The 60948-nt window shown below is 40.2% G+C and overlaps 1 protein-coding gene across 1 annotated transcript; it reads right to left on the reverse strand.

Moving 5' to 3' along the window:
- Window positions 1-19222: 19222 nt before the first annotated feature.
- LOC128743103 (protein Wnt-6) lies at window positions 19223-60617 on the reverse strand. Its single transcript, XM_053839626.1, has 4 exons — window positions 60556-60617; window positions 38374-38609; window positions 19823-20370; window positions 19223-19684 (listed from the first exon to the last, which is right to left on the reverse strand). The coding sequence occupies exons 1-4, from the start codon at window positions 60615-60617 to the stop codon at window positions 19223-19225; spliced, it is 1308 nt and encodes a 435-aa protein (XP_053695601.1).
- Between the last annotated feature and the right edge of the window lie 331 nt (window positions 60618-60948).

Consider the following 60948-nt stretch of genomic DNA (forward strand, 5'->3'; position numbering starts at 1 on the left):
TTGGCTCTGCAATTGGCTCTGCAATTGTCCTGCACTCTTACAGCTGGCTGCGAAGTCTGTCGTATAAAAAACAGAAGGTCAAGTTTCGATAACGGAATGTAGCACCTAGGCTTTGCCTTGCTTTGCTTTGGTGTACAAAAATAACTGGAGAGCCACGAATTGCAAACAGCTGATTGGTAGAATCAAAAGATGCATTTGCAAAGTACTGGTAAATTAGTCAGCAACCGACGGACGACAATCTTTCCGCAGCTCAATCGAACTTCTATGCTTCATCGAACTTCCAACAGTGCCAGCTCCTAACGATCACAACCAGTGTTACGAAGCCCACACTTGTGTAGTCTAATTTTCTTACACACGCGTACTCGTTCTAACGATTACGCCGGCACAAACATGTTGCAGCACGGCACTCCTCTGTTGAGAGCAGCAGGCTGATAGACTCTTGGTATGACGTTTGAGTGTGCGGAAAAGATGTCAATAACGTGAAAGGAAAATTAAGATCAAAACATTGCAGATCAATTGAAAAGGATAGCTCAGCAAGAAGAATTCAGTGATTAAAGAGCATTTAATAGAGTACAGTCTAATTTCGTTAATTGCACTAAACTTATCGTCGATTTTGAGAAAAACTTTCGTTAGTCGGGCTGCTCGGATTAAGCCAAAAGATGATATGAACAACACTTGAACTGTTAGTGAGAACAGCTCAGCTTAATTAATTAAGGTTTTTGCCAAAATCGGCGATAAGCTTAGTGCAATTAACGAAATTTGACTGTACTGAGATATAGTTTAGTGTTTCCGGTTAAGAGAAATAGACCTGTAAGTAAAACAATAAAGTTTACAGTGAAATGATGCGATTTGACGTACCAGTAGAACGCGAAAGTAGAAAAAAATTACTTATCTGTTAAACCAATCTATCATAAGTTGCTGAAAAAGTAGAACAAATTTAAAAAGATACTTAACTGAATACTTACCGTGTTTATCCGCAGAACTCTCTCTCCGAATGATGCCTGCATACCGTTTTCTCTTATAACCACTCATATTGCCCAGTGGGAGCACAACTACAAGCAGAGCTAATATTTTCTTCGCACACTGGTGACAAAATATTATTTTCTCCGTATCCCAAAGGGAATACGGGACAGGCAATTATATGAACTAAAACGATATGCCCCGTGACCTTGAGAGCAGGTATTCGGTAGTGCTCCGGCAGAAAAAGAAAGTTGAAACAAAACTGGCGCTCACTCGGGGACAGAGCAAAGCAGAAAGCCCTGCGAAAACAAAATCTCGTCGCTTTTCGGAGAAAATAACATCCGATAGCGAGAGAGCAATTCGATTCGCCTTCTGCGCTTTGCCAGTAGTACACCGAGAATTGAGAAAAATTTCAGAGCACGGCAGAAACCTGGTGCTAACTGAAATCGGTATCCACCGTAGGCGAGTGTTTGAAGCTTTTAAAAACACGCATGGAGGCACTTCATGCTTATTCCAATTGGCCGTGTGAGTTAATGAAATAGAAAAAGGAACGAGTTCACGCTGATCGTCCAGCATATATCCGAGAAGAATTTTTACGAAGTAAATCCACGCAATCCCGAGTGTTGCCGACGTGTTAAAACACCGTTGTCTAAAAGACTACACTGAAACGGGTCGCGGGTGCTTTTTCAGAGCGTGCGGTGTATTTCATTAGGCACGGTCGCAGCGTACCGACTCCAGTAAATTTCTTGTGGTTTTTCAAGTGCGGCACGCAGTATGGTTCAGTGTTTAGACATGCGTGGTAGAATGTCGTACGCTTGCGTCAGTGTGGTAAGCGTTGGATGCTATGTGTCTCACTCTCGATCGCGTGAGAGTAAGCATCACTTGCTTCTCGCTCGATTTGCAACATTGATCTCAACTTCTTTTGTAATTTCGACAACAATTTTATTTTTTTATAATGGCAGTTTTTCTTGCAATCGACGGAAGGGACGGCAGAAAAAAGAAATGAAATAAAAAAAGCGTTCATAGTATCCAAACAGAATAGGACAAGGCGTGAAAGGGAAAGAACGGAAAATTTGCTAAGGGTGGGTCATTGAAGCAACGCTTAAGAAGTTGTGCACCGTTCCTCTTTAGCCAATCATCGGAGCCATTTATACCCGGATTCGAACCCACTTCTCCGCCCAGGCTCTGTGGAGTTTGACTACATTGGATGGAGGGAGAGGCACAATTTGTGTCTAAAAATAACTCAACTCGCCAGTGTTGGTGGAGTTTGAAATACGTCGCACACTTGATACGACTCCTTTTTATCTGTGAAGTCTCCTTTTTATCCAGTCCGCTGTGGTTCAAAGGTTCACCAATATCCACAGGGCCTGGGAGGACAAGTGGGTTCGAATCCGTTTATAATTGGCTCCGGTTATAGTTTGTTTCGAATTTCGATCTGCGGATTAGTATTTGTATGGTAATACGACCTGTCATTTATTTATTTTATAGTTTTTCTCACACTAAAGGTGCGTAGAAATGTCTCCTCTGGAATGAAGCCAATGAGAAACTGTGCAGCTTGTTTTGATAAAGCGTTCCTCTAAAATCATTTTCCAATGTGTCTCTAGCACAAGCACTTTAAATAAAGAACTCTTTAGCGCTGCGAAATCATACCTTTTGCCACAACAATACGGATTTTTTCCTGGATTGTCTACCGTTACCAATCTAGTCCAGTTCTTGTCACTGTACCCTATCTCCGTGGACCAGGAACTTAAAGTCGACGCGATTTACACCGTTTAAGGTTTCTTTGATGGAGTTAACTATCATATTCTGCTTGATAAACTCGATCGTCTGAATGTCTCATCGAACCCTGTCTGCTGATTCGAGTCCTATTTGACTATGCGTCAAATTGAGATTAATAGAATCAGGTGAATTTCATAGTTCCTCAGGCGTCCCATAAGGCAGTAATTTAGGACCATTGTTGGTTATCATATTCTTTAATGACTTCAGTTGGGTGTTACCGCAAGGGTGCAAACTGTAATATGCTGACGATCTCAAAATCTTTTTTACTGTTATGTCATTGGTAAATCTCGACAAAACCTCGGGTTCATTTTTCGTATTTAACCTGAATTCCGTGATCTATACTGTCTATGAGCCTTGTAAAGGGTGTCCCACGTCAAATTCCATCACGGAAGGAACACTGTAGAAAATTGCCCTTTGGGCATTTTCTCTTGAAAATTTGGGTAGAAGTAGTTTAGAGTGTATTGTTTACATTGTATTTTTATCTCCCAAATTGGACAAAATGGCGCCACCCGAAAGCTTCGTCGTAAATTTATTTTGCGCAAGCACCTGAAAAATTCTCAAATCTCTCATCATGGATGATGAGACTTACGTCAGGGCGGACTTCCGGCGGCTTCCGGCACTACTGTACTTCACCACCCAGCACAAGTTTGATGTTCTGGAGGAAGTAAGTATGCAGAAACTTTCAATGTTTGCCATGAAATACATGATTTGGCAAGCGATCTGCTCATGTGGCAAACAAAGTGCGCCGTTCGTGACTACCGGGACTGTAAATGGGCAGATCTACCTCAAGGAGTGTCTACAGAAGCGTGCTGCTTCTGTTAAAGCAACACGAGGACCCTACGATCTTCTAGCCGGATCTAGCTTCGTGCCACTATTCGAAGGATGTCCTGGAATGGTACGAACCCAACTAGCACCAACTCGTATATCAATGTACGGAAATAATCGTAAATATTTCCTAACAAACTCGAAATCGTAGATAAAGCTGGATAAAGTGGGACCAAGTTGATTTTCTATCGTATATAATGATAATAACTCACATACATACGATTTTCTGCCCAAAATCGTATAGTAGTACGAAGAAACTCACGCTTAATCGGATATTATCGTATATAAATACTTATATAGTCGTAACGTTCGAAATTATTCGTAATCACGTATATCGCCTCCAAAATAGTACGGATATGCCAATTTTGCGCATCAAATACGATTTATTAGCATGTATATCTGTACGTAATGCTGATTTCTATTTTTTTATACATATGAAAATGCTAGCTGGGAAGCCAACGGAGTTACTTTCCTATCCAAGGACATGAACCCCCCCCCCCCCCAACGCACCGGAACTAAGGCCTTTATTTCAGCTTAGTTCAATCTGTGTTAGAAACAGCAACTGTCGATTGGAGTCCGTTCCGCAGTATTTGGCTGCACAGAATCAAAGAATTCAAACCGATTTAAAAATATCGATCGGAAATATCGGAATCGGAATGAGAAATATTAATCGTTTCGAGAAATCTAGCTCACCGACTTTGAAAACACAGGCCTGAGAAACACGTGTTCAAAGTATTGCATTCCTCCTTCACTCGCTCTGACATGTCAATTCGTATGTGCTTGTCACTTCGTAAATATAAATTAGTAATTGTAGGTATAGCTAAATATATGTACAATACGACGATGAATTCAAAACTATTAAAAGTCAATTGATGTTGTGAACAATTCGACGATAATTTTCAACTTTTAGTTAAAATTTACATATTTTGTCACATTATTTAAAAAAGTATTTTGTTCATTTAATATTATTCGAATAGTTTTGCTCGTCACTCGAATAGTTGTCTGTAGTAAAACGTAGAAAAAAATTTCTATTTAATTTCTGGTCCAATATTTTCGTAGCGTAAGTCGAGGTGTAATAAAATAACCATTTAAAAAACAATACAGTTATTTGTTCATCTTTAATTAATGTTGATGTTCCAATGTTTATATCCAAACAGATGAAGCAGTAAATCGAACTAAAAAATTTTTTTATTGGTTTTTCCAGCCCCACTCCACTGTGCATTTGCACTTTTTTGCAGCATCCAAGCGGACGGATCTTTGGGCCGTTCGGTTACCATTTGTGCTCGAAATTGACCCCGCGGCTAAACAAAAAAAAAAAAAAAAAGATTTCATCCGAGAGTGGTGTGTGGCATGATGGTTGGTTCAAAAAAATCAGTCAGGCTTTTTCAGGGAACCTTAGAGAGCCGCCACACGGTGGCCACAGCCGAGCGCGGCGCAGCCACAGGAACGGATCACGAGTGCCCACGTTGGTTGGTTCGGTACACATGCGATCCTTTTGTGCCCACTGATCGGAAAGACCCCGGTGTGTGTGCTGGGGGTCCCAGCTAAATAAAGACGTTTCGTGACCATTAAACGTATCTAAATAAGGGTTATTAGTCTTGCTTTCGCACCGATTCTGGTGTATTATGTTATTATTGTTTTATATTCTGCCCTTTATATTTCATTTTCCCGGTATCTTATACCTTCAAACTTCTCTCTTTGTCTTTCTCTCTCTCTCGTGCGCGGTCCACGGTGCGTCCGAAAGTCAAAATTATTGACCAAAATGTCACCTGCTACAGATTATGATATCAACTTTTGGTTCATTTTTCCAGCAATCGTTGCACGCTATTGGTTGCTTATTTAAGTTTTGGAGTGCTACTTCTTACTAGCGATTTTTCCATATTAAAACTATTGTTGAGATTTCCAAGTACCCTGATTTTTTTAAACGTAGTGTTATTGTTGAATTTTTGGAAAATTTTAGACCTACATTTTTCTATTTATGGTAATGTCAAAAATGGCTATTTCAGCCCATTTTTGCATTAAGATATTTTTGAAAATTTTATAATTTTTGAACTACTGGCGGTTTTCAACTAATTTGGTTTTATATATAAGATATTTTAATGTGAAATCTGAAATGTATAAAATTATAAATTGCTTATATATTGCTCTTGAGATATAATTTTGCATAGTAATCTAGTATTTCCATAATGTAATGGAGACGCATGGTATTTTGTTTACAGTAAGTAAACGAATATTTTCGTCTAAAAGAAACTAGAACAGTTGTTAATTCAGCCTGATATGAATAAAATATTAGATTTTGTCTGCTTTTCTTGCTTTTCCGAACCACTGTGCGTTGGGCCGGTCACAATTATCTCGAGGTGGGTCGCTCTTTCGGCACACAGCGTCCGAAAAACCAGTTACGTTCTTTTTCGAATGTTTATTAAAATTTGTGAAATTTATGACCAAAATACTGAGACGCTCCTAATTATTCAAAACATGGCCTTTGGTGGGTTTTTCTGCTGGCCGGCTGGCTAGCTGGCTATCTACTACTTTCGGCAGTCGAGCCATTCCGTTCGGACCACATTCCACCGGCCAAACAATGCCATCTTTCGCGCTCTCGATCGAAACATGGCAGGTATCACTTCTTCACTTTCGGTTCACGCTTTCAACTTGCGCGCATCATAATTTCGAGGCGTGAGGAACACCAACGTCGATAATTACAAAAATGATGCGGCAAGAAGCGTTTATAGAGACCCGGCAGAGGAAACTGACCGCATCCGTAAAGATTTATACCATCCAGCGGTTGGGATGGGTTGGGTCCGAGCGAACCGGCAGCTGTTGCGAATTTTGATAGCTCTCTTGGAGAATATTTTTAATTTTCTGCCAGCCTCGCACAATAGACCAACATTGCATTATTGGTGCGAAACATAAAAATTGTCGGATATACATTACAGTGTTTCATTCTACAGCGTGGTTATGGCTGATAAAACGGATAATTTTGTTTTTAATGTTTTGCTTCAACTGGTGCTCTTCGTACGAGAAGCATTATTTTACTAGCGAACAACCACCGATTTACCGTAGCAATGTTTTCAGGCTTTCTTGATAGGATCCTTGTTCGTAGCAAAATAAGAGTCTCTGAGAGCGCATATCCTATGGACTCTTTGTTTTTTTATAGAAAATTACTATTGGAAGTCGATTATCAGAATCATCCTAAGACAATGTAATTTGTGCAATTTGTAAATATTTAATAATGTGCAATACCTGTTCACGGATCGAAGTGAATTGATAAATAAAATCAAAGAAACATCTTCAAGAGAAACCGAAGGTAAATTATCCCAATTGCTGTGGCTCAGCACAATGAAATGCCAATTTCAATCTTGGAGGTTGTTCCACAGCTTCAGAATTGTATTGAACATTCAGGTCTGCTTTAAAATGTATTTAAAAAGACACCATTTAGTGCTCATCTCAAGAAGTTATTATTTAAAACGTGTTTTTCCACATTTCTTACATTTTTGCTTTTATTCGCCGATCTAAGGATGGAAAATAAGTTACCAACGCCGAATAATCAAAAGATAATTTTCCAAACAAAACTAATTTCATACGTCGGTGTAATAGCAAACATTATTTTTCACCATGTAATTTGTATCATGTTTTGTTCTCCCGAAGAATTTGTTTTTGTTAGACGGTTACACTTCTATGGTGGGAAAATAAAGAAATAAAAAAAGAGCAGTAATAATATTAATAATAGCAATAATTCGTTCATTTCCGGACGGTATTCGTTCCATGCGTAGTAATGCCACAGTGCAAATCAAATAAATTTTATTCTTTTTTTCCCAAGTCCCGTCACCACACTCTGGGCTTTCGAACGGCGCGGTCTTTATCTCTGCTTCCGACAACTCATTGCGCACTGCTGGTCCGGTGGCTGTCGTTCCAGGTTAGTATCGCTCCGCTTGCCGCTGACCGACCGGCCGACCGACCGACCGACGGACAGTCCCCTGGGAGATTGAAGTCGACACAGCATCGGGTCTCAGGCTCGGCTCTGGCTATCCTCCGTCCTCCATTGTTGGCTGGCGAGGAGGCTTGTGCCGGACTTCTGATGTGAATCGAATGGAAAGATAAGCAGGAAAAAGCACTGCACACTGATGCTGGTTGGGATCCCGTTGTGGGCTACGTGTGGCGTCAAAGATTAAAAGCGCAGTCATATCCATCAATATCAATAACCGCGCGCTGCTTCGATGAAGTGATGGTTCGCTTTCCGACGAAAAAGGTTGACGAATGGATTCGTCCACGGGAATTGGCTGACTCGATGGTAAAAAGTGCCCGGAAAAGTATCACATTTAAAGGCTATGTGTTGCCGGGTGGCCGCGCGAAACATTGTAATTAAAATCCGATGCCCATTTTTCTAGCTTAGAGTTGCTTGCACAAAGAATCACCTGTAGACGTTCCTTCCTTCCTCCAGTTGCTCCAGAGGAGGCACCAAGAGGTAGGTCGATTATCCGCTCTACGCCGGAGGTCGATGATCGGCTGACGATCGACAAGCAATATATTTTACGAGGAGAAAAACGACAAAATCGATCGACTGGCTGCTGCGCGAGAAGAATCATAAAAATTATTAACAAAAGTGAGCGTAATGAAATTAAAAAGTGCCCCGCTGAGTAGCGCGCTATATAAGCGATGTTACCCACCCGGCGGATCCCGGGAGCCCACTTGACCAAATGTAGCCAATGGTCGACCACGAGCATCACTTTTATTGACAGAGTTGTGGATTGCAACCGATCGACGTATATCTCGGCCTACGGTGCTGGTGCGGTGGTGGCTCCAGAGAACAAGTAGCCAAGTCCATATTTGCACGCGGCTAGCTGGAAGGCACTGACTGACTGGCATTAGCGCGCTTGTGCTTGTCTTGCGAAAAAGTGTATCGAATGGGAAATTAATATGTCGTTATTATAAATTCATCGTTTTTTGTGGTTTTGGATCGTGATATATGTGTGCCGTCTGTAGAGCAGAAAGCAAACTTATTGGTTATTGGTTGCACCTTGGCTGTGGCGAATACACGGAGGAATTAATGTAGAAACCCAGTGATCGGCGCACCATTGGGAGACCTGTTTTGGTGTTATAACTGGGGAGCTTGCCAGTTTTTACCTCCCGGGCAAGTGCAGTCAGGGATGACACTTTGATTTGTGTGGAAAATCAGGCATACGTGAGAGACAGTGCAGAGGAAAGTTCTATTATTTTTACTCAACTTCAATAATATATTAAAACATTGTACATTTAGCTCTGATTGTTTCTGTGCAGTTATTTTTTGGAAGCAAAACACTTTCTACTTCGCCAGACAATTTGACCAATTATGGTGGTATTAAGTGACTTGTGCGACTCAGTTACTAAAGGTGCCAATATATTAATTCAAGTCAGATAAATTTCAGGTTAGGTTTGTTGGTCGATTTAGCATATCAAAGGCCCTATATTTCGCTTCAAATTTTCCATTTTTTACAGGTTTGCAAGGCTACTTTTGTACCTAGAGGCCAACTGGGAGAATGAAGAAAAATTGGTTCGTAGTAGGTTGTATTTTACCAAGCTAGACCTGCGGTTTAGAACCAGCTTATAATTCGAACCGATTAACACCAGATTCGAACCTAACGGATACTACCTATCACCATGATCTGCCGATATTGTATAGCCTCGGAAACATGTGAACAGAACTGGCCGGTTCTGTTCCAACTTTTGTTCTGCCCTGAAATGATGCTAAATATTGTTTTCTCTTACAACACTAATCTTGCCAGATTGAACGCAACTATAACCAGAGCATGTGTATGGCTGGATAATGTCATTATTCAGCAACTCTTTGTCGTACCAGCCGGAACACGAGCAATCTTAGCGGAGATCGGGTAAACAACCCCGATGGAAACTAAGGTTGTATTTCGACAGTAAAGGAGGCGAATGTTGAGTGTAGCAACAAGGAGTTGACTTGTCATCCTTCAGCGTCTGTCAGGGCAGTTCTTGGTGGCTTGATGGTTCCTCAACCAAGTGCTCCAGGTTGTTCTCCAGGTTAGAAGCGGCACACGACAGTGTCTGATCCGGAGCTGGCGGCTGAATTAGGAAATGTCTTGCTTGGGCACTAGACTCACTTTCACCTAAGATGATAGCCCCGTCAGAAAACTCGGTAGCGTGGCCTTAGTAATGCAACCTACTCAAACCAAACGACTCGGAACATTCGGCATGAGCGAAGGCGATGAAATAAGGACATGGAAAAGATGGTAGGGGAACTGTGGGTAAGACGAACAGGTTAAGAAGAACAGCTAATATAATACAGAGAACTTATGATTTATAAAACCTAAATACAGTTTACTTCAGTTCAACATATTGTTTTCAAAAGGAGCTAGTGAAATATTTAACAAAAAATGTTTTTCAATGTGTATTTTGAGTTTTAAAAATGGTCCGAAAAAGTGAACTTTTTTAGTGCTGCGGGTGAAACGGACAATGTGTGGGGGTAAGATGGACATGTATTGTGAATCGCCCCAACTGAGCGCATATTATTATTTTTGACCCTTAACAAATTGAATACGTAAAATATGGTGGTGTAGCGTGTAAAAAATGAAGGGGGCAGTCCACCCCCTCCCACTAGAGGCAGCTAATAGAAAGTTGTTTGGCAGCGACAATATGAACAAGCATTCCAAAAACTGTTTCATGCCTGACCGCTGCTGATTTGTTTGAAGTTCACGTTTGCCGGTTAAATTTTCATTTATATGCTTGAGATATCACTAAGAAGCAAAATCAACCATTTTAATATAATATGTTCACTGACCATCTTACCCACACTAGCAGTTGTCCATTTCACCCCATCATTATACATTTTTTTAAAGCGTTTACAATTTTTCATACGCAAATGAAATTACGTATTATTTCAATGCAGACGTTACTTGAAAAGGTATTAAATCGAAATACTTCATGCTATGGGCAACATTTTGGAATTAAACTACTCGAAAAGCTTAATTCCGATGGAAAAAAAGTTACATCCAAACGCAGAATCATGTCCTATTTTTAGTATTTTTGTACTTTATCAAAATTGCAAAGTTTTAAATAATGATTGAAACGTTCAGACATCATGAGTTAGCAAGATGGTTGGATGCCTATCAAATCATTTACTAATTTTAATGCTTTAGTGGTAGAATCAACCTCCTGTCCGTCTTACCCACCCTGTTCGTCTTACCCACAGTTCCCCTACCTGGAACTACCCAAATAGTATCATTAGTCGCATGAAGGGTTACGCAACTATAATTCAAACATTTAAATATGGTAGAAATTCGTGTCCGTTACCTTTATTGAACTGTTATGTGACTGAAAAAGCGCAAGAGGTGGAGCCTATGTGCAACCAATTGTTACACAGATGTTTCGTCAAACATCAATGCGCGTTATCTAAACACAAGCAGCTATTCGCGACTACGGTACTAAAAGAGATTTTAAAACTGTTCGTTCTCACACGAAATCCTATACCGCGTTGTCAAAACTTGCGGGAAAACAAAAACAAAAATACTTCCTTCTTTTTTTTCTCGCACAAAAACCAAACAATCATGAGCAACTTCGTAATCGCGAATTGTGTTTAGCGGAAAACAAATTTGCTCTGTGATCTCCAAGACAAAAAGCGTTTAGGGTACAGGAGGCTATTTTCAACCCATTAAGCGGTAGCCTGAATAATATTCAGGAATTACGTTGAAATTGTATTTATTCGAGACAAGATTTTTATACCAGTTGATAGAATAATATTTATTGAATATCGGCGCGTATTTTGGTCTTAATGAAACGCTACTGACTTTGAGTTATAGTCGCGAGAAATGATCAAGTCGCTGCGGCTAAATTGAGCCCATTTTCTATAGTGGTGTCTGTGTTTTTTAAATCCGACTGGCCGAAATAGCCAGCACAGGCATTAAATGCTTTTCAAAAACAGATCAAAAGAGAGACCGATCGATAACGTGTCGCTATTGCCAACATTCCGGGCTCATTGAAGATGATTAGTTTTGCAGTGACAACAGCTTGCTGCTGGCGCTAGTGTATCATTGAATCGTTCATATACACTAGCACCAGGAGTAAGTAGTTGTCACTCAAATACTAGCTATGCCAACACGATAGAAGAGTTTCAGGCGAAACTGCCTCACATATTGGTAGTAGTGTAAATAGAGCACCATATTCTGAAATTAAAAGCAAAATGCTGCAAACTGCTAGTGGATGAAAATTGATTTATATTTTCATATCAGAGGTGAATTTTTGTGTTCTTCCGTGATGAAAAAAGTAGAATTGTTCTGTGACATCATATTCACAGCTGTTTAGTTACTAGAATAAGCAAACGTGATCATAATTGTGTGTTTTCCAAACCATCATCAAGAGCGGATACGCGTAAACGATTGCTGCTGTTTTTTCAACCTGATTACATGCTAGTAGCGTGCTGGAAACACCCTCCCGTACCCTACTTCCTTCTTTTTTTTCTCGCACAAAAACCAAACAATCATGAGCAACTTCGTAATCGCGAGTTGTGTTTGGTGGAAAACAAATTTGTTCTCTGATCTCCAAGACAGAAAGTATTTACATTGGTATCCGTAAATAATGCGAAACTAAACTTTAGTTTTAGGGCTTATAATATTATACTAATCTTCATTCCATTCAAAATTTAACGTGCAAATTATAATTTTGCTTGGTATTATTATTTCATGCGTCAAATTTCACATTTGTTTATCTATTAATTTTCAAATTTAAAGAATTAAACCATCCATTAAGATTTCGTTTACGATGGAAAAATGCGTTGTAAAATCAAACTAGAAACTATAATTATTTGGTATTATAGTAAATGCAATGCGATCTTCGTGAATTTTCATATACATATTGTTAAAATAAAAATGTTTCTATGTTGAGTAACATTTTTTCATATAAAATATGGCGGAATGTGGTGTTACATTGTTATTGTATTTGTTCGGTTACATTTAAATTAATAATATGCCTGAATCAACATAATGTGACAGTATTGTTTACCAATGGCATTATAATAACACGATGCTGCGATGAAGTTTCATGTTACTAGACATACACTAATATATTAGTGACAGCCAGTATAAGTATTGGATAACCTGAATCCAACGTATCAATAACATAAAGTTGCTCATTTGTTATGTATTTTTCAGTATTGTGACCGGCGAAGATCTTCGCAATTCAAATAAGATTTAATAGCAACATGGAAGATGTTGCAAGTGCTGCTTGGGTACATATTGCTAGAGTTCCTGGTTAGTGACAGGGTGCTTCGGTTTGAATCCCGAAAGTTCTGCATCGTGGCACTGCAGGAGATCTGTCGTAACGGCGAGAAGGTATGGAGGATCCGTAGCGGCAAGGCCCCATTTTACCACTGCAGTGGAGCGATCAACCAGCATCCAATCAACCCCAATGGGTCTTGTAGTGAAGGGTAAAATACAGGATCGTGTGATGGACTGGATGGCGATCAACGAGTAAGTTGAGGATAAAGGTCCGTTTCTTCAACTACACCATCATAAACGTGTATTGCCCGCACGAAGCTAGACCCAACGTCGAGAAGGAAGCGTTCTACGTGCAGCTTAAAGCAATATACGACAGCTGTTTGTCACAGGACATCAAGATCGTTTTCGGAGATATGAACGTCCAGATCGGCAGGGAAGCGATAGAGTGTTCAATAAGTTCGAATATAACTTTTCAGCGTTGCGTACTTACATCATGTGCATTCTGTGTATTGGTGCCTATGTCATCGTTATTTGTCTACCGCGCGCGATGAAGGAGTACTGCAACGTAGTAGTAAAGTTGTTTGCGAGAGGTGAGCGAAACGTCGATATATTTCGGTGGTTGAAACTCCACGGGGTGAAACGGAATTTCATCTATAACACCATCCGTCGGTACCAAGAGACGGGTTCGGCCAAGGATCGTGCTAGATCCGGGCGACCGCGTCCGGCGAGGACGCCAGCAGCCATCAAGGTGGTGAGAGAGCGGGCTCGTCGAAAAAGGAACCGCTCGATCCGAAAGACCGCTGTTGACCTGGATGTGTCGATCGGGATTGCCCACATCATTATGGCGAAGGACTTGGAATTCAAGCCGTACAAGAAACGGAAGGTTCACGGGGTAACGGACTCTACAACGAAGAAGAGGGTGGACAGGCAAAACTGATGCTTTCGCGGCACGCTGGTCAGGACTTCGTGTTTTCTGATGAGAAATTCGTTATCTTGCAACAGCCGCACAATGTCCAAAATGACCGGCTATGGGCGCCGACGTTGGGCAGCATCCACCTGTCCCACATAAACATCCCGCGGTTCCAGAGCACCGCGTCAGTGATGGTTTGGGGGCCGTATCCCAGCGTGGGAAGCTTCCACTGGTGTTTATCGAGAAAAACGTGAAAATCAACGCCGCGTACTATAAGACCGAGGTTCTGGAGAAGGTTGTGGCCCCGGCGCTTCGTGACCTCTACGGGAAAGATCATTACTTCTTTCAACAGGACGGAGCATCGGTCCACACGGCGAATATCGTTTAAGCGTGGTGTCGGGAGAATTTGACTGATTTTCTCGAAAAGACTGTGTGGCCTCCCAGCTCCCCGAATCTCAATCCGCTGGACTTTTATGTACGGTCGTACATGCTGGCCAAGCAGAGCGAACATAAAGTGAGTACTATGGACCAATTTAAGAAGCTCATTTCCAAGATCTAGGACGAGATGCCCATGGACCAGGTGCATGCCGCGTGTGATTCTTTTGAGAAACGTCTCAAGCTTGTCCAAGGAAAGAAATTTGATTCCGCTGCCATGAATGAAATCATAAAATCATGAAATGTGAGTTCATGTCAAATCATGACTGAACTGCCATATCAGACAGCAAAAAAAACCTTGAATAATAGTTCATGAATTTGCGTTGTGTTGTACTGCAAGAAGCTCGTGATATCATGATTTTTATTCATGGTGTATTTTCATAAATCATGAGCTAGAAACCGGGAATCATGAGTCATTTTGCTCGTTTTGGACATCAAATTTCGACCCGTGTCATAAAGCATAAAGGGGGGGGGGGGGGGTGCTTCTATCAAATATGTCGTAAAGGTTCTCATTAAACACTGCTTCAATAAAAATTGACTCAGAAAAGAATAACTTGTATTTTCATTTTCTAAACACATTTTTAAAGGGTATTCGAACTTATTGAACACCATGTATAGACCGGTGATCGGGACCCATAGCCTGCACATCAGCGATGCATTTACTCTCTAGTTTCCCGAGGCCTGGTGAAGCACTTTCTTTCCCCACAAAGATATCTACAAAGCTACCTAGAGATCCCCTGACCAATGAATATTGAATCAAGTCGACCATATTCTCATCGATTACTGGTTTTTCTCGAACATTACCAACATACGGTCCCTACGGGGTGCGGATTTCGACTCGTATCATTAACTAGTACCATAACACTCGAACAAATCCTCCAGAAATGTCGGTAGTCTTCTCTGTTATCAGTCCCACTGTTCACAGATAGTGGCTTGGAGATTTCATTTTTCATCGGCTTGTTTAATCAATGCATCACTCGAAAGACTCACTTTGAAAAATATTTCAAAGTCTTTCTTGGCAGATACTTTAATGACAAGAATGCTCAAAAAGCACAAAGATGCCCGTATTCCGTTTTTAAATAATTTGATGGCTTTGAATATCTAGCTTAATTGGAAACGCGACGTCTGGCGCAAACATTAAAACATTTAAACAGCACAGATGCTTAAATGGGTTCAAGAGCTTCAATTATTTGACCCATAGTTCCACCCTCTTCATCAATCCTCGAAAGTCAAGTCAATGTCAGCTTTGGAATCCTTACTACCACAAGGGAGTTGACAGAATCGAAGCTGTACAACGGAGATTTGCGCGCGTTCTCCTTCGACGCCTTCCATGGAGAGACCCGTTCCGGCTGTCATCCTACGCAAGTTGCTACCAACTCGTGCATCTGGACACTTTAATGTATCTGACGTACATACTTAAAAATAAGCACCAAGTTCGGCAAAATTTTGCCGAAATCTCAACAGCCGAATGTTCGGCTGTTTGACACAATTATTCCTTGCTGTTTTGATCGCAATTGAAATCCTGCCTGCCTGAAATACGAACAAAATCTCTCTCAACATACCAGATCTCCACCCAATCGAGAAATATTTGCCTATCGTTAAGCGGAACAAGTAGAAGATCCAAAAAAAAAAAAGTTGGAAGCGAAAATAAGTTTACGGTAAACTGGTATTCTACCGAGAACGTGACTGGAAAAAGGTGACTGTGCAGAAACTGATGGCGGAGTAGGGTTTGCTCGCTCGATTGAAGCAAATATACGAAACAACTTCAGAATGAATTCGTTTTGTTGTACACTCGGAGGGATGAATGTATGCAGTAGCATTCAACAAAGCTTTATGTACGAAATCCCACGAAAAACGGACAGCCGCGAATCGGGATTTCTACGGATTACGTAGCCAGCTGAAGTCCCGTAGTTTGCAAATTCGCACAAAACTGGCGCTCTACAGAATACTAATCCTCTCGGTGGTTCTTTACGGACACGAATCATGGACGCTAGAGGAAGCTGATAGGCGAGTGCTAGTGGTTGTAGAGCGTAAAATTCTGCGATCTATACTTGGCGACAAAATGGAAAATGGAGTGTGGCGCAGACGCATGAATCACGAGCTGTACCAAGTATACATATATGCTGATATAGTGAAGTTAGTGTAATGTGGCAGGCTGCGGTGGGCTGGACACGTGGCCAGAATGCCCGACGAAAGAGTAGCCAAAACTATTTTCAGCAGAGAACCAGGAAGAGGCCGTAGACTCCGAGGCAGACCCCACATCCGGTTGGTGTGTGCTGTCGAAGACTAGGCTCGTTTATCTGCTGTTCGTGGGGATTGTAGAACGGCAGCCCAGGACCGACGGTACTGGAGGACCATAATTCGTTAGGCGCAGGATCGGTAACGGACCGTTGCCACTAAAGTAAAGTTAGTAATTGTTCTTAAAGGAGCAGTATGAAGATCAAAATTTTGCAGACAATATCGCAGCCATTGGTCAACCCAAATACTGTGTAAAACTGTGGGAGAGATTTTTAGCGAGAGAGGTTGCAAAGTTGCAGGGCTGCAAGGTTGGGATTCATCATCAAGCCTGCTAATGTGGAACTAGATTGGGAAGCATTTAAAGTGGTCGGACAATTTAGATACCTTCGTGACATGTTGCTACGAAATGACTTGCGAAGTCAAAAGGTGAGTTGCCGTTGCGAATGGTGTTTTCCGTGGTTTGCAAAATCATATAAATTAGCGCATGGGACTTTTTCTTACGGTGGCAATTCGCCAGACACCTGGCCAGGCCAGAATACCTGATGATAACCCCTCCAAAACTATCAATAGTAGGGAATGAGGAAGAGACCGTGAGCTCTGGGATAGGTTCTAGAATCGGTCCGATCAATAGGTAATCGAGATGATTGAAATACGACAGCCTAAAACCGGCAATACTGGGCAATTGTAATCTGTGCGGCGCAGAAACAAATCAAATTTAAAAAAATTGATTTGGTATGCGACTAACCCACAAATAGTCTAAGCAATGTACAGCTTATTGGTCTCATGCATTAAACAATGAAGTTGGAGCCAACATTTACGTCGATTACTGCAAATTATTTCTTTCAAAAATTGCGTGAAATTATTATTGAAGAAATATGATTTCAACGAAACGGCGCTACATGCCGTTTCTCGGAGAATAACGCTATTTTATTTGAGAAAATTTCCAAAAACTGGACTGTTCCGAACAATGTTCTAAGAGCGGTGATAGAAAAATATACAATAAACTACTGAATAAAATTGGTTTTCCACATTTTCACAAAAATTGAACGTTTTTAAATAAAATCCTCAATGCTACTGATTAATACATTTTTTGTGTGAAATTCTACAACTTCTGTATTTTATTCTAATTACGAAAGTTAGCATATCTACCCAGAAATACTAGATAAAAGTGCTCATGGCGATGTCGGAATTCACCCTAGCGTTAATTAGAAATTCGGCAGTCCTTTTCCGGGGCCAGCGCTGCAACCGGTGGGAAATTATTAATGGCAAAAATTAAATATTGAAAGCACTTTGCTTTGGCATTGATTAATTGGCTTTTGATGCTAATGATGGAGTTCGGGTTGATGGTTGCAGCGCCGAGCTTACCTTTCTCGCTGCACCGAACAAACCGCACACGCAGCCAGTTTCGTGACGTGGAATTTTAATTAATAACCACCAACTTTGGAGGTTGCAATCGACCGTGCAGGCGGCAGCGGTATCGCTCACCGTGAAGGCTTTTAAAAGTTTGAAATATGTTTTTCCGATAGGACTCCCATACGTCACCAGTGCGCGAAGCGCGGGTGGTTGAAAACCGCTGAAGGCAGCAGCATTAAATATTGTTTTTCTTTTTATTCCTGCACAGCTCAATATAACGACCATAAATTGTGATCACGAGAGAAACGCCACAGCCGTGCGCGAACAGGACTGGAACAAAACTGCGCTGAAAGAAAGAACAAATTTACAACTAAATTAATGCTGGGAAAGTCGACTGCGCCGGGTGGCTGGGGATACGACCATGTGTGGGTGTGGCGACAGGGAACAGCTTTTTTATGCGGTGGTCTCCCTCTCGCTCTCTCACTCTGTCTCCAGCCCTCTCGCTCGGTCGCCGGGGAGTGAAGACAGTATCGCATAAAAATGATATTAATGGTTTGATTGCACTACCGTAGCTGCTGTCACGCCATATTATAAATGTTTGCGCTGGAACTTGGGTGGGTTGTCAGATCGAACCGAAGCTCAGGCCAGAGACAGGATGCGTAGAAAAGTTTGCATTGCTAGAAAGGAAACTTACAGTGCGGTCTTAAACCACATGTGAATAATGATTTGATAGTGTATATAAAGAAGTTCTTTTCTCTATATACTATTTATGAAATAATTATTGTTGTTTGATAGGCTTTTTAATAGATTTTCTTTATCTTAATGAAGTCGGATTAGCTGCACAATACGCCGTTTCCTGCATGATGGGGACTGAGAAGTAATAAATCGAATCGAATCGAATATCCGGTGCATCCAAATCGATGACAATTAACGGTAAACCTATCAATGAGTAACTCATAAATGCAACGAAAGTATTCTATCAATCGTTAGAATAATGCTAACATCACACAATTAAAATGGTATGACTCATGTCCTGCGAACAATTATAGTTAGAAAATCACAATAACAGAGATTTTTAGAGCGAGTTTGATAAACATAGTGGGAAATTTCTTTCGATTAAAATGGGATCGATTGCTTGTTTTGCATGCTCAGATTTAACCACACTTAACAAATAAATATTGCAAACATATTTTAATTATTAGTGCTGCTTTTTTGAAAGCTCTTAATATACCTAGAAATTGATTAAAGCTTATTCGAAGATCTGGTAAGTTAAACTGGTGCTACACAACATTTCCAAATTTTCAATCAATTTGATTTCAAATACTAATCATCTCATTCTGTACATACATGTCAACGAAGTTTATTTCAGCAAAGTCGCTTCTTCGATCAGTCTTCCCAGGTTCATGTGGAGAGTTGCTTCCTAAATACGATATTCCAAGTGTCGAAACAAACAAAGCGGTGACAGTCACCTTCCGGTTTAGCCGAGAACTTCTGTTCCAGGCAATACTGCTTATTTACAGGTGTAGACTTCCTTCACATCGATACAGGTACTGCAGGTAACCTCGCAGCACCACTTGAAGCTGCACTTGCAGTTCCGCTTGACCTCTACCTGTTTGCTCGAATGGCCCCGCTCACAGCACATCAAATTGCAACCGTCCACCCCGTTGGATGTAATGTTGCACTCCCGCCCGTGTGTCCCCAGCGAGCCGGTCTTCGGATTCGGTTCGCAGAAATCGTCCGAATCTTCCGTGTACACCAGATCCCGCTTGGTGGGCAACTTGATCGACGGATCATCCGGCATGAAGCTATGGCCGTCATTTCGTGCAATCACCTTCGTGGCACCGTCAAAGTGTTCCTTCAGGCGAACTCCCACCTCGGTGAAGGGTGGCATCTTCATCCAGCAGGTTCGCATGGTACAAGATCCGGACAGACCGTGGCACTTGCACTCCATTCGCATAAACTGCTTAACGGCCTGGGGGAAAAAATGGAAAGATGATTGATTATGTGTATGCTGCAAAACATGTAGTTAAGCGATCAAGTGTCTGTCCGTTATTACAGCAAATTATGAATTTAAGCTTTTTTGATGTTTTAATTCAGTAATTTTACTAACCAATCGTCCCGCGTTATTATTGTGTAGTTTGACTAACGTTCGAATGTCACTTTTCTTGCGTAATCGAGCATCCAGGAAATCTTTCGATTTTCTAAAACCAAAATTTACATTATCGTCACAGCCTCCCCACTCCCAGCTGCCGTCCTGGCTGGAGCCAACCGGTTTTTGAACTGGCTTAACCATATCCTTTTTTGCGACAGCCGGCGCTGACGAAAGGCTATTGTAGTTATTGAAATTGCTATTGGCATTGCGATAGGACGTGATCAGCATGGTGTTGCGTGTATTGATTTTTCGGTCGTTTTTCGACTTTCGTCCACTGTTTCTATTTGCAACTCCATAGACGGCAACCGAACCAGGCCCGTCCGGTCCACTCAGAACGTGCGAACCCAGCGCCCCCTCGGTGGTTCCAGTGGGGTAACTTTGAACGTTTTTCTTTACGTGGTTCTGACAGGAGCATTCCACCAGATCGCCCATCGTACAGGCTTTCGTAACGGCATAAGTAATTCCGGCGGCTGTGATAGCATGCACGAACGCTGTCTCGCGAGTATCTGAAACGACGCGAAAAAGTCGCATGTAAGTCGAGTGTGTTAGCGTGTGTGGACATAACCAAGGAGCTGCCAAAACGATAAGTGGGAAGTCGGCTAAAAGTCGACATCAATTTCGATTTGAAGGAAGATGATAAATTAAATAACAGTTAATTCAATTGAAAGCTGATAGTGCCACATTGCCTTAATGTGACATGTACCGAATCCGTTTTAGGCCAAAAGATATACAAGCATACCACCAGTGGCAAATATATTACAGAATCCTGTAGTTTAACATGGATACCTCGATATAAGAAAATTTATCATTTCAAAAAGTTGTCTTGAATCGAAATTGTCTTATATCGAAACATTTTTTTTTCAAAAAAATTTGCATTAGCAGTCGCCAATTTTGCTCTGTGTTGTGTGTTAACGTTTTTTAAACTATTTATTATTGTTAGCTATTAGTTTTCTATAATTTTTGGAATTATTTTAAAATAATGATAATCTTCATGGCGCCGCTTTAGGAATGGAAAATTTTAGTGTCGTTACCAACTATGTCAATGTAACTTTTGTGCAGGTTGAAGGTCGTGAATATTTTCGGCCGAATATGATATTCGACCATTCGTGTTTCGGCTATTTGTAATCCGGCCATATGAGAATCGACAATTTGTGTTTTGCCCATTCGTAGGCAGCGTTGCTACAACTACAGATATTTGTGCATGTATAAATTTGGGACCCTGCCATTTTCTCCGAAGTATTTTATTTTCTCAGTCTAATCTTTTATATAAAATTAATTGATGGATTATTTCAATATTCAGGAACATTAGCAGAACCAGAACTCACAGGCAGTGTTACCACATGTACAGATTTATCTTGAAAAGTACTGATTTTATGATTTTTTTGGTACAGATTCTTTACGGTACAGATTACAGATTTTTGTCATGTAAGTCAGATTACAGATTTTTTTTGGGTGTCAAAAACTCATTTTTTTCTTTCAGTTTTGTTACTCGAAATGAATAGAGGAGCACCTCTTGGCATGGATGCAAACAAAACAAAACGTGTCTGTGTTTAAGTTTAGCAAGAATATGCACAAATATCATCACAGAAATAAGTTATTTGCGATGTATGTATTTTTTAGAGCTAACAAACCAGGTTTTTCTATGCAACAACCAAATTTAGTGGTACAGACTTGGGTACAGATTTTTAAATGCAAAAGTACAGATGAAAAAGATTTTTTACCTTCCAGTACAGATGAATATGTGGCAACACTGCTCACCGGAACAAAAATAATTTGTGGGTTTCTAATTGATGCATGCACAAATATCTATACTTGTGGCAACGCTGTTCGTAGGTAATCTAACTTTCAGGAGAGCAACAGATAGCTTCGTCATCGAAACTTCAAGAAACAGCATTCGTAAATTTTTCATCATTATCACCATCTCCCAAGGTCAAGGCAAAAAGTTCGATTACATCATAGAGTTGCCGATGCCCAACCCGTGCTGCAAACTCCTCAGAGAAATTGTGTGATACAGAATCTGTACCGTACAGAATCTGTACCAAACAAATCATAAAATCTGTACTTTTCCAGATAAATCCAAAATTTGGTAATCCCCGGATGAGTTTGCTTCGGAGTTTTTTTTTCCATACTACTCCTTTATTTATATTTTGGGCTTAAACGTCTTTCTAAGACTTGACCCTTCTTTATCGACAGACTTCGCAGCCGGCTGTTAGAGCACGGGATAATTACGGGGCTAGTGCAATGATCCTATTGAGTCTATCTAGCAAGCACCGATTAGCCGAGATTCGAACTTACGACGGCTGGCTTGTTAGACCAGCATCACACCTCGAAGTCAACTGACCGGAATACACTACTCCCTAGTATGCGCTATTCCACGCTATTCAGGTTCTTGAAAAATCTGAGAAAGAAAAAGTTTTTCTCTCCAAGTGCTTTACTAACTAAACTACCGCCACCCCGTTATATTTGGTACTTTAATACCTAGTTTCGTTTTTTCTCTAATTCTATCATTCTATCATTCGCATCACACATTCCTCGCGTGGGTAGGAACCATGCCATTGCATAACCCAATCTATTTTGGGTCTATATCGAAGTTTTCCAGTTCATCCAAATCAATCTTTGCATCAGACACTTCCTCCCTTTGACGATGAATTTTTAATTTTTTATTTTCAATTTTCCACTTATTAGTACTTATCCATAGCCACGTATCTGATCTATATACAGGGTGTTATTTAGCTTAGTGCAAATATTTAAGGGGATGATAGAGGATCATATTTGATGAAAAAAAAAACCTTCAACGCATATGGCCAAATCTCAATCATTATAGAGTTATTGAACATTTTTTGTTTTCGGTTCTGTTTACCTTAAATTAGCTCTGGTGCAAAAACTAAGCTAGCTAGCTCAATTCTGGTACTTTAATTCAAAAGCTGAGAAAAAAATTGTATTGAAGATTGGCCTTAAATCTCCTATTTCATGAGATTTAGTAACTTTTGAGAAGCAAAAAGCTTTGAAATAAGTGTTTCTCAAGGCATTTTTATCAAATTTCTCCTGAAGATGTATGATAAAATTGAATGTTGATGTTCACTAATTTAAAGCTCTAGTACCGTTCTACAATTCGTTCTTTGACGTAAAACGTCTATCTCTTTTAGTTTCGTTGCAATTTCATTTTAAACGTATGGTTTTGGGTGTTGAATTAGTACATATCTAAAACTGCAAGAATTTATACATCACGCATAGCACACTAGATTACCGCGTGCGATGAACACATTCTGACTCGTATGAAAGACAACAACAATGTTTTTCATAAAGTGAGGGTTCGCCGCCACTTTTGTTTGCATAATCTTGCAAAACTCAAGCTGCTTAGGTTTATTCGCTGGCAGCAGGTCTTGAACCTGCAGTGTGGAAAGGATGCGTTTTTTCCTGGTTCAGCGTGACAAGGAACTGTGCCGCAATTTGTCTTGTGCTTGTCTTGAAATCATTTCCCACGATTCGCAAAATTTTATGGTCAATCGCTGACGCCGGTGTGGAACGTGCTGATGAACCGGGCAAAAATGCATCCTCTCCAAACTGCAGATTCAAGAGCTGCTGCCTTGAACAGGGTTGCAACAGGGTAACAGGGAAAACAGGGTTGCTGCTGTTATTGTTGTTTTTCATACGTGTCAGACCGTGTTCGTCGTATGCGGTGATCTAGCGTGCTATGCGCAATGTATGGTTATCAGATACTAATTCAGAACTCAGCATGTAACGTTTAAATTAAAATTGTGAAGAAACTAAAAGAGAAAAGAGTTTTCCGCCAAAGAAAAAACACACAGATTTTCTCTGAAAACTGTTTGTCGCTAGGACGCATATTTAATAAGTTATAAGGCCATTGTAAATCATTTTCAAAGTTTTTGTCACGACCCCCCCCCCCAACCTTGGAAATTGGCTTGAAAAACCAGGGGGCAGAAAAATAATTTGTAGGATATGAGTCAATTTTTTTTTTATAAAATTAATTGTCTGTTGGCTCTACAGTCTGAGAAAGTGAGTGTACAAGTTGAGTTAACGCTTCTAGTACGAAACAAAAATGGAAATTCGAACAATGGAATTTCCGAAAATCGTCCAAAAAAATTTTCCTTCGTTTTTGTCTTTTTTCGTAGATTTTTGCATAGAAAATAATAACGTATTATAAGCTAGAATAGATTCGGTTTTCACGTTTAAACTTTAAATGAAAATGCTTAAATGTTTTTTTGCTCGATTAAAAATTCACTTTGTTTTTTTTCGCCCCCCCCCCTTCAGTGGCCGAACACCGGAAGGACAAAAACTTTATAAAATATTTGTAATGGCTTAGTATAAATAGGGTAAACGCACCATTAGTGGTGGTAGTACCAGTAGTGATGGAAACTTGAATTATTCCATTATTTTTGCAGATTTTGGTACAAGTTTGATAAGTATCGAACTACCAGTAACAGTATTATTTGATAAGTATCAAACTTGTACCAAAATCTGCAAAAATAATGGAATAATTCAAGTTTCCACCACTACTGATACTACCACGCACCATGGTGCGTCTACCCTAATCAAATAAATTGCAGTAGGGTAACGGCACACAAGAAAATCGAAATTAATTGCTATAAGCTCCATATCGATGAGCAATGTTTAGCCTACATTAAGGGGGCAAAGTACTTTTTCACCACATTTTTTGCCTTATTTCAAATATTTTTTTCTTGATAACGCGAAATGCGAATCGATTCGGGTTTTTGGCATTCTAAACATTGCATTTTATACTAATGTTTCAAATTTTGTTTATCTATGGGGACCTCTTCCCCCCTCCCTTACCGCTCCCTATGCGGTATCATGTATTGGCGCTCGGGTGCTTATCCGAAATGGAAAATTCCAAAACGACATGAAAGTATATTAAATTATTTTATCTCTGAGTCATCCTTTTTCAATTTGAACGCATACCAGAATTGCGGACATTCAAACAAAAAAGTCAGTATTTTAGTCGAAAAATTGACTTTGAAAGCAATTTCAAAGCTGTTTGTTTGTTGAAAAGTTACTAAATTTCATGATGTAAGAGTTTTAACGAAAATTTTCAGTGTAAAATTTTGTCAGCTTTCAAATGAAAGCAACAGAATCGAGCTAGCTACCACACATTTTGTACTAGAGCTAATTTAATGGAAACCAAAAATGTTTAGGGTAGCTGATCCAAAAGTTGTGGTAGTACCAATAGTTGCGCTATTATTCATTATTAATGCATATTTTCGTCTCCGTAGCATTTAAAAAAAAACAATTACGTCCATTATATAAAACAAGTTCTTAGCAGTATTGATAGTTAGACTACACCATTTAAAATTAAAGTATTATTTGCTATAATGCCGATTTTCTAAAATCTAACACAACTATAGGCGCAGTTGAAGCGCACAACTATTGGCGCTCATTTCTATAGTTGCGTTACAATGTTTTTTCACTTAGCAACTTAGCAATGTATACGAAATAACACAATTAAAGGAACACCAAACTTAATTAATATAAACTCTAAATTGATTGAGATTGACCATATGCGCCGAGGGATTTTTTCGACAAATATGGTCTTCTATCACCCCTTGAAATATTTGCATTAAGCTATCGAACACCCTGTATAATCGACTGTAAGTCCAAAATCCCTAATACAGTGTAACCCCGCTGTAATGAACTTCTTTAATCTGAACATTTTTAATCTGAACTCTGTTGGTATGAATGCGTTCACATTAAAAACTGATCAAGCGTCATACACAAGGCACGGTTAAGTTGACCGGGCAAATTGAAAAAAAAAAGCTTAATACGTTTCCTCTTGCTCAGCAGTTTTGGCAAAATGGCTCATATGCAACTTATCTCTCTCCAGCAGTCAAAATAGACTATTTTAATTGAAACTATCGAACCCACTTCCTCTTCTGCAATCTGGAATTCTGGATGTTCAGAATTCGCGCATATTCGACATGTTTTCAAAACGTTTGTTTTCGTCAAATCAAAACAACAATAGCATAGGGTGTGCGCCTTGCGCGTATGTCAAAATGAATAGAGTTACTAAATATTTAGATTAAAAATGAATTCGCTTGATCTGAACGAGGTGTTTTTCATATTAGCGGGGGTTGAGTATATAATTGTATGTAAAATCAGTTATTTTTTATGGATATAGTCTGAAGTTTTTGGAGTGTCCTAGTAGAACACGAAACCTGGAAATTAAATAAAAAGAAACCTTATCCAATTTCATTCTACTATGTATACTTTAGTCTTGACAGATACGTATTTCGCCTACGACTTGCAGACTTGCTCAGTGTTCGAAAACTTGTTATTCAACATTTTCGTGGCCTTTGCGATCAGCTCCTTCTCCATTTTGGCAATAAAATTATTGAAGTAAATGCTCCGTTTGAGCTTCGCCCAAAAATTTCATATTGGTTACAGTTGGGGGACACTGGGAGATTTGGTGATCGTCGGTACAATGTTTATCTTCAGTCGATACATCTTCTCTAATAATCTCTTTCGATAATGGACGGCGGTAATTTCCGGTAGGTACTCTATACTATTTCTCGTTGACTGTAAACTTCGATTGAAAGAACAGTGGCTTGAACATTCTCTTCTCGCTGATCGCCAGCTACAGAAGGATCTCCGTCGGAAACTTGGGGCGGAAGATATACTTGACGTCATCATTTGCCTTCTTGGAAGGTGACGTAAAGTATTTGGTCCTCAGGCAGTTATTGCCATCCAGTGTCTAGTAGTTTTCGTCGCCCATTATGACTACGATATCATGCTTCGCCGAAAAGAGCCTGCTACTCAGACACAGTCAGCCTTGACTGGCGCATGCGCATAAAAAAGTTAATTTTGGGCAAGCACTTCTTCTCCGTTTAGCTGGTTGCTCAAACCTCCCGGCCCTAGGTGGGGACGATGAGACCACCTTGCTGTCAGTTTTCATTTTCAGCTTCTGCTGTTACGGTCGTGCAGAACTGTCGAGCATCCAGAACCACGCTTCTGATTGGCTCTATTCAGCGGATACGAAGTGCTTCACCATATTCAACTTCTTCGCTACGGGGTGGAGCTGGCAGTACGAACAAAGCATCAAGCGCAGTTGTTTGACTGTTTTCGCCATGGCTGTTAAATGCAAATCAACTGATAACGTGACATGAAAAATTGCTAAGATCAGTCCACGGCACTGAGTAGAATTAAATTGGATAAGGTCTCTTTGGTTTCTATAGTGAAATTTCTAAATTTATTTTTATCAGCTGTAAAGGCCTTTCTAATGAAGTTAGTAAGCATCTACGAAAAGTGGCATGATAGAAGCTTCTTACAGTTTATCAGATTTTGTTCCTCATCAAGACTTTGTTTACTGCTATATAAATGTTTCTCGTATATTACCTCACCTGAATGACTTCTTGATTTTGTGCGATTTAAAGGCAAACAACACGACAATTCGTGAGTACGTGGTGGATGTAAGGTACTCATATTCATACTACGTCTTTCCCATGAACACTTGCCATATGTTAAAGGAAGAACCCTAATCGGTCAAACAAATTTCACTTTCGTTAGCGAGCCCGTCCGGTGGTGGCGCTAATTGATTTGAAAATACACGTAACCTAAGCCAACAGCTTATTTGCATCCGCTAAACGAAGTTGCCACCACCAAAATGTGTGTTGCCTGCCTTGGTGCTAGCAAACCGCAGCGCAGCCGATAGGAACGGCAAATATTGGCACCTCATCAACTCTAGTCAATTTTGGGAGGCTTCTTTGAACCAATCAGTTACCCACCCATCACCCCGTTCCCAAGCTTTCCGCACCATCCATCGGGGCACAGAAAGGTGACAAACCGTTTTACAACTTCATCGGTTCAGTAAACAAAGATTGACGCCGGTGCCAGTTTTTTTTGTTTGCAAGCTCCTCCGAGGCTAAAAAGTTGCAAAGTGAATACCGAAACTGATTTAGTCATTTTCAATGCTGGTCTTCTTTGTTGTCACGCGGTAAGGTGCAGTGTGTAGAAAGCGAAAAGTTGACGTGGGTGTAGAGGCGCCTGTCGCACCCACTCAAAGCCATACGAATTACTTCATTGGAAAATCAACAACTCCGATGATGGGTGTGCGATACAAAGTGGTTGGTTGCCTTTGGTAGCGTTTATGACCGAATATAAGTTTCAAGCAATTCGAAATGATTTATTTACAAGTGCGGGATGATTCAAACGAGCTGCTAGAAATAAATTTTCTTATTCAATGTTAGCCGGCGGTAATTGATTCGTTTATTTTTCTATCGCAAATGGCAAATGGAAGTGGAACACTTTGTGATTCATTGCAGTCGTTGGCCAGCCAGATGTTTGCTAAGAAATGTAACGTTCAGAACGTAGGTATATACTGTATTAATAGATGAAGATAATAGTTCAATTAAACCTATCGGTCCCTTATTTATAAATTCATAACGGCATTTGATAGATTAGTTTTAATTGTAATCCGAATGATATTACGAAACTCAAACACTAAACTGGATACCGGTCGCAATCGAATTAGTTTTAAAGGGTCGAAATATTTGTGAAGTTTAGCAAAGTTGTAAGGCAACTTATCGCCAACGTCTGAATAGAAAGGTAGCACAGTCGCGACACTAATGTATGCCCATTCGTGGAAGCTCAGCACTGATCCGTTGCTACGACGCCAGTGAGTGCGTGGAATGCCTATATGTTGCGCTGGTGGCAAACGCAAAGCGCAACAAATTTGATCGTGCCTCAAACCTCGTGTCAACTAGTCAATTCACCCGTCAGTAATCCGTCGTCGTCGTCGTCGTCGTCGTAGTCCGACTATCTCATGGAAACTAAATTGATTGCGGTAGTCCAGCGGTAGTTTGTAGGTAAAGTCCCTTCTGTCCATCCAACCAACGACGTGATGCTGATGGTAGCAGAAGCAACTACCGCTCTTAACTGAGCGCAATTGGTGATTGGCGTGTCGTGTTCGTTCAAAATAGGATCAAGCACAACAACCCTCTTATTCGCTGAGACCTCTGTCAACGGTCGAGTCGACTTCACTGCCTGTTGTAAAAGCGATTGCTGAAACAACTGTCCCTAGCTAGTTGCGGTCAGCAGTGATCGGCCATCGTCGGAGACAATTTACCTGTCAATTTGTGAATACCTTAAATTAATTTTATGCGATCGAATCGTGGTTAATGTATATTGAATTTAAGTGATGTAATCCTGACAATTTCAATGAGATTGTTTATCTTCAAATATAGCGTCTCCCGACGGGACTGGGCAAATCCGACGGTTCGGCCGCATTGGATTGCTACGCGAATGCATTCTGTGTAGAATGCACTGCGCGGAGTGATCGAAACACGACATGCTCGGTCGAATTTTACTGCAAACATGATTGCCGCCGGTAAGATCATCCGGTTGAGACTGTGAGGCCCTTTCGATGCTGGAATAATTTGAGTAGCAGATTTCCAGCCTCTGAAAAATTAATTGTGTTTAGCTCTACCGTTCATAGCATTCCGTACACGTTGGCTGAACCCAAAACACTGAACTGATAGCCATAAATATACTTTAAAAAGGCAATTTTGAGACCAAATAAACAGAAATAGTAGGTTTCTAAAAGTGACTCAATAAATTAAAACAAAGCTATCAGTGAACAAACCAATGCATAGTAAAGATTTTTTCGGATATAGATGGTTCATCTCAACATGTTTAAATGCCACTTGAATAGATTCAAGTTTACGAATTTCGTAAGAACTTCTAGGAATTGAGTATTTTTGCATCTGTCGAGAACACAATTATAAATATTCGTGAACATATATTTTGTTGTTCACTGACCTTTTGTTTGTTTGTTTCGTATTAGTTGCAAATCGCCTTCAACTTGATCAAGTCTCGCATGTTGGGTCCTTCTGTTCCTTGTAACTCGTTTGTGCTCCACCAAAGATCGTCCGGAGCATCTTCCGCTCGAACACGGCAAGGGAGCACTCCCGAAAAAACTCGGAAGTGCCCCTGAAACGTACATAAAATACATCGCTCGATCCTATATTGCTTTGATCAGTTACGCCAATTTCTCCGGTAATCCGCATTCGTATATTATCTGTCATAGCTGTTTTCGGTCGATCGTAGTATATGCTGCTTTGAAAACAATAAATGTGCATCCCATTTCGCCTCGCAGTACGTCACTAAACTAACAAGCCGGTCGTCGCATAGGTCAACTGGAAGAGGCTGTAAGAGTCAATAGAATTGTAGAATTAGCCCCGCAATTGTCCTCTAGTTTTACAACAGAACAAAAGGTCAAGCTTCGATATCGAAATGTAGCACCTTCCTTTGATTTCGGCACATTTTATATGAGTTCCTGATATTTCTGTAAGATCTTTTAGATGGTGTAGTTGGTCCGCAATGGTACGAGTTTCCACGGCCGTGTGGAAGTTCCCTGTGAATCCTTTTTTTTGTTTCGGCTCTAGTCATTTTCATGTCATAGGTCATGCGTCCTCCTTCCAGACCTTGGATATTACAAAGTGTAGAGTTACAGTCAGCTTTTCTTTGCCGAGTTTTTTTAGTCATCTGAAACCTGATTACCCATTTAACCTCATGGAAAGCTGGTGTTGGGACCCTACTATCTTCCATGAGCATTTCAAGAATAACTTCCGTTCTGCCCCTTCTGCCGCATCACCATTGAGCTGTTCATCGAAAACGTACCTCTTCCTGTCGGCCATCTAGCGCACGTTTTTGTAAGAATGTCCCTCGTCCCGAAATATGTCAGATTAAGTGATTGGTTTAGCAATTCACGGATCGTGTGCATTTTTAGTGATCAGCATCTTTGGCTCGAGTAGTATGTTCCTCACAGTAGCATTTCTGCCAGTATTTTATTTTGTCAGCATATAAGAATGAATGTGTACGTGTACAGCAAAGTAAATGTAAATACCTAGACAGCGTTCCAGAGTCATGGTGAAACATAGAGATATATGTTTACTGTTATATATTTGGATTTAGACCTCCCATTTTTGTAGCGGCCAACTTCCTTTTCTCTTCCAGCCACTTGCACATCTATTTTCGTTTAGGAAATTCGCATAATGCTGGGCACCATTCTCATTTGGACGTACTTTTTCACTGGTAGCTTTCTATGTTGTCCTTTAGCAAGGAAACACATAATACTAGACAAACAAAGCCATCTTCCTAGTCGGGATCACCTCATCAGCTAATTCACTTATCTCTAGAAACATGTATGCAAGTTTAATGACAAACCGTCCAAGCGTTCCGGAGTTACGGCGGTGCTTACACAGAAATATTCATCTACATTAGGTTACCAAGTAGAACCTAATGGACGAAAAAGTTGTCCGAAGACCAGCAGTAGCTCGAAACGTCCGGACTAACTGGTATTTGAAAATCTTCATATTTATATCGCCGAAAACCGTCGACTTAAATCGAACAAACATTACGGTGGCGGCGATTATCTGAAATCAACATCTTTTTATTCTCCAAAGTAACAATTCTAAAACCACTTGGTTTTACTTGAATTTAACAAAGATTTTATTGCGGTGTTAATCATTACATCTGGTTTTATTATGGTGTTTCGAAATACCAAGAGGATACGAGCCGAAACACACTTATAGCTAGCTATAAAACCATAATAAAACTGTAAATAAAGCCAATTTATTATGGTTGCTCATGTTACTACAATAAAACTAGTTGGCTGCACCACTTCTCTTATAAACTTACAATAAGTGTGGTATAGCAATACAATATGGCGCACCAATCTAAATTGATCTTATTACGGTTACTTGTCAAACCGCAATAAATCTGTCAGTTTTATAGAGCTATTAATACGGTTACATCCTGATCAAACAGATTTATTGCTGCTATTATGAAGAATATTAGTGTTCAACACCGAAATCATTTGTTGTTCTAGTATTTTGTTTTTGCTCGCAAACAAAAATTCATCAAAGCAAAGTGTTTTGCAGAAAGAAAGTTATCATCAATCGGTTTTCTTGTCACAGGAAGCAAATAAAATGATTTTGCTAGAAATTGAGATTGACTAACTGAAAATATTTATTTTGTTAAAACGACTAGTTTCGAAGGTGCGTCGATTTTATTCACCTAGCATATCAATATGCACAGTAAAATTTAATGCGCATATCCTGCAAACCAACGGAGACTACTAGAAATTTATTAATTATTCTGCGGGATATTTTATTATGATCGCTATAAATCAAATCTATCAGTATGATCTGACGGTAAAACTTCAACTTTTCTGTTTACGAACGTATTTTCAAGTTAACAAAGCTGGCAAACTGCTTTAGCTTTTTCCAGAGCAAGCTGTATGCTTTGTATCGAAAACCTTCAATAAATTATGGCGGTAGCTGTCAAGCAGCGAAAAACATAATTAGTTTTATTGCTGCTTTTATCAGAGCGTGATAAGACTACTTCAGCTTAGGATCTGATTCTTATAGAGGTTATAAAAACCTTCCGAAGAGTGGGCCGCTTAGTCGAAAGGAAGTTTCATCTCGGTCATCAGAAAGTTCTGGTCATACTTTTACTAGCGGTTTTTTGAAATTGGTCATGAAAACCACTGGGTGGAACGAAATAAAACTGTTACTTGAGCTAGCAGCATAGAGCTGGAATGGCTTTTGCTGTATTAGGAATTGTTTTCTATTGTAGTCGGTCTTGGACTACTCGTCGCCAATTCGTTAAGCATCTCGAGACACGCAAGTCGGTTTCAACGTGGCATCCAAAACGTTGGGCTCCTCTGTTACACTCTATTTTTATCGCGATCAGTTTTTCCAAAATTGGAAAAAATGGCATCACCCGAAAAGCAACGTCGCAAATTTATTTTGCGCAAGCACCTGGAAATCCTCAACTCTCCCATCATGAATGATGAGACTTACGTCAAGGCGGACTTCCGGCAGCTTCCGGGGCTTCTGTACTTCACCACCTTGCACAAGTTTGATATTCCAGAGGAAGTAAGGATGCAGAAGCTGTCATAGTTTGCCCAGAAATACATGAAATACATTAAATACATCATGTGGCAAACGGTGTGCGCCGTTCGTGACTACCGGGACTGTAAACGGGTAGATCTACCTCGAGGAGTGTTTACAGAAGCATCTGCCTTCTCTGTCGAAGCAACACGAGGGCCCTACGATCTTCTGTCCGGATCTACCTTCGTGCCAATATTCAAAGAATGTATTGGAGTGGTACTAAGTCAACGGAGTCACTTTCGTACCCAAGGACATGAACGCCTCCAGCGCACCGGAACTAATGCCCATCGAAAAATACTAGGCTATTATGAAGCAAGCACTACGGAAAATTGAGAGACACTCTTTGGAGTCCCTCTTTTCTGATTATTACGGCGACATGAATGCATTATAACAAAAAATTTCCTCACGTTTAGCTAGATAATGAAGCTAGCAACCGATTCGTGCAAAGCTGGTGTTTTAAAGTGCAGTTGCATTACCGTGGGAGGTAAAGGAGGAAAGGCACGAAGAGAATCTCTCATTGTTATTTAGACCTTTTGAAAAGTTACATGAGAATTCATTAACCACATCCAGTTCAATAGTCCGTCCGTCAATAGTCACTGTCCGTGGGAGGCTAAAGATGTTTTATCTGGAGCCTCTTGAAATTATCCAGTGCAGTACCATCGCTAGTGGTTCTTTGCTATTTTTGTAGAGTTCTTCTTTAATAATAACATAATTAACGTGCACAACCCTCACCTTGGAAGTGTCGGTTATAAAACAGTAAAGCTTTGGGCTTTAAACTCTTTAAGACTTGGTCCTTTATCGATAGACTTCGCAGCCAGCTGCAGAGTATAGAACAATTATGGGGCTAATGTAACGTTCCTAAAGACTGTAGCAGCACCCTCTGCCGAGATTCGAACATACAACAACTGACTTGTTAGAACAGCATCGTACCTCATAGCTAAGTGGGAGGTTGTAAATACCAATGATGACAAAGACGGAATTTACGGGCAGGTGGAACGAGAAAAAGACTGCTGCCCAAAACATGGTATCAAACCCGTCATCGGGTACTATGCTCAGGCAGACTTGTCGACTTCAAAACGTGACCATACTTAGTAACTTTTCCAGTATAACCTCAGCCATGGGCACACCTAGAGATCATCCCACCATCACCAGACGGAATTACAAATCGACCTTGTTCTGACCACGTTAGAGCCTATCAGTGCGTTAGTCTTGGGTCGAACCACTACCACTACAGTGATGGATAAGATGCGTCAAAAACTATTTGTTGCTAGTAACATACGACTTTGACAAGCGAATGGTCGTGGGTTTGAATCTTAGTAGAATCAGGCCATTCGATGTCAAAGTGACTTTAGCATAGGTTTATTCTCTGGCCCCCCCTCATCACCCTTCCTTCATGCTGAGTTCTACATTATCCCGAAGACGCTTCTTATGGTTAGTATACTGGTATGAGCACCTAATGAGGTAATGGTTTTGAACCTCAGGAGGACTCACCAGTGCTAACTATAACGAGGCGAAACAGGTTTGGTATAGTAGGACATGCATCGAAGCATGGATGAGCAAACCCTCAACACATAAGCACGCATAAAAAAAAATATAAGCTTATCGTTTACTCAATAACGATAAAGCACAGAAATGCAGTGCAGAATACAGCATACACCCGGGCAACATTACAATAGATCAAGAATGTTGTGGTCAAAGTGATAAGCCCATACAAAAAAAAAAAAAAAAAACATGCGATAGCGGCTTCCGCTAACACGATTGAAGCAACCGAATGTCGCCGAAAGCTATGTGTTATTGCTCGAAACCGCGCTACCGGAAGAGGGTAAAGCCCCTCTTGGGGACTGCTGGACTATCAATAAAACAGCCATTAACAGCGTAGCGGAGAACGTCTTAGACCGTGTGGTACCGAATCGATACTAATGTTGCGTAGAGCCACACGTCATATTTTGGAACGAGACAAACAAATCCGACTCTTCCAGTGGAAAAAGTGCCACCAGGAAGAGGAAGAGTACGAGGAACTCTGTACCGCTGTACCGCTTTTGTGAATCACGGAAGTTCTGTCAAAACTCAACGAATCCTGCAAGCGCGTGGGCCCAAATGTACAGAGACAAAAATAGAAGCATAATAGCTGACGGCCGTGCGATGATCGAAGGGTGGGAGTAGCACTACGACGAACACCTAAATGGTGTGCAGGTGGAAGACCGTGATAGTGAAGGAAATGACTTCATCGATAAGTAAAGCTAAAGAAGCGGGCTGGCGAGGAACTTATCACAATGGGCCCAGACAAGTTGACCATCTGTTTGCAACAATTGATTGTTAAGAGCGCGGGGGATACAGAACAACTACCGGAGGACTAGAAAGACGGTGTTATCTGCCCCAGGTGATAGTTACATTGTGAGAATTACCGAGTGATCACTATCCTGAATGTCACCCACAAGGTACTTTCCCAAGTCATCTTCCATCGACTGTCGCTAATAACCAATTGATTCGTTGGGAAGTTATCAGAAAGTTAAGGAAGTGTCGGTCTAGAACGAATCACATCTTCACCCAGATCCTTTAGAAATGCCGCGAATTCCGAATCCACATGCATCACCTATTCATTGATTACAAAGCCGCATATGATAATGTAAATCGGCAAGAACTATGGACGAAAACGGCTTTCCGGGGAAGCTTACTAGACATATCTTGACTACGATGGATCGAATGATTTCAGCGCTGTGTGAGAATTTCGGAAGAATTATCAGACCCATTCAATTCTCGCTGGATACTGGATACAACATGGAGATAGTCTTTCCTGCCTGCTATTTAAAATTGCGCTTGAACACGTCAACGCGTCGTCAGCGTAATTCTAGCAGTTTTTTCATTGGTTAGCAGATAGGTTGAGAATCTGCTTTGACGACGACGTACATACTATTGGCAGAGCATTTGAGGCGGTGGAAGATCAGTACACCAGACTGAAACGCGAAGTAGCAAAGATTAGGTTGAAGATAAATACGTCTAAAACGAAGTATACCCTGAGAGAGCGACATTGTCCGTTTAGGCAGTAGTCGACTGAATGAGTCGGAGGTAGTCGACGAGTTCGTGTAACTTGGTTCACTGGCAACAGAAGACAGCATAACTAGCTGTAAGATTAAAAAGCGTATTGTCAGCGGAAGTGGTGCCTACTATGGACTCCGCAAACATTTTCGGTGGAATAAGCAGAGCCTCCGTGCAAAGTGTACATTGTACAAAACGCTCATTAAGCTGGTTGTCCTCTACGTGCTTGAAACCGTGGACACGGCTAAAAGAGGACCTAAGAGCTCTCGGAGTTTTAGAACAACGGTTCATCTTTGGTGGTGTGCAAGAGAACAGTGTATGGAGACGAAGAATGAACTGCAAATTTGCACGTATCTACGGCGAACCCAGTCTTTAGAATGAATACGTTGGGCAGGACATATTGCTAGAATGTCGGACAATTAAGTATCCTGCACAAATGGTTTACGCATCGAACCCAGTAGCAATAAGACGAAGAGGGCACAGCGAACGAGCTATAGCGAGATCTGACGAGCACTGGGTGTCCGCGGAACTAGAGATTAGCGGCCATGGACCAAAATAACGGGTGACAACTAAAATTTTGGAAGTTTTTCGAGGCCCCTATACTCAACAACAAACGAGCTCAGGGAGAAATGAGAGTGTGTATTTCTCTCCTCTTTCTGCAAGTATTTTTTGTTTTGTTTATGCTTGCCAAGTTTTGCTAAAAATAGCGTCAAAACAAGAAGCATTCCGCGAGCGCGTTGTACACTTCTACGCACTTCCACAGAAATCTCGAGAAAAAGTTGACGGTACAACCTTTAAAAAGCGAATATGTTGCGGCTTCGACGGTTTATCATATCCTAAGATGCCCAACAACTATTCGCAAGCAAGGTAGTGGAAGACCAGCCAAAATTATGGACACAGAAGGACATCGTTTTCTTTCTTGTTTTTTTTTAACAACAAGCCCTCTGGCTTGGCTATCAATTAAGATGCACCAGACGAATGTTTGAAGAAAATTTTGATCCTGTTTCTACAAAAACATCATGCAGATGGACAATACGTGTTTTGGCCGGATAGAGCATCATCGCATTATGCCAAAAAAACACGATCGTTCCTGATTACCCATTCGATCCCATTTTTACCCGAACACCACGACCCGTAAAATCTGTCTTTGAGTTCCTTGGTGTATCAAGAGATGCATTCGCAAAGTTGGCCTGACCGTACAACGCTCCTGTTTTGACGTCAAACGAAAGCTTTGCCGAACAGCCGATTACGGACCGTTTTCAAATGTACACTAATTTGTTTTCAACAATGGATAATGTATCTTTCACTTCGGTAGATCAGATCTTCTTCAGGTATCTTTGTCTTTTTTTGACAGCTTGAGAAAAAAATTCCAAAATTTTAGTTGTCACCCTTTAGATGGAGGAATACCGCAAAACTCTTTGAGCAATGGAGAACTGGGAAGATGTATGAATGTACTGATTTTCAGTATACTTCGACAATTTTTGCCTAACTTCACATGGTAATTTCAAAATCAAAATTGACCATCGGTGCCTTTATCCAATTCTCTCCAAGCTCAGATCCGAAAGGGTTTTCCCGCTGCCTCCGTCCGCAGGGTTCACATATGCAGATGGATGGGTGAGAATGCACAGCTCAATATGCATTTATTTATTATAATGATCATGCGGTCTCTTTTCGACCACACCGCCGCCACCGCCGAAGCCGCGTTGCTGCGGCCGCGGTCATCCAGTTTCCGCCAAAAATGGGTTGATCGGAGCATCGTGACACATCCTCCTCCCGGTGCCTGTTACGGTTTGAAAATGTAAAAGAGAAAATTGCCCCCTCACCGATTATTGCCGCCCGTTCCGTTCTTAAGCCGCCCATATCGACCGTCTCGTCCAGGTTTAATTTGACATGACAGTAGCCCGGTTCGCAGGGCAGGCAAGAGACATAAAAACAATAACAGACCGCGAGCGAGGACTGACTGAGACAAGGTAGGCTGTTTGTTTGTTTTATTGATCCGATCGCTAACAAATCTTCGACAGTCAGGCAGGATCAGAGAGCATTTTACAGCATAGATACGGTGTGTCAAGTCGATTTCCTGTGACTAACCGCACAGATCCTCCCCCCTTCCCACGCGGAATCTCCGACTTTTGCCATTAACAATGAGCATGTGCATGCATGAGGAGGTTCTGGTTTTAGATTGGATTTTTTTTCGGCATGTTACAAGCCACACGGCACGGGTGGTGACGAAGTAGATGATCGGCCGGAGAGCAGCATCCGAACATTGACTTTGGCATCCACTCCTGTGGGATATTGCGGGAGGCTGCATGAGGTTCAATCAAAATTGCATTTACTTTGGCTTTGCCATGATGCACAATGCTGAAGTAAAGCCTTCCTTGATCACACTGATTTTCGCCGCTAAATGTTATTTATTGTCGTTACAATATCGTTAAATTCCACACTGAGAAAGTAGTGAAATGCAAGGAGAAGCTTGAATTGCAAGGAAATCAGTATTGCTGGCAATAGTTTACCACGGCTTAAATAAAACGATCTAAAGCTTACAGTACTTACCCCTGGTCAATATCCTCCGCATGCTGCGCTTGATTGTCCACGAGCAGTTCCACATGTTGTTGCGGAATTGGTTTTCGCACTCCCGAAAGCCCAGATTGATGCCACGTTTGATTTCCCGCATCAGAGAAGTGTCATTTTTGCAGATGTCGGCCAACTTTCCGGAAAGGCGCTTGGTTTTCTTGTTTCTATTTTCGCATACCTGCGCCGGATCCAGTAGAATGTTGCTGCCTTCAGCCCTGATGGGAATATATGTAGAGATGTAATTTGAAAATGAGAGACGCAATCAAACCCGGTTACGTAAAGTTTATTTCTACGAAACGCAAGTGCGCTCATAATCGTTAAATTGGTAGTTATAAACTTCGGCGTGCCCCCTACACGCCTGTCTTAATTGGAACTAAAGCAACGGAACAAGAGGAAGAGAAGTGAAATATTACATGAAATGGTACAATTGTCGATCATTGCCACTATCCATTCCGCGGTTGCAGGCGGGTGAAATTGAGCTCGGCAGGAAGCGGAGGCGGGAAAAATAGTCGTAAAAGATCTATTTCTTGTTTGTTTACAATAAATAATTTTAATTTAAGTGCAATTTGTACATAGTCCAGATCTTTGTAGAATGTAACGATCTTTAGAAACTAATTGTTTCCAAATGCGCTCGATACCAGGCCGTTCTGAAGAAATAAAAAATCGGTATTCATACGAAGGTAAATATCTACGGTGTTTCATCCATTTGGCTGCGGTTTCTCCGAATCTCGCATATAAAAAAAGGCATCGTGAAGATAAAACGTTTAGGATGAATAATTTATTAACATTTTTACGGTAACATAATTAGATATGCAAAACAAGTCGCGACCGAATGTGGATTCGGTTCTCGCACTTGACCCTCGGATCACGGATTCAACGTGCTCGGCGGGGCTTTGCTTAATCGCACGGCTCAGCGTTTCGCTGCGTTGCGTTGTTGCGGTTGTGCTCTGAAGCGTCCGTCGCAGATCTGGAACGCGGGCGCGCGCGGAGACTTCATTTACGGTAACGAAACTGAGCTGTGCGCGGTGCGATGCGATGCGTAATGTTCGGACCTTGGTTGTGAAGCTCTTCGAGCTTATATTTTCCGTGGTCACATCGCTTGCCATGATACATAGTTGATGGTGTTATTCCTTTTATTTCGTAATAAAAATAATAAAGATTTAGATAAATCAGCTTTGGCTGGAATTTAGGTAAACTCTACCGTTGGTAACGGAGGCTTGAAAAAACTTCGTGAATTTTGTGTGGAGAGAAAAAAAAAGTTTATGGCCCATAAGCGTCTACTGACCGGCGGAGCTTAGCATCGTCGTACGCAATTGTCACGTGGCGCTACCTGGATGATGAGGTCGGCTATTCTTGGAAATTTCGGTAAAGGTCATTGCACATCGTAGGTAGAGTTGCATGTTTCATTTCTCTAAGGCCAATACACTTCCAAGCAAGTCGATTTTCTAACTGAGGGAATGACTTTTATTTTGCTGACGTTAACAGTATTATTTTAGATTATAACAGAATAGTATATCAGGAAAAATAGCTTCTATTCACACGTGAGGAAATAAGTTATCTGGAAAAGGATTCAGATCCTAAGATTCCATCCCATCTAAATAATCATCTCAATATTTCGTTTAAACGTCAATCCACTATCTTTCGTATGGCATAGTGATGAGGTATAATGCAACAACAGGCGCGGTATGCTCCCGTGAGATTTCAATCAAAGCCTCAGATATATTCCGACAATCCACGAGTGCCGAGAAGTGACACGATCACACAGCTAATTATGAGAACGGGGATTTAAAAAGTACTTAGTTTTTATGCTCAAAACAAAAGATATGATAGACGCAGAAACACAATAATAAATTCATCGTGATCGTGAACATATCTGATATATTTTTTATAAGTTTCATAGAATTTCAAAATGCCACGTGGTACAAGACTGGACTAACAATCCAGTTATCCGAATGTCAGCTGAGAAATAATGTTAAACTCAATGGGATCGTAGCGCTAGCCCCGCAATTGTCCTGTGCTCTCAGCTGGCTGCGAAGTCTGTCAAATACAAACAGAAGGTCAAGATTCGCAAGCAGAATGTAGCACCTAGGCTTTGCTTTGCTTTGCTAGATTTTCAAAATCCTTAGCTACTGTACGGCGCATGATCAATCAAAAAATGATCATCTGGTCATTTTTTCAACTGAATGAAAATTCGTCCTATAATTTTAGTTTTGCCAAAAAATTTCTTTTATTTCTAGTTTGGAAATTATTTGAATTATGTAGTATATACCATCTTCTATCCTAATTACCATGACTACCGAAAGCGTAAAACACCGTTTAATAGGTTCAGAAACGATCCTCCCGCTGTCTGTAGGAAGGTAGCGCCAGGAGGGTTTAAAAAATCACAGCACCACGGCACGCCGGCGACCATGGTAACTGACAGCTGACGAGAGCCAACAGCGTACTGCCTTTTCTCCTCACCGACGGCGGATCGTGATCGTCGAATCGCTCTAATTTATACTAATTAATTGTGGAACGTGCCCGCTCGGGCTAAGAAAAATTATGCATCAGCATCGAAGTCTGATAAAACGGCAAGTGTTAATTGATCAAATTGAGTGATACTAAAAACGCGGGAACCTGATTCGTTAATACACGATCGATAAACTATAAAATCAACATCTTTATGATCCATTCGGGTGAACCGCGGCGTTCAATGACGGGACTGGTTGCCACCGAGACAAGCCGGAATGACTAATTTATGTCTTTATTAGCGAGCAACCACTTCGGGGTGTTCCCCTGCGGGGTCCGAAGCTGACTGTGGCTAGACAACCGTCCGGACACGAACAACCAGAGCGGGCTCAAAATTTGAATTTATAATTTTTCAACCCATCCAGCAACAGCAGCAGCAGCAGCAGCAGCAGCGGCATCTCGGGTCTCGACGCAGATTTCGAAGATTAGTGGGCCCAAGTAAATGGAGCTTTATAAACACGGTGATTAGGAAATTAATTTCCAACGATTAATTTGATGAGATAAGATTGATTTTATATCGATAGCAAAACAATCCGGATTGTGCCCTCAAATGGCGAACCGTGGTTGGGTAGCGGCCGTTCTGGTTGTATAGCTGGCTGGTTCGTCCTGGAGGAAGCTATAATTTATCAGCAGTAAATTTTTAATTACTGACGGCGTAAGGTGTGCTCATATCGTAGCGAGAGCGCAGCACACGTGCTGAAGATGTATGACGATAAATTTTTGTAATGTGTAAGCTTTTTATGTGGGTTTCTTTAAATTAATTTTTTTCGCTTCATTCGTTAAGCACACTTTATTGTTTTACGTGTATTCAGTTACAGTTTTTCTCATAATAAACCTCAGTTGGTAATCATAAAATCATGTATGAAAATAAGACAAATTACTTAAGATATTTTTCTGTTATTTGACTCCAGAATTTCACTTTGAGATCTGACCTGAACTCAATTTATACAGCACAAATAATTCGCAGAAAAATCATTTTATCATTTAGATTAGATGTTTTTATCCGCATATCAAATTTGAAAGAAAAGACAATCAGCGGATCAAAAATATTGCCACAAACCGTATCACGACTGCTTGTTACTGCCTGCTTCGTGCATACACATTCTTGGGGACCTAAAGGAAATCTTACACGAAGCGAGGGCCATTGTTTTCGACTCGATAGTGTGTAGCACTAAATCATATTAATCCCGAGACAACACTAGCAGCGAGTGGTTCGTTTTCCATTACACATTTTTTCGTCTCGCAAAGGTAAATCGTTGTTTATTCAGAATCCATCATCAGCGGTGGCCTTCCACGAGGACATTCAGAAGGGAAGTTGTGCATAAAAACGTCTGCTACAGGTTTCAGAATAATTTTGATGATGTTTTCGTTTGCAGATGACGGTTTCTACCAATCCACTGGATTCCAGTTCTGCGCTCACCACAACTACAACCACCTAGTTCTTCAGTCCAATGTTTATTGCCGACGAGCCGATGTGTCAATATGTTCAACAGAATTCCCTAATTTATTTTAATTATCATTGAATGACTGCTCTCGGGAGCTCATCTGCAATTCGCAGAGTTTGCCTTCGCATGTCCACCGCATACCGCGTACGGTTTGTCTGACGGTCTCCGTTCTGTTCTGTTGACTGACTCCATTGATGGTCAAGCACGAAATTGGACGCAGTCGAGCAAATAAACGAACGATGAGATGGACGATGGATAAATATTATTGCGGTGTCAATAAAAACGGCCGAGGTGGTTTTTCAGTAACTCAAATTTGTTTCGTTAATTGATTCATTCGACAAGCTGCTTTTTAATTCGATGGAAATCGTAAATGGTGGGAATTGAATTTTGGTTTTGGTAATTGTAAACAATAGCTTTTTGTGACATACGTTGCACAATTATTCATTCATTATTTTAATTGATGCTTAACCATTGTTTTTAGGACCTTTACTCTTTTATGGCAGGTTTTGCATTTCTGTAATAAGAGTGGTTTTTATTCAAGCGTCATAGAACAGTTTTTTTTAATTCATTGAGCTTTTGTTTTATTAGGATATTAGGCCATTGCTAATCATATTGAAAGTTTTTGTCACCCCCCCTTGGCTTTGGAAATTGGCTTGAAAAATCGGGGGGAAAAAAATAATTTGTAGGATATGAGTTAAATTTTTTTTTATAAAATCAATTGTCTGTGGGCTCTACAGCCTGAAAAACTTGAAAAATGAGTTGGGTTCGAGTTGAGTTAACGCTTCTAGCTTGAAATAGAAATGGAAATTCAAACAACGCAATTTCCGAAAATCGGCCAAAAAAATTATCTTTCGTTTTTGTCTTTTTTCGTAGATTTTTGCATGGAAATTAATAACGTATATATTAAACGCAAGAATAGATTTGGTTTTCACGTTTGAACTTAAAATAAGAATGCGTAAAATCCAAATTTTTTTTGCTCGATTAAAAAATTCACTTTGTTTTTTTTTCGCCCCCCCCCTTCAGTGGCCCAATGCCGAAGGGACAAAAACTTTTTAAAATATTTGTAATGGCCTTACTAGATCATAGAAAACTCCATGCAAAATCGATAAAAAATAGTTGCAATTTGCAATATAGGGTAGATGTACCAGTAATAGTGAGTATACCAGTAATCAGGGATGGTTCGATCACTTTGACTCAATTTTGATTCATTTTATAGTAACGTCTCAGCCGAGCCAAATATGAAAATATTATATATGGGACATTTGTAGAACTAGTTCTAATCTATAATTTTTCTGAACAAAGTTTTGCTGTATCTTTTGTAGTTACGGTGGGACAACGCTAGTAACTCATCAGTGACTAAATGAACGTTTATTTAGTCACTAATAAGATACTAGCATTGTAACGCCGTAACTACAAAAGATACAGCAAAACTTTATTCAGAAAAATTATAGATAATACCTGTTATACAAATCTGCGCTAGTACAATGGCTTCGATCCTATCTTTTAAATCGAATGCTCTATGTAAAGATAGGTAATCAGCAGTCTGCATATTTCACGAACCTCTCCGGTGTTCCACAGGGCAGTAATCTGGGACCACTGCTCTTCACGCTGTTTTTAAACGACGTTTCATTGTTACTCCCGGAGGATTGCCGATTACTTTTTGCTGACGACGTGAAATTGTTCAAGATTGTCAACGATACTGCAGACTGTTTAGCGCTCCAGGGAATGGTTGATATTTTTCTTCGGTGGTGTTCCAGCAACCTACTAACGGTTAGCACCGAAAAATGCAGTGCGATTTCGTTTTATAGAAAATCTAATCCGATTACGTTCAATTACACCATATTTGGTAAGACGGTAACTAGAGTAAACCAGGTTCGTGATTTGGGCGTTACTTTGGATACTTCGCTCTCATTTAAGCCACACTATAACGAAATAATTGCTAAGGCGAATCGACAGCTTGGATTTATATTCAAAATTGCTGAAGAATTTCGTGACCCCATGTGCCTTCGATCACTTTACTATTCCCTGGTGCGTTCCGTCCTTGAGACCAACTCGGTTGTGTGGTGCCCATTCAATGCTAATTGGATAGCAAGAATTGAAGCCGTTCAGCGAAAATTCGTGCGATATGCTTTACGATTTCTTCCATGGCGAAATCAACACCAGCTACCACCGTATGTAGAGCGCTGCCAACTTCTTGAAATGCAGACTTTAGAGCGAAGGCGGTTCGAAGCTCAAGCTGTCTTTGTGGGAAAGGTTTTGTCTGGCGTGATCGATGCACCTGTTATTCTACAACAGCTTAATATGTATGCACCCGAAAGGACTCTAAGGCCCAGAGATCTGTTGTACTTACCTCAGCGAAATGCAACGTACGGGCAACATGACCCTATCCGCTTCATGTCGACAAGCTTTAATGCTGTAGCTGATTTGTTTGATTTTAATATTACCGCAACAACGTTTAAACAACGGCTTCGAAGATGAATATGTTTTTTTTTTTTTGTGTATATCTATACTGCTTGTTTTGTGCTGCTTATTAATCATTAAGACTACTATTGTCAGATGATGTATTTTATAACAAATAAACAAATAAACAAATAAACAAATGTCCCATATATAACTTTATCATATTTGGCCCTGTTAAGATAATACTGTCAAATGAATCAAAATTGAGTCAAAGTGATCGAACCATCCCTGCCAATAATGATGGAAATTTGAAACATTTCATTATTTCGGGATTTCGACGTGAGGTCTTCAGAATAAATACTGAATATTGATAAGTCTTGATACTGAGGAAGATCTCCTGTCTGGACCCCAAAATTAAGACATTTTTTGAATTTCCGTCATTACTGGTACACCCACTAATCTTGGTACATCTACCCTAATATTTAAACAGATTTGGCGTTGACTCGACAGTATCGTAAGCCCTAAATATTTTTTTTTGTAACGATAGTCTTTCTGGTGTTTATAGTATACAGAGTGCGACAAGAGTGGAAAATTAGGTTAGGAAGGGGCACTGAAGCAAAGCTTACTGGCCCACCCAGTTAGCTTCGGGTACGATGCTGTCCTGTCAAGCCAGTCGTCGTATGTTCGACTCTCGGCTGGGTGGGTGCTGCTATAGAGTCAGTGAGATCGTTGCATTAGCCCCGTTATTGTCCTGTACTCTAATAAAACTGTAAAACTCCTTAAAACTTACGAAGCTGCTAGGATCAATGGTTTCGATAATAAATTCGTTGATAAAATGTTTCGTCTGCGGAAGCGCAAGAGACACAGGAAAAATATCACTACATACCTTGTAACGCAATAAAATAAGAGGAAAAATCGCAAATTTACCAAATCGAATACATATATATTGGCCAAACTCGTCGAAATATTTAAGTCCACGTGAAGGTACATACCTAAAGCCGCAACAGAAAACTAACGTGCGAATGACTACAGTGTGGCAATGCATGCCATTACCAGTGAACATTTGATTAATTGGAATAGTACTAAACTGTAAAAAAATGTAAGAAAATCATCACATCACATTTGCGTGTTATTACAGTTACATCCTCACAGCTGAGCGGCCACTAATGAATGAGGACATTGCTACAATAGTATCGCCACTCTACGGCTTAACGAAATTAAGTTTGTAGCTGCTTTCATCAACATAATTAGTTAAACTTGGCCCCGTAGACAGGAAAAACTTACCGGAAACCGGTCGACAAAAAGATAATTTATATTTATAGTAAGAACGAAAAGTAAAATGTTCTAACTGCTTGAGATTCTAATAACCGACTGTGTAATCGTCTGTCGATAAAGAAGGGTCAAGTTCTTAAGTACGTTTATACCGATATGGTTCTGCTTTTTACTACTAGGTTCGTAGTTCATTCCTCTTTACTCTTTACACATCCTGGGGAAGGTGCATGGGTCGAAGCAAGCTATAATCTGAGATTATAACCGGATTCGAACCCACAACACTCGCCAGGGTGTGAGGCTCACTGGTACCTGTATCTTTGAACCATAGAGGCGCTGGACAAAAGGAGACTGCGCAATCCTCCTTATTAAGCTAGCGACATGGGTTGGGTTATTTTTAAACACAAATTGTGCTTCTTCCTCCGTCTACTGTAGAAACCACCGACCGAGAAGTTTAATCTAACCTTGTTTTTACTGGCGGGACTGGCGGGGTTTGTCTGTCAGCGTGTTAGCCGCGATTCTCACCGCGGGTTTTCGGGAAAGGCTCCATTCCTATGAAATAGACCAAGTAGTTTTAGTCTTGACCTTGAAATGCGGTCAAGCATATATTGATGTCTTTTGAAACGGTGGTTCTACAATTGATGAAAGGACGGTAGGGGAAAGTAATAAAGAATGTTTGCATGGAGGGGAAAGAATGGAAAGGTGAGGGGGGGGGGGGAGGGGTTATTGATAGCTATGCTTAACAAGTTGTCGTTGTGACTCCTACCTTTAATCCAATACTGGAAGGTGACCGCATTTCATAGTCAAGACTAAAAACACAAGGTTTGGTTTATCAGTTAAGAACTAAAATATATTTACGTTGTATCGGGTTCATGAGATGATTTGAGATTGTGTGCGTGAATCTGAATGTACAAATGTTGCGTAAGTGTTGTTATCATATAATGTACTAGTTGAGCCCGAATCTTACAATCCGGAAAATGTAAATATCTGTTCAGAATTCAGAAAACTGCGGACACATTCCATTGGCCATTTTGTGTCCATTGTCTCCACTGTGATGATTCTATAGGTGGGCTCTTTTGTGTCCATTGTCTGCCGCGAACCGATTCATATGGTCGTATATAAGTAAGACAAAATTCTGACTTCGAAATCATCTTCTAACTCCGGCTGTTTGCAACATTTTTGTAGTCTGATTAGAGTAAAATGTTTCTTAGAAAATTCTTGATGGTTTGCTGTCGTTAACTCATTTTGTAAAATTTTGCGACTTGGTCCGGTCTGGTTTAACACCGACCATATGAAATCGCGACAAGCACTCAATATTGAGCAGGCGGGTCGAGCAGTCGAATCAAGCAATCGAGTAAAGCAGTTGGATCGAATAGTTGATTCGACCAGCTGAATCAATCATTCGAGTTGAGCAGTCAAGCCGAGCAGTATAATCGAGCAGTCTAGTCGAGCAGTTGAATCGATCAGTCCGGTCGAGCAGTTGAATCAAGCTGTCCAGTCCAGTCCAGTCCAGTCTAGTCCAGTCCAGTCCAGTCCAGTCCAGTGCATTGCTACGAGAGCATGACGTCTTGTCAAGGACCTGTTTTTAATTACCGATAAGCCTCTTATGACGCCCTGTCAGAGACCTGGTTTTCGCTACAGACAAGCCTCTTATATAAATAGATTTGGAAAAGTAAATTAGAATTTGCGTGCATTACGCCACAAGTCAAATCGGGCTGTGTTTAAACACCTTCCGGTGGTCCACAAGGTAGTTGAGCGCACAATACAAAAGCCGTGATTTAGCGAGTGTGAAGCAGTCAACCCTAAGGTACCATCATTGAATAAAGCTGAAGCACCCATCAAGAGTATGAAATCCGATAGAGCGCCAGAGATGGACTGTATTTCATCCGAGAGCTGACTGAGCTTCAAAGCTGACCCGTCTTTGTCAGCCCTTTTCAGCAATATATGGGAAACCGCAACTTTTCCGGTGGACTGGACGCGGGGTATATTGATCAAAGTCCTAAAAAATGAGACTTAACTGAATGCGGTAACTGGCGTGGCATCACGTTGCTCTGTATTAAGTACTCTCAAAGTACTCTATAGGGCAGTCCTCAACCGGATCCAGGAGACGATCGACGGCGGCAGCAAGCTGGATTCCGTGCTGGTCGATCATATGTAGACCACCCAGCAAACACCAACTCGTATTTCAATGTACGAAAATTATCGTTATTGACTTTTAATAAATTCAGGATCGTAAATATAGCCTAATAAAATGCACACAAGTTTATATTTTATCGTATTTGACGATAGCAAGTGATTGACCTGCGATTTCCAGTACAGAATTGTATAGCATTAAAAAACTAATCGCCTTGAGTCCGATATTATCGCATACAAAGACTTATGAAGTTGAATTATTATCGTATATTTTGTAGTACGTATATGGCCTCCAAATCAATACGACTAAGCTAGTTTTGTGCATTAGATACGATTTTTCAGGGTATATATAGGTACATCTAACTCATCTGTTACTCTGATTTGCATATGAAAATGTTTGCTGGGCATATCACAATGCTTCGCATTATATTGAATTCCAGGACTCTCTTCTGCTGGTACACGGAAAGAAATCTGATTCCGATACCATGAATAGATTCATGAAAACATGAAGCTTGAATTGCTGTCAAATCATGACTGAACTGCTATATCAAGCAGCGCAAAATCATGAATAATAAATCATGATCTTGCGTTGTGTTGTACTGTAGCAAAGTTGTAGGTAGCAAAGTTCATGACGATCATGATAATTATTCATGGTGTATTTTCATAAAACATAAGCTAGAAACCTGAAATCATGAGTCATTTTGCTCATTTTGGAAAATAAATTTCTATCCGTGTATTCGTTGAAATCGAAAAGGCGTTCGACCGACTTAACCATGAAAACATCTGGAACGCACTTAGGGGTCACTCATGGAGGCTCAGTACGAGGTGAAGGTTTTGCACAACAGCGTCTTGTCCGAGGTCCGACCCTATAAGGGTTACTGCTGGTGTGAGACAGGGCTACATTTTGTCACCGCTGTTGTTTCTTATGGTATTTCTTGAACAACGACGCAATTTCCGGCAGGCATTTCGTATTATAAATTTGCCTATCCCGGAGCCAGTCCGGAGCGAAAAATGAGCGACTTTGACATCCTCTTCTCGCTGATTGTCAGCCACAGCAGCACCTTCTTGGGAAACTTGGCGTATGAAATGAACTTCACCTCGGAGTTCACTTCCTTCGTGCGGGAAGTAAAATACGAAGTGCCCTGCCAGTCGTTCCCATCCAGGGTGAGATAGGTCTCGTCGTCCATCACCGCCACGTCGCGATTCGCCGGTAAAATCGTCTTGACCATCTTATTCAGCCGCTGCCGCTGCGTCATTGCCTGCAACTCCGAGGCCAGTCTGCTGAGACGGGACTGCCACTTCCTGACATGTATGTCCATGTTCACCAGGTACTTTTTCACTGTTTGGCCGGTTGCACCGACCTTCCGGCCGAGCGCTTGCAGCAATGTAGCCACTTTTACTTCGGTCTTCCTTTTCAGCATCCTTAGGAGCTTCTTGTCGCTCAGGGTCGTCGGCCGTCTCCAATAGTGCCAAAATATTGTAGATGCCGGAACGGTTGTATCCGGCGCCCACAAAGTGCCGCACGATGTCCGTTTTCGACGCAGCGGGGTATCGTTCTTTGAACGCGTCCACTTCTAAACGGAGTAGCTTCACTCTTTTCGCCATCATTGTTAGAGTTCGACTGATAGTCTATAGACTATAGATAGTCTATAGTCTATAGATAGTCTGATAGACCTTTGAAAAAGGCCAAAACCAAAGGCCGAAACGTCAGGCAGTATAAAAAAGCCGTTTTCAATATATAACTGACTGGAAAGCCGAAAATCCACAATACAATTATTATTAACAGAAATAAAGATTGAAAATGCCAACTCTGTCTCTGAGACATATTAATAGAGCAAAAAGGTTTGATAAATTCATGCCCTAACAAGTTTTATCTCCAACGTGCACAACTGTGGAAAACACTCAATAAACTACTTTGCATTAAAATGAATGAATATTTCGGCATTATGCAAATGTTATAAATGTTAAATCATGCCTTTAATCCTACGTCAAAAGTGTTTCGGCCATCCGGCTTTATTCCATTGAAACTGGCAGCTTCCTCCTCTATTACCAGTTAAGCACCATGTAATATTATATTTCACAAAATTCATCATCGTCAGCATTTAGCACGATAAACTGTTACAATTTAAGCCGTCCGCAAATATTATATAATTGGATCCTTCTAACTACACGCATCAACTATCTCGGCCGTTCTGCTCTCGTGTGAACCTGTGAGATGATGAGGTGATACGCGCCTGAGAATCTCACTACACACTGCCCCCGTTGACGGTTGACCGTGCCGTCCACAACAAGACGCGTTCAGTAATTACAATGATAGCAATAATAATAATAATGATGATTACAATGATGCTGCTGATGATAATGTGATCAAGATCTAGAGGAAAAAGTAGTCTACTGTACTGTTTACATTTTACTCAATCTACTCTCCTGCATAGCGAAGTCAGGCAAGACAAGGCAAGGCAAAGCAAAGCAAACAAGGCTGTTGGCCACGGTTTGTCCACGGGAACTCTTATCACAACGTCATCGTTAATGATATAATGCTAGCGGAGTAGCTAGTCAGTTTGTAATATTTATAATCTCATCTGGAAGCGTAAATGCAATTAAGGATGCATTTAATGACTACTGGTTGGAGGTTGTGTATCTTCGAAGCCATATGTCTTTTTATCGCTGAGCAAGTGTGCATTCCTACGGAGGTGCATGTGCAACACTGTATGTATGCTCATCGCGAGCTAGGTAAGGTAAGGGTTCTCTCTGAATGAGAAAAGATAAACTAATAACCAACCGTGGAACGGCGGCAGGCAGCAGCAAGCAATGCAATTTTACTGCCATAAAATGGTTAATTATGAAATTATTAAGATAAAGTGTTGGATTTATTGGTCTCCGGCGAACTGCCGGCGCTGAGCATCTTGCACTGTTCGAGAAACCACCGCAATTTAATGAATCATAACTGGAAGCTCTGTTATCGGTTTTAGAGGACCAGTCAGTGGATCGCGATGGTATTCGAGGCCACAAGAAGTGCCGCTTGCTTCGCGGCTCGCTCGTCCATTCTAGGTAATGCTGATGACGTTGAGTTAAAAGCTTTTTGCTGTTTTAGTTGATTTACTTCCCAGAGTTGGCTCATTGGACACCACTCATTAGCTGTGGGAAAATAGTACGTCATGCTACCGGGGCAGTTAGGTTTCTCGGGCTTGTCAGTGACACATCATCGCAATGGTTATTCGTATATAATTGTGAGCTGGCAGTAAAGATGACAATTTCTTTTAATAAAAATTTTCCGCGAAACTAATAAATCTTAAAGTTCTCAGTTCAGTGCTAGCTGGAGATATTTCCCTCGATCCGGAGGTAATATCTTTTTGTAGATGATTAAGAAGTTCATTCACTAAGAACTCGTCATGTGATCCGTCAACTCAAGCTAAATATATATAAAAAATGCACCGACCACATCAAGGTGCGCCTGGAGTATGCAGGAAGACATAAAAGATCAATATTTCACTTGACCACGCAAACATACTTTTTTGCCCGGCCCTTATGGATGGGCTCTAACGAGGCGGAAAACCGTCACACTTTCCTTTGACCGCCGCCGCCGCCGCCTGACTGAATGTAATGTTTCACCAGAGAGCACTGAAAAGGGACACTGTTGTCGTGATGTTTGCTTGGAAAGCCGAAGAAAACTGAAAGACAACAAGGAACGGAACGCACATCACCTATGCTCGTGATGGCGAACCCATCGAATGTCACCGCGGCCGCCCTGGCACCCTGACTCCTGAAAGGGGAAGGAAAAATGCATCTGAAGATGCTTGCCTATTTGATCATGAAGCACTCTTCGAAAGTTTGTTTTTCCTCTTTCTCGCCCTCGAAAGTGCACCGAAACATCATCATCAAATATTTTAATGCTCGTCTTTCTCGTCCAACAAAAAAAGAAGGTTTTGTTGAGGTGGGCACGGACATCGGACATCGGAGGGATCAGCACACATAAACACCCATAAGGGCAGGTATAACTTTTCAAATAAAATCACCGAAGCGAGTAATTTCGAGTAGTTGACCATGCGCAAATATTAACCCGGCATAAGCAATTCGGATTATTGGAGATCGTGTGGAGCAAAATCAATCATCTCTCTCTCTATCTCGAACGAAAGGCTTTCAGGAGCTCACTCCAGCTAACTGGCCAAAGGACGGTGTCGAAAGAATGCCATCCGCAGGTATTTTGCAACCACTCCCGTCCACACTCGTCGTCAGGGAAGACGGCGACGATGGCCAAGATCTGTACTGGCACGAAAAGACACGCATTCCTCTGGGTCTCGGCAGTAATCTGATACATTAGCTCTTCAGTTACTGTTACTGATCGATACGTTGTCAACCAGCAGCGCAAAGGCAGAACGGAACCGATACTCTTGAGAAACATGACATGCTTCGGAGCCTTTGAAGAGCCTACACAAATGGTTAGAAGGACGATCGCAAGTCAATTATCGACGATGTCAGAAAGTTTACATAACAAGCCTCCCAAAGCTCGGCAGTTTTTACAGGCGAATCGCCGAGATTCTGCGGCTAGTCATCCGTGGCGAATTGAGCTGAAGAGAAATTGTTTATTGGCCTAGCGAAGGTTACGCAAAGTTTATTCGTACTTGCCACTGCCGGCCGATGCAGCACACTGTGAACGATCTGGATTTACACATTGAGCCGGGGCCATGACTTTAAATCATCCACATTGCCCCCGGCGCTTGACTGTTGCCAGCTGGCTACCGATTCGCCGTTTTAAACGCAGAGAATAATACCGACAGAGTGCAGCCACGGTCCTGATGTGGTGCTACTACAGGCGAAGGCGGCAGTGAAAATGGAGACTCCGAAGCGATGCGTTTTCCCACCAAATCATTCCCGACCGAACCGACGCCGAATGAAACTGATTTATTTCCCATTTAGCGAATTTCTGTTTTCGCTTAATGAGTGCAAAAAATGATATCATATCGCCTACAAGGATCTCTCATTAAAGAGGCGAATCGATCCGCGCGCAGGGAAACCAAACGGAAAACGTCCCTCCCTAGTCGATAGCGTATCGTCTGTTTGCGGATAAGGAACTACTTTCGGGTTATAACGTTGTTATAAACACAATCGTTGACTTCAATTGATTTATGTTGTAACGTTTGATTGTCGTTGTATGGTTAAAATTTGGTAGCTTTTCTGTACGGTATTTCTTTTTTACTCTAACTTCAGGTAACATACGAAGCGTATTATTGTTAACCCAACATTTCGTTTTAAATATTTGTATTTTTTATTAATTTAAGACATTTTACATCAGCGATGCATTCGTGTCTGTGAAAGGTATTTTAATGAACTTTTCAAATTTCATAAATTTGACCCGCTTACTAATTGTAAAAACATCGAACATTTCATTTTGTCATGATGTACAGATTAAAGAGATCACCCTTTTTAATATTTCATGTACAATTGAGAGTTTTATAACAAAGAGAATTTTTTAATCGAGCAAAAAAAAATGGATTTTAGGTAGTTTTACTCAAAGTTTAATGCAAAAATCTACAAAAAAAAAGACAAAAACGAAAGAAAATTTCTTTGGCCGGTTTTCGAAAATTTTACTGTTTAAATTCCCATTTGTATTTCGTGCTAGAAGCGTTAACTCAACTCGTAGGGGAACTGTAGGTAAGACGAACAGGTTAAGAAGAACATCTAATATAATACAGAGAACTTATGATTTACAAAACCTAAATACAGTTTACTTCAGTTCAATATATTGTTTTCAAAAGTAGCTAGTGAAATATTTAAAAAAAAAAGTTTTTTAATGTGTATTTTGAGTTTTAAAAATGGTCCGAAAAAGTGAAGTTTTTTAGTGCTGCGGGTGAAACGGACAATGTGTGGGGGTAAGATGGACAGGTATTGTAAATTTGCCAACAGTAAGCATATTATTATTTTTGACCCTTTACAAATTAAATACGTAAAATATGGTGGTGTAGCGTGTAAAAAGTGAAGGGGGCAGTCCACCCCCTCCCACCAGTGGCAGCCAATCGAAAATTGTATGGCAGCGGCAATATGAACAAGCATTCCAAAGTCTATTTCGTGCCTGGCTGCTGCTAATTTGTTTGAAGTTCATATTTGCCGGTTAAATTTTCATTTTTATGCATGAGATAATACTAATAAGCAAAATCAACAATTTTATTACAATATGTTCACTGACCATCTTACCCACACTGGCAGCTGTCCATTTCACCCCATCATTATACATATTTTTGAAGCGTTCACAATTTTTCATATGTGAATAAAATTACCTATTTTTTCAATGCAGACGTTACTTGAAAAGGTATTAAATCGAAATATTTCATGTTATGGGTTACATTTTAGAATTAAACCACTCAAAAAGCTTATTTTCGATGACAAAAAAGTTACATCCAAACGCAGCATTACTTACAATTTTCAGTTTTTCTGTACTTTATCAAAATTTGAAGGTTCTAAATGATGATGGAAACGTTCAGAAATCATGAGATAGTAAGATGGTAGGATGCCCATTAAAACACTTACGAATTTTAATGCTTAACTGGTAGAATCAACCACCTGTCCGTCTTACCCACCCTGTTCGTCTTACCCACAGTTCCCCTACACTAATTTTTTGAGTTTTTCAGGCCATAGAGCTTACAGATAATTGATTTTATAGAAAAAATTTAGCTCATATCCTACAAATTATTGTTTTGCCTCCCGATTTTTAAGCCAACTTCCAAGGGGGGGGGGGGGTGACAAAACTATAAAAATAATTTGCTACATAATTTGCTTTGCTGACCTTTCAAATATTTTATAAAGTTTTCGTCCTTCCGATGTTGGACAACTGAAGGGGGGCGAAAAAAACAAAGATTTTTTTAATCACGTAAAAACAATTAAAATTTTTATCCATTTTTACTTAAAGTTTAATCGTGAAAACAGAATTTATTCTTGTTTCTCTTATATACGTTATTATTTTCCATGCAAAAACCTATGAAAATAAAGTCAAAATCTGAAAAACAAATTTGGACCAATTTTCTTAAACTTCCACTTTTGTTTCGTTCTAGAAGCGTTAACACTTCGTACACTCCGAGTTCTTTAAGCACAGATAATTGATTTTATTCAAAAAAAAAAAAATACTCAAATTCATCAAATTTTTGTTCGTCCCCTGATTTTTAAAGCCAAGGCCGGGGGGACAAAAACTTCAAAAATAATTTGCAATGGCCTTATAAAAAAAATTGAAATTACTTTCAGAAGATATGAATTTTGAAAGAAAGAAAGGTTGGCAAAAATGATGACTTTTGGGTCACCCTGACGCAGAAAGAAGCACCTAAGGACCAAATCAAAAAAATGCGAGTCCAAAATTTTTCGAAAAAGTAACTAGTATACAAAATTTGAACAAATTTGGAGTACTTTTAAAGTTTGCTTCAATTACTGATTTATGATCGTACTTGGTGTTGTGGAATGGTCTTATTTGTAAAAATTCATCACTTTGGAACCACTTAACCGATTTCAATGAATTTAGTTGTAAATTTTTTATAATTGCACCACCATAAAAAAATTGTGTTTTCAATGTTTGAGGATCCTCACGTTTTACATTATTTTCTAGAGAACTCTGATTTTTTTCACAGAACATATCGAACACTGAAAAATGTAATTTATGTTTTATTTTAAGATACAATTGTTTAAAGAAATAAAGTGATCATAATGGTATTTCTTTTTAATTGGCTTTAGAAAAACGGATATTTTCGCAAGGAAGTACCAGAAACAATTACAGGAATCCCCCGAATAAGACAATGCATGGGTGGTCCTCTACACCCAACGCGATATCTCAGCTGTTCATTTACCTATAAAGTTGATTTTTGGTAGTTGACAAGGTTATAGCAGATACCAGTAATGTACCAAAAATTAACTTTCATAGTTAATGGGCCACTAAGAATTTTCCGTGGGCGCACAATACCTCCACCACCCTCGGGGGACTGCTGTATTTTCTTGTCAGAAATAAATATTTCCTGCAGCTTAAAATGGAAATTTCAAGTCTCTAACGCATTATCACCGATTTTTTTAAAATTTGTATACAAAATTATACAGCTTTGGATTTTGGATACGATATGCTTGGATATGTGAAAAGATTTGTGGGGAAAAAATTATAACGAATCTTTTGGTTTTCAAATCTTGAAAACATGAAGAAAAATTCGGTTCAATGGTTTAAAAGTAGAATTTTCTATTATTACTGCAGCCGAAAATGCTCAAAATAATAATTTTTACCTCTCCCTGGCAAAGATTTTTATATAGCTTTTGAGGTTTGTAAACGAAACACAGCTAGAGAAAAAAGGAAAAGAAGACAAAATTTTATTTTTTCAGCCATCTTTTCTTCTTCTTTTTCATTTTTCTCAGGCTGTGTTTCGTTTACAAACCTCAAAAGTTATAAAAGTCTTTGCCAAGCCAACGAAGGGGTATTTGTGCATGTGGCATGACGTAGCAATTCTTAAAGCGAGGAAAACCAGCAACTGTCTTATCCGAGAATAGTTTTTGAGCGTTTAATGTGCTGCTTTGCGTCAATTAGTTAGTAGTTTACATAGTTTTAATTGTATTTCTGCCAAGTATGCAAGCCAATAAGCACTTAAGTCGCTTTAATTTTGGAATTTTGGATGCCAATTTACAACACCTATACAGTCAAAAAGCTAATATACAACAACGTGCAGTATAAAATGCCAGATATGCTGATTTGCTGCCTATGTTAATGCTTATTGCTTGCCTGGGATGGGTAGTTTAATCTACAAATTTGCCATTCTTCCTCACAGTAAAGTAGAATACTACTCCCATCTTTGCTTAGCCAGAAAGCGGATAGCAATATTCGCCGTGATCGTACAACATTTTGCCGAATGCCATTTCATGAAAATCGTTAAGCGGAATGTACCATTTCACGGAAAACTTTTTCGTGGAAAGTACCATTTCGCAGGGGTGATCCTCTCCTTACTCGCTGTCGTTCGTTCGGACCCAACTGAAGGAAAGTTATACAGGTCAGTATACCTAGGAAAATAAATGTACCTAGATAGAGGTGAATTCTGCAAGGGGGCGGCCCCCGTAGTGGCCGGAGCTTCCGACGACAGGTCGCCGGCAACACTCGCGGCCGTCTCGCCCCGAATTATCTAGTGTTACTTTAGATAGTTTTTGCTGTCTTGTTATTGACTAATGTTTAATGGAAGAGTCTCGAATTTCTGGAGTTCGATTAGTGTTTGAGTTACGCATAAATTTCTGTTTTATTTGTATGAGAGTCCTTATCCCCCTACCACAGGATTGAGAGGTCTCTAACCATCATTAAATTCTAGACTCCAAAATCCCCCATATGCTAAATTTCGTTGCATTTGCTTGATTAGTTCTCGAGTTATGCGGAAATTTGTATTTCATTTATATGGAAGTCCCCCCCCCTCTTAAAAGAGGGAGGGGTCATAATTCACCACAAAAAAAATTTCTTTGTTCTAGAACCCCCACATGCCAAATTTGGTTCCATTTGCTTGATTAGTTTTCAAGTTATGAGGAAATTTGTATTCCATTTGTATGGGAGCTCCCCCTTCAAAACAGAGGAGGGGTCTTAATTCATCATAGAAAAAAAAAATTTGTCTCCGAAAGTTCCCACATGCCAAATTTGGTTCCATTTGCCTGAGTAGTTCTCGAGTTAGGAGTAAATTTGTATTTCATTTGTATATGAGCCCCCCTCTTAAAAGAGAGAGGGGTCATAATTCACCATGGAAAAAATTTCTGCCTTCTAAAACTCACACATGCCAAATTTGGTTCCATTTGCCTGATTAGTTCTCGAGTTATGAGGAAATTTGTATTTCATTTGTATAGGAGCCCACCCTCTTAAGCAGGGGAGAGGTCCTTAATTCATCAAAAAAATTCTTGCCTCGTAAAACACCCACATGACAAATTTGGTTCCATTTGCTTGATTAGTTCTCGAAATAAGAGAAAATTTGTATTTCATTTGTTTGAAAGCCTCCCCTCTTAAAGGGGAGAGGAGTCATAATTCCATTTCTAAAGAGGGGAGGGACCTCAATTCACCATAGAAAAAATTCTTGCCTCGAAAAACACCCACATGTCAAATTTGGTTCTAATTGCTTGATTAGTTCTCTAGTTATGCAGAAATTTGTGTTTCATTTGTAGGGGAGCCCCCCCTCTTAGGGGGGAGGGGTCTCTAACTATCATAAGAACCTTCCTCGGCCCCAAATTTTCAAATTTTTACGCCGATCGGTTTAGTAGTTTTTGATTCTATAAGGAACATACCGACAGACTGACAGACAGAAATCCATTTTTATAGGTATAGATTTGTATGGGATGTTTTCGATAGGAACATACGGACATTCCATCCATTTTTATAGGTATAGTTTTCAATATTTTCAAATTGCACTGTCGGATTGTACCCACATTCGTAGTCTTACGTGAACTCCTCATTTCCCTAGGCACAGACCTCCATACTTTTTCAATAATGGCAGTCGATGTTCCACAGCCTGCTCGAAAGCCGTATTAACATTGTTTGCACACAAGAAGTTAATATTTTTAACGAACTACGGAACTACTCAGCCTAGATCAGTGATTTTCGTAGCAAGTGAAATGGATTTTAAGCATTCTAGTAAACGTTTCAAAGCAAGATGGGTTTCGCTTGTGCGTCAGTAGCGAAGAATTGTCCTCCAGAGAGAATTTTATCGCTGTGATTTTTTTACACTACCCTTTTTAAAATTCAAAAATGTATTTTTATTCCTTTTTGAAATTCTATTTTTTGAAGAATTAAGACTGCAAAGTCGAAAGAAACTCCATTCATTTATAGAAATAAAGTTATTACAATATAATGGAGATGAATGGTGTTTTATTACCTGCATGGAAACGAATATTTTCGGCAACCAAAAACCAAAAATATCTACTTCTTTGCCAAAAATAACTATTTTCATGAAGTTGAAAAAAAAATTATCCATCTCTAATGCATTATCACTACTTTAATTTTAAAAATTTGCAACCAAAATTAGTCGTGTCTGGATTTTGGGTATGTGAAGTAGAATCTTAAACTTTTGAGAAAATTCACAAAATGGGGGGTCTGAAAACACGAACAATCTTATATTTTGAATTGTTTTGCCATTATACAAAGCTTTGATCTTTAAGCCAATGTTATTCCTGAATATATTTTGTTTGATCTCGAAATCATCAACATCGGTATAGCGGTTCAAAAGTTGAATTATTAAAAACATGTAAAAGAGAAAGAGCTTTGTAGAACATATTTTGCACAGAATATGAGCTGATATTCAGCCAAACTTAAAACTTTGAAAATGTACTCAAAAATTATAAAGATTAATTTGGCAATAGTTCCTTTACCATTATGAAGTATTCATAAACAAACACTTATAGAATGCCATGGCCATGCAATGTTTCACATTAAAAAAATTGCACCGAATTCGGTAAAATTTTACTAAAATCTGAACAGCTGCGCTTTCGTTAGATGTGTCGGTTATAATAAACATTACCGAACTTCTATGAACTTTGATTTCTCAAAAATACTGATGCTTTAGAAATTTTTACCACACATTTTGTAAAACCTAAATCCGGACATACCGACAAAACTAAACTAAATGGTTCAGTAAAAATTAATAAATGTTTATTGCAATGTTTATTTATACCTTTGCATGTAAAGTTATGTAAAATGTCGTTCCATATGCATGATTTATTTAAAAATTCATTGTTTTGGTTACACTAATAGGACAGTATTAGGATACCAAAACAAAAATCGGACTTTTGTTAATACAGGTTTCGATTTTGGCAAGGCCCGATTTTGACAACAAAAGTACGCAACGTATGCATTGGACCTTAAGAGTGACAGACTTTTGCTTAAGTCAGTTAAAAATACTGAATAAACTTGTTTAAACTTCTAACTAGTTTCATAGATTTATTACAAACCCAACAAAAATTATTATAATCTGCAGTAAAAATTCCAATAATATGAACAAGACTTTCACAAGTGGTTTCCTTATTTATGAGATTTCATTTTAATTCTTTAGTTGATAAATTTAGTTAAGTAAATTATATGCATTTGACTTTGTTGAACAAGGGTCTGGCTTCTCTACAGTTTACGTTTATTTCTTGACCAGCCGAAAGAGCAAACAATATGGTCGTGGGTCGACCTTTGATTCAAACATTAGACCTAAGATTAACGTTGAGACCTAAGATTAGTGAGTATAAAACTATATTCAACTTCGCTATTTAGTTAAATTTCCATAGAAACCTGCTGTAATAATCTTTATTCATACAAATTTCTGAAAAGCTACCATATTCTTGTCGAATTTGAAACCATAAGTTTGGGAAATCCAACCAACCGAATAAGTGGTCCACTGAATGGTCAGTTCCAACCCTCTACATCACATATATAACCGAGCGTACTTACCACCATGATCCGGTGATGGGCATAATTAATATCAAATAAATTGCAATCAGCACAAAACGCATGTTGCTACTCTGTATGTAGTGCTGCCGTTGCGATGCGATTCCGATGGTAGCCACCGATGTATGACGGCGGCGGCTGCGGCGGCGGCGGCGGCGGTTACAAATGCGCTGCCGGTTGTATGTCACAGGCGGCGACCCAGGTTGGGGGCCGCTACCGCACACTGTTTGTTGCAGCTCACTCCCGGAGCCGAGCAAATATCACAGCCTATAAAAAGCGATTATGTTGACTTCCCCTCGCTCTGTGGCCACTCTCTCTGGCCGACCACGACCAGTCCGCTTCTGGCACCGATTGAGCCACAGCTAAACGCCCCGCAGCACTGTTTCCTGCTAGGTA

The sequence above is a fragment of the Sabethes cyaneus genome, chromosome 3 (assembly GCF_943734655.1).
Source record: "Sabethes cyaneus chromosome 3, idSabCyanKW18_F2, whole genome shotgun sequence".
Classification (NCBI taxonomy): domain Eukaryota; kingdom Metazoa; phylum Arthropoda; class Insecta; order Diptera; family Culicidae; genus Sabethes; species Sabethes cyaneus.

Coding starts and splice junctions, on each gene's coding strand:
- LOC128743103 (XM_053839626.1), bottom strand. CDS start 60,617: ATGCGTTTTGTGCTGATTGCAATTTATTTGATATTAATTATGCCCATC. Junction 38,610..60,555: donor CCCATCACCGGATCATGGTG/GTAAGTACGCTC, acceptor TATTCCCATCAG/GGCTGAAGGCAGCAACATTC. Junction 20,371..38,373: donor GCGGAGGATATTGACCAGGG/GTAAGTACTGTA, acceptor GCGTCGTTTCAG/ATACTCGCGAGACAGCGTTC.